The sequence below is a fragment of the Oncorhynchus mykiss genome, chromosome 25 (assembly GCF_013265735.2).
Source record: "Oncorhynchus mykiss isolate Arlee chromosome 25, USDA_OmykA_1.1, whole genome shotgun sequence".
NCBI classification, from domain to species: domain Eukaryota; kingdom Metazoa; phylum Chordata; class Actinopteri; order Salmoniformes; family Salmonidae; genus Oncorhynchus; species Oncorhynchus mykiss.
The window spans coordinates 28542244-28614332 of record NC_048589.1 but is presented as its reverse complement, the minus strand read 5'-3'; the positions used below and the strand labels follow the sequence as shown (position 1 = coordinate 28614332).

General features: G+C 42.1%; 1 protein-coding gene across 1 annotated transcript; it reads right to left on the bottom strand.

The window, feature by feature from the left end:
• Window positions 1–12469: 12469 nt before the first annotated feature.
• On the bottom strand, window positions 12470–65785 carry LOC110505743 (leucine-rich repeat and fibronectin type-III domain-containing protein 5-like). The gene is made up of 3 exons (XM_021585156.2): window positions 64678–65785; window positions 17509–18916; window positions 12470–14257 (listed from the first exon to the last, which is right to left on the bottom strand). Exons 2-3 carry the CDS (start codon window positions 18894–18896, stop codon window positions 13273–13275), a joined length of 2373 nt encoding a protein of 790 aa, XP_021440831.1. The 5' UTR covers window positions 18897–18916; window positions 64678–65785; the 3' UTR covers window positions 12470–13272.
• Between the last annotated feature and the right edge of the window lie 6304 nt (window positions 65786–72089).

The following is a 72089-nucleotide window of genomic DNA, read 5'->3' as shown; positions in this document are numbered from 1 at the left end:
TTCTAAACATTCTACAGTTAGAGACCTTTGTACCTGTCCAGAAGAAAGGGTCAGTGGGTTTGTATCACTAAAGTATGACAAGTATTTTTCCTTCTGAACAAGTTTGGTTGTTTAGTGTCTGCTTAAAAGTCAAGTTGCCTCATTAAAACTCTACACGGCCACCTAACACACACACACACACACACACACACACACACACACACACACACACACACACACACACACACACACACGCAGTGCCATAGGAAGGTATTCAGACCCCTTGACTTTTTCTACATTTTGTTAAGTTACAGCCTTATTCTAAAATATATATTTTTTAATTTCTCATCAATCTACACACAATACCCCGTAATAACATATATTTTTTTTAAAGTCCTAATTTATCAAATAAAATCAAACAAATATCACATTTACAAAAGTATTCGGACTCTTTACTCAGTACTTTGTTGAAGTATATTTGGCAGCAACTACAGCCTCAAGTCTTCTTGGGTAAGACGCTACAAGCTTGGCACACTTGTATTTAGGGAGTTTGTCCCATTCTTCTCTGCATTTCATCTTAAGCTCTGTCAGGTTGGATGGGCAGCGATGCTGTACAACTGTTTTCAGGTCTCTCCAGAGATGTTCGATCTGGTTAAAGTACGGGTTCTGGCTGGGCCACTTAAGGACATTCAGAGACTTGCCCCAAAGCCACTCATGCGTTGTCTTGGCTGTGTGCTTTGGACCATTGTCCTGTTGGAAGATGAACCTTCACCCCAGTCTGAGGTCCTGAGCACTCTGGAGCAGATTTTCATCAAGGATCTCTCTGTACTTTGCTCCGTTCATCTTTCTGTCGATCCTGACTAGTCTCCCAGTCCCTGCAGCTGAAAAACATCCCCACAGCATGATGCTGCCACCACCATGCTTCATCGTAGGGATGGTGCCAGGTTTCCTCCAGATGTGACGATTGGCATTCAGGCCAAAGAGTTCAATCTTGGTTTCATCAGACCAGAGAATCTTGTTTCTCATGGTCTTAGAGTCTTTAGTTGACTTTTGGCAAACTCCAAGTGGGCTGTCATGTGCCTTTTACTGAGGAGTGGTTTCCGTCTGGCCACTCTACCATAAAAGCCTGATTGGTGGAGTGCTACAGAAATGGTTGTCCTTCTGAAGTTTTTCCCATCTCCACAGAGAAATTTTGGTCACCTCCCAGACCAAGGCCCTTCTCCCCGGATTGCTCAGTTTGGCCTATGAAGGGTCTTGGTGGTTCCAAAATTCTTCCATCTAAGAATTATGAAGGACACTGTGTTCTTAGGGACACAATCCTGTCTCGGAGCTCTATAGACAATTCCTTCGACCTCATGGCTTGGTTTTTGCTCTGACACTGGACCTTATATAGACAGGTGTGTGCCTTTCCAAATCATCTCCAAACAATTAAATTTACAACATCAAGTTGTAGAAACAGCTCAAGGATGATCAATAGAAACAGGATGAATCTGAGCTCAATTTCAATTCTCATAGCAAGGGGTCTGAAGTCTTATGCAAAAAAGCTATTTCTGTTTTTAAAAAAATCTAAAAAGCTGTTTTTGCTTTGTCATTATTGGGCAATGTGTGTAAATTGATGAGGAAAAATCTATGTTAGAGTAAGGTGTAACATAACAAATTGTGGTCTGAATGCTTTCCGGAGGCAAATCAGTCAGTCAGTGTAGACCCTGCAGGCTAAAGGCATTACTGTGCAACAGTTTGTTGTATATTTCGGGAATAATGATTCCTCCTTTCATGAAACACATTGAAAGGAGGCGTAGCAGTGCAGACGTGTTTTCTTTTTCCTCTCGTGTACTTTTGTATTTTTCGTCTTTTTTTGTATTTATTTCAATTTTATTTTCAATCTCTTTTCCACTTTAAATCAATTATACCTTCCGGTAACCTGCCTCACCCAATATGATACGGAACCGTACCTTCTCCGCTGTGCAATCCTGTTTCCGAGCCGGTCACGGGTGCACCTCAGCCACGCTCAAGGTACTAAACGATATCATAACCGCCATCGATAAAAGACAGTACTGTGCAGCCGTCTTCATCGACCTGGCCAAGGCTTTCGACTCTGTCAATCACTGTATTCTTATCGGCAGACTCAATAGCCTTGGTTTTTCTAATGACTGCCTCGCCTGGTTCACCAACTACTTTGCAGACAGAGTTCAGTTTGTCAAATCGGAGGGCATGCTGTCCGGACCTCTGGGAGTCTCTATGGGGCTACCACAGGGTTCAATTCTCGGGCCGACTCTTTTCTCTGTATATATCAATGATGTCGCTCTTGCTGTGGGCGATTTCCTGATCCACCTTTACGCAGACAACACCATTCTGAATACTTCTGGCCCTTCCTTGTACACTGTGCTAACTAACTTCCTAACAAGCTTCAATGCCATACAACACTCTTTCCATGGCCTCCAACTGCTCTTAAACGCTAGTTAAACCAGCATCACCACCCTGGACGGTTCCGACCTAGAATATGTGGACAACTATAAATACCTAGGTGTCTGGTTAGACGGTAAACTCTCCTTCTAGACTCATATTAAACATCTCCAATCCAAAATAAAATCTAGAATCGGCTTTCTATTTCGCAAACAAAGCCTCCTTCAATCACGCCGCCAAACTTACCCTAGTAAAACTGACTATCCTACCGATCCTCTACTCAGCAAACTGGATGCAGTCTATCACAGTGCCATCCGTTTTGTTACCAAATCACCTTATACCACCCACCACTGCGACCTGTATGCTCTAGTTGGCTGGCCCCCGCTACATGTTCGTCACCAGAACGACTGGCTCCAGGTCATCTATAAGTCTATGCTAGGTAAAGCGCCGCCTTATCTCAGTTCACTGGTCACGATAACAACACCCATCCGTAGCACATGTTCCAGCAGGTATATCTCACTGATCATCCCCAAAGCCAACATCTCATTTGTCCCCGTTTCCTTCCAGTTCTCTGCTGCCAGTGATTGGAACGAATTGCAAAAATCGCTGAAGTTGGACTTTTATTTCCCTCACCATCTTTAAACATCAGCTATCTGAGCAGCTAGCCGATCACTGCAGCTGTACATAGTCCATCTCTAGATAGCCCACCCAGTCTACCTACCTCATCCCCATACTGTTTTTATTTACTTTTCTGCTCTTTTGCACACCAGTATATCGACTTGGACATCATCTGCTAAATTGTAGTTATTCGTTCCTATTGCCTATTTATTGCCTACCTCCTCATGCCTTTTGCACATACTGTATATAGACTTTCAATGACTTTCACTTTCATTGTCATTGACTTATTTATTGTGTTATTGGTGTAAGGGTTGTCGTCGGGAGAGAGAGAGGACCAGGGTACAGCGTGGTAAGTATTCATTGTAATTTAATAAAGAATTAATACTGAAACAGAAAACAATACATAACAAACTAACAGTCCTGAACGGTGCATCAAAACACAGAACAGAAAATAAACACCCAACGAACGACACCTGCCTCTGATTGAGATTCATACTAGGCCCAACACATAGAAATATAACAACCTAGAAAAACAACCAGACTGTCCACCCCAACTCACGCCCTGACCATACTAAAACAAAGACAAAACTAAGGAACTAAGGTCAGAACGTGACAGTACCCCCCCCCCCCCCAAAGGTCCGGCCGCAAAACCTGAACCTATAGGGGAGGGTCTGGGTGGGCGTCTGTCCGCGGTGGCGGCTCTGGCGCCACCATAGTCTTTCTCCGCCTCTAACCACCTCGTGGCCTCTTAAGAGCGGCGACCTACGCCGCCAACCTCAGTCTGGGGACCCTAGCAATGGGTCCCGAATGGACGGGAGATTCCGGCAGCGCCGGACAGGCGGGAGGCTCCGGCAGCGCTGGTGTGAAGGGCGATTCTGGCATCGCCTGGCTGAGTGACGGCTCTGGCGGCTCCTGCCTGACTGACGGCTCTGGCGGCTACTGGCTGACTGGCGGCTCTGGCGGCTACTGGCTGACTGGCGGCTCTGGCGGCTACTGGCTGACTGGCGGCTCTGGCGGCTCCTGGCTGACTGGCGGCTCTGGCGGCTCCTGGCTGACTGGCGGCTCTGGCGGCTCCTGGCTGACTGGCGGCTCCTGGCTGACTGGCGGCTCAGGACAGACTGGCGGATCAGGACAGACTGGAGACTCTGGCGGCTCAGGACAGACGGGAGACTCTGGCGGCTCAGGACAGACGGGAGCACCTATAGGGAGATGACAGAGAGACAGCCTGGTGCGAGGGGCTGCCACCGGAGGGCTGGTGCGTGGGGGTGGCACCGGATAGACCGGACCGTGCAGGCGCACTCGAGCTCTTGAGCACCGTGCCTGCCCAACCTTACCTGGTTGAATCTCCCCGTAGCCAGGCCAGTGGGCGAGGTGGAATAGCCCGCACTGGGCTGTGCTGGCGAACCGGGGACACCATGCGTAAGGCTGGTGCCATGTACGCCGGCCCGAGGAGACGCACTGGAGACCAGATGCGTAGAGCCGGCTTCATGGCACCTGGCTCGATGCCCACTCTAGCCCGGCCGATACGAGGAGCTGGAATGTACGGCACCGGGCTATGCACACACACCGGGGACACCGTGCGTTCCACCGCATAACACAGTGCCTGACCAGTACGACGCCCTCTCTCTCCACGGTAAGCACGGGGAGGTGGCGCAGGTCTCCTACCTGCTTTAGCCACACTCCCCGTGTGCCCCCTCCCAATAAATTTTGGGGGCTGCCTCTCGGGCTTCCTTGCCAGCCGTGTTCCCTCGTATCGCTGGCTCCTCTCTCCGGCTGTCTCTGCTCTCCTAGCTGCCTCCACCTGTTCCCATGGGAGGTGATCCCTTCCAGCCAGGATCTCCTCCCATGTGTAGCAAGCCTTGCCGTCCAAAATGTCCTCCCATGTCCAGGAGTCCTGACATCGCTGCTGCCCGTTACCACACTGCTTGGTCCTTTTGTGGTGGGTATTTCTGAAAGGATTGTTGTCGGGAGAATGAATACTGAAACAAAAACACAATACACGACAAACGAACAGTCCTGAACGGTGCAACAAAACACAGAACAGAAAATAAACACCCACAAACAAAATGGGGAAAACAGGCTACCTAAGTATGATTCTCAATCAGAGACAACGAACGACACCTGCCTCTCATTGAGAACCATATTAGGCCCAACACATAGAAATATAACAACCTAGAAAAACAAACAGACTGCCCACCCCAACTCACGCCCTGACCATACTAAAACAAAGACAAAACAAAGGAACTAAGGTCAGAATGTGACAATTGGCTTGTTTATTGTTTATTCCATGTGTAACTCTGTTTTGTTGTCTGTGTCACACTGCTTTGCTTTATCTTGGCCAGGTTGCAGTTGTAAATGAGAACTTGTTCTCAACTAGCCTACCTGGTTAAATAATGGTGAAATAAAATTTCAATAAAAAAAAGAGTAAGATGAAGACTAACTGAAGGCTGGACCTAAAGGGATGGGTGACTGAGAGGGGAACAAATTCCCCTGAGCCTGAACAAATATAATGACAAAATGTATACATCTGTAGGAATAATTTAATGAATCATCCCTTCCATTTTTTTGTTTTTAACCACCACTTATAATCTTAAATCTCCAAATATAATTTTTGTTTATGGTTCCCCCAATGTGTCATCACTTCAAAGGCCCTGTGTCCAAGTCTCTGGGTTCTGAAGTCAAAAGCTGAATGCCTGGTTTGTGTCAGATGAATGAATGCTGTGGTTTATTTCCCTTTGGAACACATTGGCAATCATCCCGTTTCTCCACCCTTAACCCTCCGTACCCCTTTGACCCCTCCTCCTCCCAAGCTGAAACACTCTTATTAAGAAGGCCTCCTGGACAAAAACAGCGGAGGGAATGATTAATTAGGATGTGGCTTGTTAAAATCTCATCGCCCTCAGCTCTGTTTTGATGCTGAAAACATTTACAAGCCCTGGAGGTGCGGTTCTTCCATTGTGCCTGTGGAGAGATTCAAAGAAAGAAAAGGAGAAAGAGACAGATCGAGAGGGAGAGACAGAGACAGAGAGGGAGGGAGAGAAATAGAGAGAGAGAGAAGGAGAGAAACAGAGAGAGATACAGAGAGAGAGAGAGAGAGAGAGAGGGAGGGAGGCAGGGACAGGGAGAGAAACAGAGACAGAGAGAGCGCGAGAGAGAGAAAAAGATAATGGGAGAGAGAGAGAGAGAGAGAGAGAGAGAAACAGAGAGATATACAGAGAGAGAGGGAAACAGAGACAGAGAGACAGATAGCGAGAGAGAAACAGAGACAGGGAGGCAGATCGCGAGAGAGGGAGAGAAACAGAGAGCGAAAGAGACAGAGAAAGCGGGAGGGGGGTGTTGCACATGTCCATTCTCTGCCCTGTCTCACTGTGCCATATGAGGGAAGAGAAGAGGAAGTCCTTACAAAGCTACTTACAGTTAGGTGTTTAGGGCAAAAAATCTGTAAAGCTGTGAAACACGACTGTTATTGCCACCATTGGCTGATTCAGAGGAGCTCTGATGGGAAAATTAAAATAATATTGTGCATTCTTGTGCAGAGAAAGATGTCCCATGTTAAATCATTCCACATGGATGGCTAGTGGACTCATGCCAGTAAAGAAAATCTTCATGGAATAAGAGAGGGAAAATATAGCGAATGCGAAAAAGAGAGCGCTGTAGTAATTATAAGCAGTTTGTTGTGCTACTCCCAATCCTGGAGATTGTGATATTCTATTTTAAGATATTGTAATTATTTCAACGTTGCACCTAAACAAAAAGAGAAATACCATATGTTTGATCAGATTCTATAATCCATTGTGAATTCATAATGTCAAAGGTCAGGGGGGAAAACAATAAGTCAGTTTGTTGCCAAGTGAGGCTTACAAAGCTACGTCATGGATTTGCTATATGACAAAAAAACTGAACTCTGTTGTTTCCAATATATTATGGCGACACTTTTGTGTCTACTGACATGTATAGGCATGGTTTGCAGATGCATTATAGAGCTATAGTGCAATAGAATGACAAATAGTCCATAAAATGTAAACAAAGGTGACTCAACTTTCAAGTCTTTATGTGTCAACTAGTCATACACTAGTGCTTTGATGTGAGAGATCGAAGACTAAAACCAGGAATTTGATTGAGACAAATGGGAGCGTGTATGAATCCTGACAGTATACTCATCCCAGCTGGCAAAGCTGCTTGAAATGACATCATTACAACCTGTCGGTTATTATTTAAGAGAGAATGCCCGTGAAGCCGGTGTTAGGAGGATATATTGGCACGGTGTTGTAAGGCCCGAGACAAAGTCGAAGGCCGGCAAACCGTGTCAATATATCCTTCAAACACTGGCTTCAAGGTCATTATCACTTTTATACAACAGATTACCAACATATTCAAATAATGATTGAAATATTTTCATTAAAAACGTTATTTTGATTAATTTATTCATACAATTTCATCCTTCCACAGGATATAGTCCCAACACAAATCTAGGGTTGCTACCCAAGCCGGCTGGTCGTTCGTTCTATTGGTTTGGTTGCCAGAGACAAAACCCAGTCATTCGTTTTAAATGATCCATTGCCATACTGGATGGCAATATTCTTATCCCTTGCTTGGTAGCTAGTCAACTACAATAAGCTTACAGTCACAGCAAACAGTGCAGCCAGAATAACAGCAAAGTAACTGCATTTGTATTTTTTTCTAAGCCATTTTCTAGTGACATTTATTTGGAGACATTTTGCCTGGCATAGAAAATGTGCTCACTTGTCAGGACACTGTTGTTCAGCTGATCTAGCCAACAACACAGCTAACACAATCACTTCAAACTGAAGCTGGAAAGATTTTAAACTAGCTGCACTTTGTTTAGTTTGACCTTTTTTCAATTTACATGTCTTTGAATATATCCATAAAAATTATGCCAGTTGATTCATGATTTTTGACTGCCGAGAAACGCTGCCTGTCTGTCCGTATCGTCTCGACTCTTGACATGTTCGACAGTTGGAGATCGAATTTCAGTATTGAAACAATGTTGCAAATGTCAGAGAGACAGACAGCAAGGTTTATACAAATCTCTGCTGTTGAAAATTAAATGTTAGTATAAAATAAATCTGAGATAATGTCAACATGTTTTTTATGGTGGAGGTCAAGTTCATAGATAGCCTGGCTGGGCTGATGAGTCAGTGGATTGCACAGTCAGATGGAACTGAGTAAATAGACATTTTAATGTCATCAATTTAGCCGGTGGTAAGCTCTAGACCACATTATCTACCTAGAGAGTTTTCATCTATATTCTTCGTAGCTGTCTATTTACCCCCACAAACCAATGCTGGCACTAAGACCGCACTCAATGAGCTGTATACGGCCATAAACAAACAGTAAAAACCCTCATCCAGAGGCGGCGCTCCTAGTGTCCGGGGACTTTAATGCAGGAAAACTTACATCTGCTTTACCTAATTTCTACCAGCATGTAAAAGCTCTAGACCACCTTTACTCCACACACAGGCATGCGTACAAAGCTCTCCATTTGGCAAATCTGACCATAGTTCTATCCTCCTGATTCCTGCTTACAAGCAAAAATTTAAGCAGGAAGCAACAGTGACTCAGTCAATAAAAAAGTGGTCAGATGAAGCAGATGCTAAGCTACAGGACTATTTTGCTAGCACAGACTGGAATATGCACATCAGTCACTGGCTTCATCAATAAGTGCATTGATGACGTCGTCCCCACAGTGACTGCATGTACATACCCCAACCAGAAGTCATGGATTACAGGCAATATCCGCAGTGAGCTAAAGGGTAGAGCTGCAGCTTTCAAGGAGCGGGACTCCAACACGGAAGCTTATAAGAAATCCTGCTATGCCCTCCAACGAACCATCAAACAGGCAAAGCGTCAATACAGGACTAAGATTAAATTGTACTACACGGGTTCTGACACTCGTGCAATGTGGCAGGGCTTGCAAACTATTAAAGACTACAAAGGGAAGCACAGCCAAGAGCTGCCCAATGACGCGAGCCTACCAGGCAAGCTAAAAATACTTCTATGCTCGTTTCGAGGCAAGTAACACTGAAACATGCATGAGAGCATCAGCTGTTCCAGACAACTGTGTGATCACGCTCTCCGCAGCCGATGTGAGTAAGACCTATAAACAGGTCAAAATTCACAAGGCCGCAGGGCCAGAACGTGTACAGGACGTGTACAAACTGGCAAGTGTCTTCACTGATATGTTCAACCTCTCTCTGTCTGAGTCTGTAATACCAACATGTTTCAAGCAAACCACCATAGTCCCTGTGCCAAAGAACACCAAGGGAACCTGCCTAAATAACTACCGACCAATAGCACTCACGTCTGTAGCCTTGAAGTGCTTTGAAAGGCTGGTCATAGCTCACATCAAACCATTATCCAAGAAACCCTAGGCCCACTCCAATTTCCATACCGCCCCAACAGATCCACATATGATGCAATCTCTATTGCATTCCACACTGCCCTTTCCCACCTGGACAAAAGGAACACCTATGTGAGAATGCTATTCATTGACTACAGCTCAGCTTTCAACACCATAGTGCCCTCAAAGCTGGAACTAAACACCTCCCTCTGCAACTGGATCCTGGACTTCCTGATGGGCTGCCCCAAGATGATAAGGGTAGGTAACAACACATCCACCATGCTGATCCTCAACACGGGGGCCCCTCAGGGGTGCGTGCTCAGTCCCCTCCTGTACCCCTTGTTCACTCTTGACTGCACGGCCAAGGACGACTTCAACACCATCATCATCAGCGGTAGGCCTGAGAGCTTCAAGTTCCTTGGTGTCCACATCACCAACAAACTAACATGGTTCAAGCACACCAAGGCAGTCGTAAAGAGGGCACGACAAAACCTATTCCCCCTCAGGAGACTGAAAAGATTTGGCATGGGTCCTCAGATCCTTAAAAGGTTCTACAGCTGCACCATCGAGAGCATCCTGACGGGTTGCATCACTGCCTGGTATGGCAAAAGCTCGGTCTCCGACTGCAAGGCATAAGTACATCACTGGGGCCAAGCTTCCTGCCATCCAGGACTTCTATAGCAGGCGGTGTCAGAGGAAGGCCCTAAAAATGGTCAAAGACTCCAGCCACCCTAGTCATAGACTGTTCTCTCTACTAAGGCACTGCAAGCGGGACTAGTCTAGGTCCAAGAGCCTTCTAAACAACTTCCACGCCCAAGCTATAAGACTCCTGAACATCTAATCAAATGGCTAACCATACTATTTGCATTGCCCCCCCTCTTTTACGCTGCTGCTACTCTCTGTTATTATCTATGCACAGTCACTTTAATAACTGTACCTACATTTACATATTACCTCAATTACCTCGACTAATCGGTGCACTCGCACATTGACTCTGTACCGGTACCCCCTGTATATAGCCTCGCTAAAACTGCATTGTTGGTTAAGGGGTTGTATGTAGGCATTTCAATGTAAGGTCTAAACCTGTTGTATTCAGTGCATGTGACAAATAAAATTTGATTTGATAACTTGTGGTATAGACACCGGATGGAATGCAGTTTTAACCAATCAGCATTCAGGATTAGCGCCACCCGTTGTATAAAAGGTTGTAATGATGTCATTTCAACTAGTTGTCATTCCATCTACCACCAATGTGTATGACATGGGTAACCAACAACGTACTTTATTAATGTACAGTGTCTATTTTGTATACAGCAGTTGTGTGTGTCTTAGACAATTTTCCCCTCTGGGATATTGAAGTTCATCCTATTTGTCCTATCCTATGTCACTGCCCACAGAATTAGTTCAGCAGCATTGTACCGTTTGTCCAGGTTAAAATATCTGTGTTTTGTGTGGAAGAAATGATAAACCCATTTTGGAATTGTACTAAAACATGTAAATCCCGCTCTACTGGTACATGACATAGCAGGCTTAGAGATCCATGCATCTGGCATCAGATTGATCCAACTCTCCTGAAGTGAAGTCCTTAGGTAGCGTGAGTGAGAATCATCAAACCTGCAAGTCAGTTTCCATGCTACACGGATGTGTGCTTTATCTCATAAAATGGATTTACTACTGTGACAAGTCCCCATACATCAGTAGTTATTTCCTATCAGCCTTTTTTTTGTTTTTGTTATTTAACTAGGCATGTCACTTAAGAACAAATTCTTATTTTCAATGATGGCCTAGGAACAGTGGGTTAACTGCCTTGTTCAGGGGCCGAAAGACAGATATTTTACCTTGTCAGCTTGGGGATTCGATCTTGCAACCTTTCGGTTACTGGTCCAACACTCTAACCACTAGGCTACCTGCCGCGCCTTAATACATTCCTCTGAATTAATGTGCCAGTAAAATAAGTAGGCCTACTATGGTAGCATGTTACTAATATACGTCTGCAATCATCTTATCTTGGTATGGATAATTCCATATGGATTCTGTCAGTGTTTCCTACATGGAGGTCCCGCCAGTGAAAGCCTACAATAGCATCTGGAAACACTCACTTCGTTTAACTGGTAGGTCAGAGGAACATTTGACAAGTTATGGGAACCCAAAAACATTTCAGGACTAATGGATGAGGTTAGACTGAACCTTAGAGAGGGTTTCTCAGGTACACTACATTAGCAAAAGTCTGTGGACACCTGCTCATCGAACATCTCATTCTAAAACCATGGGCATTAATATGGAGTTGGTCCCTCCCCTTTGCTTCTATAACAGCCTCTATAACAAACTGTTGCCACAAAGTTGGAAGCACAGAATCATCTAGAATGTCATTCTATGGTGTATCATTAAGATTTCCCTTCGCTGGAACTAAGGGGCCAAGCCAGAACCATGAAAAACAGCCCCAGACCATTATTAATTATCCCCCAAACTTTACAGTTGGCACTATGCATTAGGGCAGGTAGCATTCTCCTAGCATCTGCCAAACCCATATTCGTCAGTCGGACTACCATATGGTGAAGCGTGATTCATCACTCCAGAGAACGCGTTTCCACTGCTCCAGACTCCAATGGCGGCGAGCTTTACAACACTCCAGCTGACACTTGGCATTGTGCATGGTGATATTAAGCTTGTGTTTGGTTGCTCACTTCAGTACTCTGCTGTCACGTTCTGTGAGCTGGTGTGGCCTACCACTTTGTGGTTGAGCCGTTGTTGCTCCTACACATTTCCACTTCACAATAACAGCACTTACAGTTGACCGGGGCACTCTAGCAGAGCAGAAAATTGACAAACGGACTTGTTCGAAAGGTGGCATCTTATGACGGTGCCAGGTTGAAAGTCACTGAGCTCTTTAGTAAGGCTATTCTACTGCCATTGTTTGTCTATGGAGATTGCATGGCTGTGTGCTCGATTTTATACACCTGTCAGCAACGGGTGTGGCTGAAATAGTCAAATCAGGTCATTTGAAGGGGTGTACACATACTTTTGTATATATAGTGTATGGTAGGGCTAGCCTGAGAATATGCCTGTCTGTGATGAAGAGATTACCAACACAAGACCATTGAAATATACTTATTTCATATTTTTTATTTTACACAACATAACAACACAGCAGATGTTGTTTCTATGTACAGTTTTTTTTTGTGCCTTTAAACAAAGGCAATATCAATGTCATTGAAAAGAAAGCTTGAATTTGTCTTGAAAAAATATCAATTTAATAAGAGGCCAAGTAACAAGTCTTTGATAGTTTTTTTGTATTGTCTCTATATGCAGGAAATGTTATTTCCTTGTAATAGAAAGGCTTTTTGTGAAATCGTTCTTGTTCCTCTCGATCCCACATCCTGTGTCAGGGACAGCTGAATTCCTGTTGGTGCTCCTGGCAAAAGGACAACTGTTATGCAAAGGTAAGGCACCAATGCGTTTCTCTTGCCACGACTTTAACAGTGGGACTATGTAATGTATAAGTGGACAGGTATGTTGGTTTTCTTTTTCTCAATGTTTTCCTTTTTCGTTTCTTTGTTGTATGGGTATGAAAACACTGCTGAGCTCTGGGCTCCGAGCCCTCCTGGAGATTTTCTCCATCGGAGGAAAGCAGGGATGCAATTCTGATTCCTACAAGGCAAGCATCCATTTTATTGTTGGTCTTTGAAAATAAAAGTAAACTGAAACCCGAGGAGAAAAAAAAGAAAATGGTTCAAAAACAGATTTCCCAACTCTCACACACACACACACACACACACACACACACACACACACACACACACACACACACACACACACACACACACACACACACACACACACACACACACACACACACACACACACACACACACACACACACACACACACACACACACAGACAGACAGAACAGTCACACAGTGCTTTCTAGAATCCACTCTGAACTGGAAAAGGTGGCCTTTACACTGTCTATATCTTCCTGTTGAAGTACAATCCCGTTCATGGACATACTCCGCTTAGACCACATATTCCCAAATTGTGTTGTCCCAACATAGCAGTGGTGCTTGGACGAGTCCTCGTTTAGAGAGTACCTACGTTTGGCCCTCACCCCTTCCACCGGTAAGGTCAGGTACTTGGAGGAGGGTCTGGGGTGTGCACGTCTCAATATGGGGGTGTCCTTGACACTCGAAAAGGGTAGGGGGGAGTGGAATACTGGGGCGCACGGCTGCTCCAGAGCCGTGGAGTTGTTGCGGTTGGTATTCTGGGTCTCCGCGTTGGGGAGGGCCTCTATATTGGGCTCAGGGGTGGCAGCAGCAGCGTAGGGCTTTGGTGCAGGCTTGCGCTTTGGCTTCAGAGACCCTGAGGATCCAGGTGTGTTCCAGCTTTGGGTCACCTGGGACGTAGCAGTAGAGCAGTCTGGGAGAGAGGTCTCGGATGAGTGCGTTAGCGTGTCTGACACGTGGCCAACAGCCTTTAGACATCCTCCACCCCCTCCGTCTGACCCTCCCATGGCCTGCTTGGACACAGAGGGTGTGACAGTGCACCCCTGAGACTGCGCCCCGTTGGTCTGTGAGTGGACGTTGGTGACAAGGGTGCCTTTGCCCGAGTTAGTGGTGTTGCAGACCTTGTAGCGAATCATGAGGATGATGATGAAGACGAGGACAGAGGCCACGATGATGCCACCGATGATGATGATCATGGTGCCTCCCAGGAACTGGGACTGCATGAAGTGACAGCGCAGGTACTCAGACTCTGTGGTGAACTGGACGCAGCCCACCACGCGGGTGGCGGTGAGGGAGGTGATACCGTCGTCGTAGATGGCCAGAACACACAGGTCGTACGACGTCCCAGCAGCCAGGTTGTTGACTAGGAAGTTTTTGCTTGTGGGGGGAATCATTCTGAGAGGAGAGAAGGACAAAGGAAAGATATGTCAATGTGGATTTAAATGAAATGTGCTATAAAGACAATTCATGTCATTAATGCATACTCTTTTCTTACCAATTGTTAAAATGTACTTCTGTTTCTGGCAAGCAATTTCCTATAGTCTTAAAACAATGTTAGTTGCTGCATTTTATAAATATTGTTATATAATATCTCATTATCCCAAAACTACAAGGCTAATAAAAATGAATATATTTTTGGAGAGCAATGAAACCTAAAATGTTCAAAGACAACATAAACAACCTCAAGATGTTACAGCATTGTGTGTGCAATATTCCTGTATAACATTAGACAGCATACATTGACTAGGTGAATGCTAATGTTATTTATATTCCTGAATATCGTTTGACCTCTAATGTTGTCTTTGCCATTGTGGTGTTTTTTTATTTGGAAGAAAGTGGCCAAGAAAGCAGCATTTATTGGTGGCTAGCTGTGTTATCATCTCTCTTATTAAAGTTGTCCTCACTATGTCTGCCTAGGACTGTTCACTCTAAGAACCAGCAAGGACTCATTTAATGAACAACGCTCCCAGGCCTGTCCATTGCTTCCCTCTTTTTTAACCATTTTCTGACAAATATTTGGAGAATTTAATGGTCTTAAATAACTGCCATAAAATTCTGAACAGTTATCACATTGATACATTCTAGAAATGGCTGACAAATGGAAAGACTAAGCCAGTCATGGTAATTTTCGAGTGAAGAGACATCCATTTTTACATTTACATTTGAGTCATTTAGCAGACGCTCTTATCCAGAGTGACTTACAGTAGCGAGTGTATACATATTCATCACTATACAAAAAGGAGTTACAACAACATTACTTGGCAGAGATTGTCATTGTCATTTAAAAATGCTTAGCTTTATCGATCTTTCAAACTGTGACAGTCACAGAATAACCAGTAAATACTGTATTTATTTTCCCTTTCTTTGTTGTTCATGATTTTGCGATGCTCAAAACCACATGGAACTGACTGCATTGCCAAAGAAATTCAATTCATTGAATCCTTTCATACAGAAAACGTAGCTTATGGCAGGCACGTAACGTGGCTCTCTACCAGTAGAGTACTGTACATTGTCAAGAAAATTACTGTGCAGCTATTAAAATGTAAAAAGATAAAAACAATAGCGCCCAAAAAGTAAACAACACTTCCACTGATTCATTTACTATTAACATTTGCTGAGCCTGAGGTTGTCAAACCAAGATAATGTAGGCTGACTTCACATGCAGGTTGACATCCTTGAAATCAACCAACAGTCATTGGGCAATGTGCACAGCACATCTCCATCTAGCCGTGTCATTGAAATCTACAGCCAATGGAAAGTTTTTCTTCTTTTAGTTCGAAAATATTTAAAATCACATGAGACACAGACGAGACATAATTTTAACAAAGTTGTTATGTTAGCCTGGGTGTGTTTATTGGACAATAACATGGAAATTGGGGCCATTTAATTTGAATGAAGCTGTTTATTTTATGCCTTAAGCACATATGAGCCAGGTATTACCTGCCCCACAGGACATTTTGCTGGCTAAAATGGCCCAAGTTAGAGTGCTTTAAAAGAGGCTCATTCTCCTGATTTGTGTGCACATAAAAGCTTGCTGTACAATTTCTTGATGCCCACATTTTTTAATCACCCCCCCATTGAGTAATAAATATGCTTGAAAGGAAAATGACTGTGTGCAGGTGAAACAACCAGAGGTGCAACTTTGGTTTTAGAAGTGGGGGGGACGTTATTTTTTATTTTTTTCATCCAGTAAGTTAAACACTCCAAATAGCCTACCGGACCGCTCGGAGGTGTCCGCATGGTCCTAAATCATACCGTTGCCTCATTTTGTATCACATTCCAATTATAAAACTAGGGGGGACAAAAAAGCAATTTCAGAATGTGGGGCGGACATGTCCTCCCCGTCTCCAGTGAAAGTTGTGCCCCTGGAAATAACTATAGAGAAAACTATAGTAAAACTGAAATGGCCTGTGCTTGTGGGATATATAGACATGAGACATGCTATTCAAAAGGTCAATGTAACCCAGAGACAATTGGTGATCCTTCATATACACACAAGAACACAAACTCAGTACTAGTGAGAGGGGAAATTAGATTTTGTAGTTGTGTGAAGCTTTAAATAAGTTATTTTTAAGACTATGTTAGTGGAAAATGAGTAACACTGTTCATTGCACAACCTGAAGATACGCTAATGTTAGAAACCCTTTAAAAAGAAGCCTGGTGTTCGCCACTCCCAACTCTCTGAGGATAGATGCTGCAGCCAGCCATTACACGCCCTATGCTCAAAAGATATAGGACTGGTTTCCATTCATGCCTCTACAGGCAAAGAGAGCAAAGGGATTGATCCTTCCCTATTAGATCAACATAAAACAGTGACAGATGTATTCGTTAATGAACCGCAGATGGTTTCTTCCTGCCCATTGGAGTTCTCCAACTACGTAAATCCATGTACTGCATGTGCCCATTGCAATTCCAGTTAGTTGTAGTTGTTGAGACTGAAATAGCCATTTTACTGAGGACCTCTTCGAAATTCAATAATATCCTATTCACATCACAGAGGAAACAGGCCGGTTATGTGCTGCTTCACGATGCAGAGTTCAGCTCATCTTAATCTATATGAAATCATGACTGAGAGACTGCTGTCTTTCTTTGATCCCTCTGCCACACAGCCCGCCTGCTCTGAGCCAATGTGGGGATGTGAGTTTTGCTTTGCAGGGGTTTTACTAATTCATTTTCAAGGATTACAAAGGATCTAAAACAGATGTAATAACAGTGGGATTTGGTTTTTGTAATTCCACTCTCATGTATTTTTTGAAAATATTTGTATGTTTACTCAATTCTGTTGTGCAAATACAATCGCTCACTGTACAACAGCCTAACATGAAATGTAATAGATTACAATCCCACAAATCTAGCATGAGCTACTAGCTAAACATCTTTAAATCTCAGATTGTGGCTACGGTATTTGCTAAGCAATTGAATATTGGTTGATTTTAAAGTTGTTGAAAGCCTATAAAAAAATAATTTTGGGTTTGCATGGTGTGTGAATGTGATTGAGAAAAAATATATATTATGCACAGATGAATCTCCATAAAAACATCTCTGAACCAATACTATAAGTGCACTTGATTGAAATTAAATCACCACGAATTTCATACACAAATCCGGTCAATAAAATCACCAAGAGGGGATTGAACGGAACCTACCTGTAAACGAGAGAGTCATCATAACTGCCATTGTACTGAATCTGGAACATCCGGATCCCAGGTATATTCCTCTGGAAGTTGAACTTGATCAGCGCAGTGGAGGATGTGGCCTCGGCGATGACCACCCGTTTATCTGTACTAGTTTTGGTGTCTCCAGTGTGGTTGCTGCCGTTGGCCCCAGCCCTGGTGGATGTGGAGATGTCCGAGGAGCCAGGGTCAGGCTCCTGGATGTTGTTGGTGCTGTTGGAGATGTGTGGGAGTTTGATAATCAGCAGCTCCACAGTCTGATGTGCCTCACCCGCCGGGTTGGACGAGATGCAGGTGAAGGATCCTGTGTCCTTCACTGTGCTGATCAGAATATCCAGGGTGCCGTTGGTGTACACAAGCGTTCGGGAGGAGTTTGCCACCAGCTTCCCCTCTGGGGAGATCCAGTGTATGGCAGGCTCAGGGTCCCCCCGGGCCTTGCACCTCAAGACCACCCTCTGGCCTTCCAGCACCCGCATCTCATGGGAGTGCCGGGTGATGAGAGGAGGTTCACACAGGAACTCCTCCTCAGGTATAGACCAGAAGTAGCGTCCGGAGAGATGCTGCGGTGAGGCGCATGTCTCCAGATCATCCTCTCGGCTCAGGCGCCTCAACCACAGCAGCTCACAGTTGCAGTGCAATGGGTTCCCACCAAAGCTCAGCGCGAACGAGGGAGAGTTCATGATCCCAGATGTGGCCAAAACCTGGGCCCGCTGGAACAGAGGATCAGGAGGGAGTTTCTGTAACTTATTAGAGGTCACGTCCAAGCGGTTGAGCTTTTGGAGAAGAGAGAAGGTCCCCTCAGGAATGTAGTCGATCATGTTGTGGTCAAGGCTGAGGGTGGCAAGGCTGGTCATCCTCTGGATAGCCTCCCAGGGGATGGACTCCAGGTTGTTGTAGGACAGGTCCAGCTCCTCCAGGGCCAGCAGGTCATTGAAGGCCCCCAGGTGGATCAACGTCAGCTGGTTGTTGTTGAGGATGAGGTGGTGCAGTTTGGACATGCCGCTGAAGGTGTCATTGGCTATCCGGGTTAGACGGTTGCTGTTCAGGTGCAAGGCGCGGAGGTTCTCCAGGTCAGCGAATGCATGCGGCGTGATGAAGCTAATGGTATTCCTGGACAGGGTAAGGTCCTGCAGCCTGGTCATGTTGGCAAAGTCTTTCCTTTTGATGCTGGTGACGAAGTTGTCGGCCAGCCGCAGCTCCACAGTGTGCCTGTCAATGTTCGGGGGGGCAAAGAGGAGCCCTTTTTTGGCACAGAGGGTTGCGAGGTTGGGAGATAGTATTTGACAGACACAGCGCTTCGGACAGATCTGGGCCTTCACTGCTATTCCGATAACCAACAGACAGACCAGCAGTTTTTCCATTGTAAGTCAGGTTCAAACACCTGCAACATAAGACAGAGAGAGGGAGAGAAAAATAGATAATTTATCATCTGAACTGGATCATTTCATTCATTTCATGACAGCCTGAGTCAAAGATGCTCTGATACTTAGTTATATTTCACCACAGTCTTGAACATCCATTTGTATAATGTGTCCATTTAGTAGGACAATACCCAGGGGTCAAAACTTGTTGAAATGACACCAGTATAAATAGAAATTGATTGAGGTCAGTACAAATAAAAATGGGTTGAAATGACATCAGTACAACTAGAAAGTGGTTGAAATGACATTAGTACATCTATAAACTGGTTGAAATGATGTCAGTACAACAAAAAAATTGGTTAAATAACGTCAGTACAACTATAAACTGGTTAAATAACGTCAGTACAACTATAAACTGGTTAAATAATGTCAGTACAACTATAAACTGGTTAAATAACGTCAGTACAACTATAAACTGGCTAAATAACGTCAGTACAACTATAAACTGGTTAAATAACGTCAGTACAACTATAAACTGGCTAACTAACGTCAGTACAACTATAAACTGGTTAAATAACGTCAGTACAACTATAAACTGGCTAAATAACGTCAGTACTACTATAAACTGGTTAAATAACGTCAGTACAACTATAAACTGGTTAAATAATGTCAGTACAACTATAAACTGGTTAAATAACGTCAGTACAACTATAAACTGGTTAAATAATGTCAGTACAACTATAAACTGGTTAAATAACGTCAGTACAACTATAAACTAGTTAAATAACGTCAGTACAACTATAAACTGGTTAAATAATGTCAGTACAACTATAAACTGGTTAAATAACGTCAGTACAACTATAAACTGGCTAAATAACGTCAGTACAACTATAAACTGGCTAAATAACGTCAGTACAACTATAAACTGGTTAAATAACGTCAGTACAACTATAAACTAGTTAAATAACGTCAGTACAACTATAAACTGGCTAAATAACGTCAGTACAACTATAAACTGGTTAAATAACGTCAGTACAACTATAAACTGGCTAAATAACGTCAGTACAACTATAAACTGGTTAAATAATGTCAGTACAACTATAAACTGGCTAAATAACGTCAGTACAACTATAAACTGGCTAAATAACGTCAGTACAACTATAAACTGGTTAAATAACGTCAGTACAACTATAAACTGGCAAAATAACGTCAGTACAACTATAAACTGGCTAAATAACGTCAGTACAACTATAAACTGGCTAAATAACGTCAGTACAACTATAAACTGGTTAAATAACGTCAGTACAACTATAAACTGGTAAAATAACGTCAGTACAACTATAAACTGGTTAAATAACGTCAGTACAACTATAAACTGGTTAAATAACGTCAGTACAACTATAAACTGGTTAAATAACGTCAGTACAACTATAAACTGGTTAAATAACGTCAGTACAACTATAAACTGGCTAAATAACGTCAGTACAACTATAAACTGGCTAAATAACGTCAGTACAACTATAAACTGGCAAAATAACGTCAGTACAACTATAAACTGGTTAAATAACGTCAGTACAACTATAAACTGGCTAAATAACGTCAGTACAACTATAAACTGGCTAAATAACGTCAGTACAACTATAAACTGGCTAAATAACGTCAGTACAACTATAAACTGGCTAAATAACGTCAGTACAACTATAAACTGGCAAAATAACGTCAGTACAACTATAAACTAGTTAAATAATGTCAGTACAACTATAAACTAGATAAATAACATCAGTACAACTATAAACTGGTTAAATAACGTCAGTACAACTATAAACTGGCTAAATAACGTCAGTACAACTATAAACTGGCTAAATAACGTCAGTACAACTATAAACTGGCTAAATAACGTCAGTACAACTATAAACTGGCTAAATAACGTCAGTACAACTATAAACTGGTTAAATAACGTCAGTACAACTATAAACTGGTTAAATAACGTCAGTACAACTATAAACTGGCTAAAAAACGTCAGTACAACTATAAACTGGCTAAATAACGTCAGTACAACTATAAACTGGCAAAATAACGTCAGTACAACTATAAACTGGTTAAATAACGTCAGTACAACTATAAACTGGCAAAATAACGTCAGTACAACTATAAACTGGCTAAATAACGTCAGTACAACTATAAACTGGTTAAATAACGTCAGTACAACTATAAACTGGCAAAATAACGTCAGTACAACTATAAACTGGTTAAATAACGTCAGTACAACTATAAACTGGTTAAATAACGTCAGTACAACTATAAACTGGCTAAATAACGTCAGTACAACTATAAACTGGTTAAATAACGTCAGTACAACTATAAACTGGCTATATAACGTCAGTACAACTATAAACTGGTTAAATAACGTCAGTACAACTATAAACTGGTTAAATAACGTCAGTACAACTATAAACTGGTTAAATAACGTCAGTACAACTATAAACTGGCAAAATAACGTCAGTACAACTATAAACTGGTTAAATAACGTCAGTACAACTATAAACTGGCTAAATAACGTCAGTACAACTATAAACTGGTTAAATAACGTCAGTACAACTATAAACTGGCTAAATAACGTCAGTACAACTATAAACTGGCTAAATAACATCAGTACAACTATAAACTGGCTAAATAACATCAGTACAACTATAAACTGGTTAAATAACGTCAGTACAACTATAAACTGGTTAAATAATGTCAGTACAACTATAAACTGGTTAAATAACGTCAGTACAACTATAAACTGGCTAAATAACGTCAGTACAACTATAAACTGGCTAAATAACGTCAGTACAACTATAAACTAGTTAAATAACGTCAGTACAACTATAAACTGGCTAAATAATGTCAGTACAACTATAAACTGGCTAAATAACGTCAGTACAACTATAAACTAGTTAAATAACGTCAGTACAACTATAAACTGGCTAAATAACGTCAGTACAACTATAAACTGGCTAAATATTCGAACAGAAAGAAGAAATGTGTGTTTACATGAATCACTAGCCTGTCCATGCACTATAGTTTCGAACAGAGCTGTTTACTTTTTAACACATCCCCTGCTGCTCTGCTCTCTACCCCCAGAGTGAGTAATGTTATCCCTGTGTTGGGGTCACTCACTCAGCATTAGAAGTGTGTGGGGGTGCCGAACAGAGGAGCTGTTTCATCTTGCTTAAGCCTGATCTGTGGACTGCAGCGGACACATCTAGCACATGACCTTGACATGCGGGAAGGTATCACCGCCGTAATTACACTGAGGAAAATATGGAATGACAAGATAAGTGTCTCGCTACACTCTCAGCCTGGCTGCCTGCCTGGCTACCTGGCTGGCTGCCTGCCTGGCAACCTGGCTGCCTGCCTGGCTACCTGGCTGGCTGCCTGGCTGGCTGCCTGCATGGCTGCCTGACTGCATGGCTGCCTGACTGCATGGCTGCCTGACTGCATGGCTGCCTGACTGGCTGCCTGGTTGTCTGCTTGACTGGCTGCCTGGTTGTCTGCTTGTCTGGCCGCCTGTCTTCCTAGCTACAAAGGAAGGATGATGGGCAAATTAAATAAAGTCAATGTGATGAGGTGTGAAAAATTCTGACAGGAGAATTTAATTTTGTGCCATAGAGTGAATGGGATCATGTCGACATAACGGTCTATCATCATAGTCAGCCAGACCATACTTGACACTGACACATGCCAAAACCACAGGCCTGTATGATGTATGAACATACCTCACATTTGGAAAAAGCCTCATTTAGCCTATAGGATGATCTGGCATGATACAGTATGTCATTTTTATGAAGGAGAAGAGGTACTCGTCACATGACAGGCTACTAAATGTAGGTAAAGAGCCAATATCTGCATCCAAAATAGCACTCTACTGTCCCTATTCCCTATATAGTGAAATACTTTTAACCAGGGTCCATAGTGCACTGTAAAGGAAATATGGTGCTATAGGGGACACAGTGAATCACATGACATGCATGTCCAGTGAACTTGCATGGCAGCCTGTGTGATTTTCTAATTTTCTAGTCTTGTCTCCAGAGCACACAGGAAGGTCATACCACCACAGGGTAATGAAAGCAACACTGCTGCCCACTCACAGAGCAGACAGCAGGATCATGTTCATTACCACACTGTAATTCTTTACCATCGATTTTCCTTTCCAGGCTATACATACTGTTGTTTGTGTGTGCATGAGGGACTAGAAAGAACGAGGATGAGGGAGGGAAGAGGAGGAGGAGAGAAATAGGAGATCATAATGGAGAGAGTGCACTCTCTCTCTCTCCCTCTCTCCCTCTCCCTCTGCAGTCTGTATTGCATATACAGATCTGCAGTGGAACATTAAATATTTGATTCATAGCTCGGTAGATCTGATTCACAAGTCTGGATAAGGGCTTCACAACAATATACAAGACATGATGCATCATGGTTAACACGTGATGCTTAAGGAAGTGAATTGCCATGGTCAGTGGTGTAAAGTACTTAAGTAAAAATACTTTAAAGTACTACTACTTAAGTAGTTTTTTGTAGTATCTGTACTTTACTTTAGAATTTATACTTTTGACTACTTTTACTTTACTACATTCCTAAAGAAAATTATGTAATTTTTGCGCCATACATTTTCCCTGACACCCAAAATAACTAGTTACCATTTGAATGCTTAGCAGCAAAGGAAAAAGTCCAATTCACATACTTATCAAGAAAATGTCCCTGGTCATCCCAGGCTGTCAAAAAAAAGGAAATTGTGCCATCTTGTTTGATAAATATAAGGAATTTGATGTGTAGAATGTACTTTTACTCAATTATGACAATTGAGTACTTTTTCCACCACTGTACTTAAGTACATTTCAAATCTGATACATTTAGACTTTTACTCAAGTCGTTTTTTACTGGGTTACTTTCACTTTTACTTGAGTCATTTTATATTAAGGTATCTTTACTTTTACTCAAGTATGACAATTTAATACTTATTTCACCTCTGGCCATGCTGGAATGCCAGGACAAACGGAATGTGCCGGTTAAGGTTTAGCTTGCCTTCATAATTCCATATACATGAACAAGAACCTACAATATCAATACAATATCATCTAAATCCTCTAGCTAAATCACAAGTCTAAGAAAGACAGAGAATATGTACAGTAGGGGAATGGCCCATCAATCAACACATTTTCTACATGCTTTGGATTGAAAACAAAGAATGTCACAACAACTATGCAAATATACCCATGCATATAAATTAGTAGCTGTTTTTACTGAGGCTAAAACCTCAATGCAATCTCTCAGTGACAGCCACGAGTGGTGGTTTAAAGATAGCATTTATACACAGAGAGACTGCAGAGAACCTTAAAAAAGCACTGTTTGATGATTCCCCATAAAATCAGATATGAGAATAGCAGTTAAAGTAGGCACTTTGAGACTAATGGCCTGACTCCCTGCAGAGATACATACACTCCTGTTTGCTCTGTAAGTCCCAAATAGCATAATTTTCCCTATTTAGGCACTACTTTTGACCAAGGCTTGTAGGGCTCCGGCCAAAAATAGTGCACAATATAAGGAACAGAGTTCCATTTAGGACACAGCCTCGTAACTGTGTCACTGGAAACCAACCAGGACTATTTTCAAACTGAGGAGACTGTGTGGCATATAGCCAGCGATACAGCCAGGAATGATTGCTAGTATAGCAGTTGTAATGAGGTAGTTGAGCTGAGCACACTATGACTCCCTGATCAACGTTGAGGAGTATGCCAAGATCATTCTTGGACACACAAACAGTATTGGTACATGTTCATGACATCTACTAGATACAGCGTCACATGATCTGTCACATGATCTCAGTATATATACACAACTGTTCTGAGTCTGCAACACCACTAAGCAAGGGTTACCACCAAGCAAGAGGCACCATGAAGACCAAGGAGCTCTCCAAACAGGTCAGGGACAAAGTTGTGGAGAAGTACAGATCAGGGTTGGGTTATAAAAAAACATCAGAAACTTTGAACTCCCACGAAGCACCATTAAATCCATTATTAAAACATGGAAAGAATATGGCACCACAACAAACCTGCCAAGAGAGGGCCGCCCACCAAAACTCACGGACCAGGCAAGGAGGACATTAATCAGAGAGGCAACAAAGATACCAAAGATAACACTGAAGGAGCTGCAAAGCTCCACTGCGTAGATTGGAGAATCTGTCCATGGGTCCACTTTAAGTAGTAAACTCCACAGAACTGGGCTTTACAGAAGACTGGCCAGTAAAAAAACATTTCTTTAATGAAGAAAATAAGAAAATATTTGGTGTTTGCCAAAAATAATGTGGGAGACTCCCCAAACACATGGAAGAAGGTACTCTGGTCAGATGAAACTAAATTTGAGCTTTTTGACCATCAAGGAAAAAGCTATGTCTGGCACAAACCCAACACCTCTCATCACCCCGAGAACACTATCCCCACAGTGAAGCATGGTGGTGGCAACATCATGCTGTGGGGATTTTTTTCATCAGCAGGGACTGGGACACTGGTCAGAATTGAAGGAATGCTGGATGGCGCTAAATAAAAGGATAATCATGGGGGAAACCTGTTTCTGTCTTCCAGATATTTGACTTTGAGGGGGTGAATAGTTATGCATGCTCAAGTTTTCAGTTTATTTGTCTATTTCTTGTTTGTTTCACAAAAAAAATATTTTGCATCTTCAAAGTGGTAGGAATGTTGTGTAAATCAAATAAGGCAACAAAATAGGTTGTAAGGCAACAAAATAGGAAAAATGCCAAGGGGGGTGAATACTTTCGCAAGGCACTGTATTGATGAGAGAGAGAGGGAGAGAGAGGGAGATATGAGAGAGAGGAGTATGACATTGTATGATTTGTCCTTGATGCAAGTGGAGGCAGGATTATTCAACGTAGATGGGTATTCTTTATGTTTGCAAGTCACATACTCAAATGCAATGCTCTGCTAGCAGGATGTTTGTTGTTTGTTTACATATAAGCAAATTATAGGGTGTTACAGAATCCTGAATAGGAAATGCTAGAGAATTGAAAACATAACATTATCGCCTTCCTTTCATGATGGAACATTATGTGTTTGTCCCGAATGTGCAATTAACCACAAGAGTGTCAATGCAATTACTGCATTATTATTACATTCAACCAAAGTTCAGAAAGTTCATGCTAATTTATAGTCTGAAAGGGTCCTTTATTTAACACAGATTGAGGCAGATTTGAAAGGCATGGTTTACCTACTTTCAATGACTTCCATCTCCTATTAAACTAGGGAAACATCTGAACAAAAGTAGTATTCAGAATGGTAAAGTCCCAATTTATTACACAGCCAGACAATAACCTTTCATAACTGTGTAAAATAAAAATGCTCTTCTGTTTTACAACATGCCTAACTTCAGCCTTCTAACTAAACTACAGTGTTCATATTAAGAGCATTCTACATTGCAAGAGCACAATAACAATGGCTTATGAAATTAACTCTAGCACAGCACAGCACTCAAAAGACAAGCAACAATGGCTAGTTACTAATAATCATATTCGCCTACACAGTCACACTCAATGTTAAGGACAAGGTGAAGTTGTGCAAGAGGTACCGTTCTGTTTCTGTATCCTGTTCATCAATAAAAAATGGCTGACTGACTGTGCAGTGGAGGGCAAACAAAACTTCAGGGGGAGCATTGGGGAAGCGATGTGTGGAAGACACTCCACCCGATGAATTATGCATATAGCCAAAAGATGAACACTCCTCTATAATTCACACTGATCAAATTTAACACACAACGCAAACATGAATATTTTAAGTCCTCTAAAAGGGGATGTTTCCATCACATTCAAAATCTGATCCTAAATGTTTAAGATATGTCAACACACGTGCAGGTGGTCTGGTGTACACAGAAAAGGGGGATGAGGAGAAGGATGAACGAGCCCTGTGGCTTGGCAGCTGGCCCTCAGGACAGTGAGAGCATTGACATGAATGTCAACTGGAATTAGGCTGGTATTGTGTCACGGTCCCTAAAATAACCATAGTCGAATCACATGAAGATGTTGATGTTTAACCTGGAATAACCCACATTGTTTTCATCACACGCCAATTGCTCAATACCTTTATTTTCAAAGTTTTATGGATATTTACCTCTAACCTCATAACCTTAAACCCCTAACCCCTTAACCACTAACTGTAAACCTTATCATAACCCCTAACCCCTAACTGTAAACCTTATCATAACCCCTAACCACTAACCCCTAACTGTAAACCTTATCATAACCCCTAACCACTAACTGTAAACCTTATCATAACCCCTAACCACTAACCCCTAACTGTAAACCTTATCATAACCCCTAACCACTAACTGTAAACCTTATCATAACCCCTAACCACTAACTGTAAACCTTATCATAACCCCTAACCCCTAACTGTAAACCTTATCATAACCCCGAACCACTAACCACTAACTGTAAACCTTATCATAACCCCTAACCACTAACCCCTAACTGTAAACCTTATCATAACCCCTAACCACTAACCACTAACTGTAAACCTTATCATAACCCCTAACCACTAACTGTAAACCTTATCATAACCCCTAACCCCTAACCCCTAACTGTAAACCTTATCATAACCCCTAACCACTAACTGTAAACCTTATCCTAACCCCTAACCCCTAACTGTAAACCTTATCATAACCACTAACCCCTAACCCCTAACTGTAAACCTTATCATAACCCCTAACCAATAACCCCTAACTGTAAACCTTATCATAACCCCTAACCCCTAACTGTAAACCTTAACATAACCCCTAACCACTAACTGTAAACCTTATCCTAACGCCTAACCCATAACCACTAACCTCTAACACCTAACCACTAACTGTAAACCTTATCATAACCCCTAACCACTAACTGTAAACCTTATCATAACCCTTAACCCATAACCACTAACCGCTAACTGTAAACCTTATCATAACCCCTAACCCCTAACTGTAAACCTTATCATAACCCCTAACCACTAACCACTAACTGTAAACCTTATCATAACCCCTAACCACTAACTGTAAACCTTATCATAACCCCTAACCACTAACTGTAAACCTTATCATAACCCCTAACCACTAACCACTAACTGTAAACCTTATCATAACCCCTAACCACTAACCACTAACTGTAAACCTTATTATAACCCCTAACCACTAAACCCTAACTGTAAACCTTATCATAACCCCTAACCCCTAACCACTAACTGTAAACCTTATCCTAACCCCTAACCCCTAACCCCTAACTGTAAACCTTATCCTAACCCCTAACCCCTAACTGTAAACCTTATCATAACCCCTAACCCCTAACTGTAAACCTTAACATAACCCCTAACCAGTAACTGTAAACCTTATCCTAACGCCTAACCCATAACCACTAACCTCTAACACCTAACCACTAACTGTAAACCTTATCATAAAACCTAACCACTAACAGTAAACCTTATCATAACCCCTAACCACTAACTGTAAACCTTATCATAACCCCTAACCCCTAACCCCTAACTGTAAACCTTATCATAACCCCGAACCACTAACCACTAACTGTAAACCTTATCATAACCCCTAACCACTAACCCCTAACTGTAAACCTTATCATAACCCTTAACAACTAACCACTAACTGTAAACCTTATCATAACCCCTAACAACTAACTGTAAACCAAATCATAACCCCTAACCCCTAACCCCTAACTGTAAACCTTATCATAACCCCTAACCACTAACTGTAAACCTTATCCTAACCCCTAACCCCTAACTGTAAACCTTATCATAACCCCTAACCCCTAACCCCTAACTGTAAACCTTATCATAACCCCTAACCCCTAACCCCTAACTGTAAACCTTATCATAACCCCTAACCCCTAACTGTAAACCTTAACATAACCCCTAACCACTAACTGTAAACCTTATCATAACGCCTAACCCATAACCACTAACCTCTAACACCTAACCACTAACTGTAAACCTTATCAAAACCCCTAACCACTAACTGTAAACCTTATCATAACCCTTAACCCATAACCACTAACCGCTAACTGTAAACCTTATCATAACCCCTAACCACTAACTGTAAACCTTATCATAACCCCTAACCACTAACCACTAACTGTAAACCTTATCATAACCCCTAACCACTAACTGTAAACCTTATCATAACCCATAACCCCTAACTGTAAACCTTATCATAACCCCTAACCACTAACCACTAACTGTAAACCTTATCATAACCCCTAACCACTAACCACTAACTGTAAACCTTATCATAACCCTTAACCCCTAACCCCTAACTGTAAACCTTATCATAACCCCTAACACTAACTGTAAACCGTATTATAACCCCTAACCACTAAACCCTAACTGTAAACCTTATCGTAACCCCTAACCCCTAACTGTACACCTTATCATAACCCCTAACCACTAACTGTAAACCTTATCCTAACCCCTAACCCCTAACCCCTAACTGTAAACCTTATCCTAACCCCTAACCCCTAACTGTAAACCTTATCATAACCCCTAACCCCTAACTGTAAACCTTAACATAACCCCTAACCACAAACTGTAAACCTTATCCTAACGCCTAACCCATAACCACTAACCTCTAACACCTAACCACTAACTGTAAACCTTATCATAACCCCTAACCACTAACTGTAAACCTTATCATAACCCTTAACCCATAACCACTAACTATAAACCTTATCATAACCCCTAACCACTAACTGTAAACCTTATCATAACCCCTAACCACTAACCACTAACTGTAAACCTTATCATAACCCCTAACCACTAACCACTAACTGTAAACCTGATCATAACCCCTAACCCCTAACCCCTAACTGTAAACCTTATCATAACCCCTAACCACTAACAGTAAACCTTATCATAACCCCTAACCACTAAACCCTAACTGTAAACCTTATCATAACCCCTAACCCCTAACTGTACACCTTATCATAACCCCTAACCACTAACTGTAAACCTTATCCTAACCCCCAACCCCTAACTGTAAACCTTAACCTAACCCCTAACCCCTAACTGTAAACCTTATCATAATCCCTAACTGTAAACCTTATCCTAAACACTAACCCATAACCACTAACCCCTAACTGTAAACATTATCATAACCCTTAACCCATAACCACTAACCGCTAACTGTAAACCTTATCATAACCCCTAACCACTAACTGTAAACCTTATCATAACCCTTAACCCATAACCACTAACCGCTAACTGTAAACCTTATCATAACCCTTAAACCATAACCACTAACCGCTAACTGTAAACCTTATCCTAACCCCTAACCCCTAACTGTAAACCTTATCATAACCCCTAACCCCTAACTGTAAACCTTATCCTAACCACTAACCCATAACCACTAACCCCTAACTGTAAACCTTATCATAACCCTTAACCCATAACCACTAACCGCTAACTGTAAACCTTATCATAACCCCTAACCACTAACTGTAAACCTTATCATAACCCCTAACCACTAACCCTAACTGTAAACCTTATCATATCCCCTAACCACTAACCACTAACTGTAAACCTTATCATAACCCCTAACCACTAACTGTAAACCTTATCCTAACCCCTAACCCCTAACTGTAAACCTTATCATAACCACTAACCCCTAACCCCTAACTGTAAACCTTATCATAACCCCTAACCCCTAATCCCTAACTGTAAACCTTATCATAACCCCTAACCCCTAACTGTAAACCTTATCATAACCCCTAACCACTAACTGTAAACCTTATCCTAACCCCTAACCCCTAACTGTAAACCTTATCATAACCCCTAACCCCTAACCCCTAACTGTAAACCTTATCATAACCCCTAACCACTAACCCCTAACTGTAAACCTTATCATAACCCCTAACCACTAACCACTAACTGTAAACCTTATCAAAACCCCTAACCACTAACCACTAACTGTAAACCTTATCCTAACCCCTAACCCCTAACCCCTAACTGTAAACCTTATCCTAACCCCTAACCGCTAAATGTAAACCTTATCATAACCCCTAACCCCTAACACCTAACTGTAAACCTTATCATAACTCCTAACCACTAACCACTAACTGTAAACCTTATCATAACCCCTAACCACTAACCACTAACTGTAAACCTTATCATAACCCCTAACCACTAACCCCTAACTGTAAACCTTATCATAACCCCTAACCACTAACTACTACCTGTAAACCTTATCATAACCCCTAACCACTAACCCCTAACTGTAAACCTTATCATAACCCCTAACCCCTAACCACTAACTGTAAACCTTATCCTAACCCCTAACCTCTAACTGTAAACCTTATCATATCCCCTAACCCCTAACCCCTAACTGTAAACCTTATCATAACCCCTAACCACTAACTGTAAACCTTATCATAACCCCTAACCACTAACTGTAAACCTTATCATAACCCCTAACCCCTAACTGTAAACCTTATCATAACCCCGAACCACTAACCACTAACTGTAAACCTTATCATAACCCCTAACCACTAACCCCTAACTGTAAACCTTATCATAACCCCTAACCACTAACCACTAACTGTAAACCTTATCATAACCCCTAACCACTAACTGTAAACCTTATCATAACCCCTAACCCCTAACCCCTAACTGTAAACCTTATCATAACCCCTAACCACTAACTGTAAACCTTATCCTAACCCCTAACCCCTAACTGTAAACCTTATCATAACCACTAACCCCTAACCCCTAACTGTAAACCTTATCATAACCCCTAACCAATAACCCCTAACTGTAAACCTTATCATAACCCCTAACCCCTAACTGTAAACCTTAACATAACCCCTAACCACTAACTGTAAACCTTATCCTAACGCCTAACCCATAACCACTAACCTCTAACACCTAACCACTAACTGTAAACCTTATCATAACCCCTAACCACTAACTGTAAACCTTATCATAACCCTTAACCCATAACCACTAACCGCTAACTGTAAACCTTATCATAACCCCTAACCCCTAACTGTAAACCTTATCATAACCCCTAACCACTAACCACTAACTGTAAACCTTATCATAACCCCTAACCACTAACTGTAAACCTTATCATAACCCCTAACCCCTAACTGTAAACCTTATCATAACCCCTAACCACTAACCACTAACTGTAAACCTTATCATAACCCCTAACCACTAACCACTAACTGTAAACCTTATTATAACCCCTAACCACTAAACCCTAACTGTAAACCTTATCATAACCCCTAACCCCTAACCACTAACTGTAAACCTTATCCTAACCCCTAACCCCTAACCCCTAACTGTAAACCTTATCCTAACCCCTAACCCCTAACTGTAAACCTTATCATAACCCCTAACCCCTAACTGTAAACCTTAACATAACCCCTAACCAGTAACTGTAAACCTTATCCTAACGCCTAACCCATAACCACTAACCTCTAACACCTAACCACTAACTGTAAACCTTATCATAAAACCTAACCACTAACTGTAAACCTTATCATAACCCCTAACCACTAACTGTAAACCTTATCATAACCCCTAACCCCTAACCCCTAACTGTAAACCTTATCATAACCCCGAACCACTAACCACTAACTGTAAACCTTATCATAACCCCTAACCACTAACTCCTAACTGTAAACCTTATCATAACCCCTAACCACTAACCACTAACTGTAAACCTTATCATAACCCCTAACAACTAACTGTAAACCTTATCATAACCCCTAACCCCTAACCCCTAACTGTAAACCTTATCATAACCCCTAACCACTAACTGTAAACCTTATCCTAACCCCTAACCCCTAACTGTAAACCTTATCATAACCCCTAACCCCTAACCCCTAACTGTAAACCTTATCATAACCCCTAACCCCTAACCCCTAACTGTAAACCTTATCATAACCCCTAACCCCTAACTGTAAACCTTAACATAACCCCTAACCACTAACTGTAAACCTTATCATAACGCCTAACCCATAACCACTAACCTCTAACACCTAACCACTAACTGTAAACCTTATCAAAACCCCTAACCACTAACTGTAAACCTTATCATAACCCTTAACCCATAACCACTAACCGCTAACTGTAAACCTTATCATAACCCCTAACCACTAACTGTAAACCTTATCATAACCCCTAACCACTAACCACTAACTGTAAACCTTATCATAACCCCTAACCACTAACTGTAAACCTTATCATAACCCATAACCCCTAACTGTAAACCTTATCATAACCCCTAACCACTAACCACTAACTGTAAACCTTATCATAACCCCTAACCACTAACCACTAACTGTAAACCTTATCATAACCCTTAACCCCTAACCCCTAACTGTAAACCTTATCATAACCCCTAACACTAACTGTAAACCGTATTATAACCCCTAACCACTAAACCCTAACTGTAAACCTTATCGTAACCCCTAACCCCTAACTGTACACCTTATCATAACCCCTAACCACTAACTGTAAACCTTATCCTAACCCCTAACCCCTAACCCCTAACTGTAAACCTTATCCTAACCCCTAACCCCTAACTGTAAACCTTATCATAACCCCTAACCCCTAACTGTAAACCTTAACATAACCCCTAACCACAAGCTGTAAACCTTATCCTAACGCCTAACCCATAACCACTAACCTCTAACACCTAACCACTAACTGTAAACCTTATCATAACCCCTAACCACTAACTGTAAACCTTATCATAACCCTTAACCCATAACCACTAACTATAAACCTTATCATAACCCCTAACCACTAACTGTAAACCTTATCATAACCCCTAACCATTAACCACTAACTGTAAACCTTATCATAACCCCTAACCACTAACCACTAACTGTAAACCTGATCATAACCCCTAACCCCTAACCCCTAACTGTAAACCTTATCATAACCCCTAACCACTAACAGTAAACCTTATCATAACCCCTAACCACTAAACCCTAACTGTAAACCTTATCATAACCCCTAACCCCTAACTGTACACCTTATCATAACCCCTAACCACTAACTGTAAACCTTATCCTAACCCCCAACCCCTAACTGTAAACCTTATCCTAACCCCTAACCCCTAACTGTAAACCTTATCATAATCCCTAACTGTAAACCTTATCCTAAACACTAACCCATAACCACTAACCCCTAACTGTAAACATTATCATAACCCTTAACCCATAACCACTAACCGCTAACTGTAAACCTTATCATAACCCCTAACCACTAACTGTAAACCTTATCCTAACCACTAACCCATAACCACTAACCCCTAACTGTAAACCTTATCATAACCCTTAACCCATAACCACTAACCGCTAACTGTAAACCTTATCATAACCCCTAACCACTAACTGTAAACCTTATCATAACCCCTAACCACTAACCCCTAACTGTAAACCTTATCATATCCCCTAACCACTAACCACTAACTGTAAACCTTATCATAACCCCTAACCACTAACTGTAAACCTTATCCTAACCCCTAACCCCTAACTGTAAACCTTATCATAACCACTAACCCCTAACCCCTAACTGTAAACCTTATCATAACCCCTAACCCCTAATCCCTAACTGTAAACCTTATCATAACCCCTAACCCCTAACTGTAAACCTTATCATAACCCCTAACCACTAACTGTAAACCTTATCCTAACCCCTAACCCCTAACTGTAAACCTTATCATAACCCCTAACCCCTAACCCCTAACTGTAAACCTTATCATAACCCCTAACCACTAACCCCTAACTGTAAACCTTATCATAACCCCTAACCACTAACCACTAACTGTAAACCTTATCAAAACCCCTAACCACTAACCACTAACTGTAAACCTTATCCTAACCCCTAACCCCTAACCCCTAACCCCTAACTGTAAACCTTATCATAACTCCTAACCACTAACCACTAACTGTAAACCTTATCATAACCCCTAACCACTAACCACTAACTGTAAACCTTATCATAACCCCTAACCACTAACCCCTAACTGTAAACCTTATCATAACCCCTAACCACTAACTACTACCTGTAAACCTTATCATAACCCCTAACCACTAACCCCTAACTGTAAACCTTATCATAACCCCTAACCCCTAACCACTAACTGTAAACCTTATCCTAACCCCTAACCCCTAACCTCTAACTGTAAACCTTATCATATCCCCTAACCCCTAACCCCTAACTGTAAACCTTATCCTAACCCCTAACCCATAACCACTAACCTCTAACCCCTAACCCCTAACTGTAATCCTTATCATAACCCCTAACCACTACCTGTAAACCTTATCATAACCCTTAACCCATAACCACTAATCGCTAACTGTAAACCTTATCATAACCCCTAACCCCAAACTGTAAACCTTATCATAACCCCTAACCACTAACTGTAAACCTTATCATAACCCCTAACCACTAACCCCTAACTGTAAACCTTATCATAACCCCTAACCCCTAACCCCTAACCCCTAACTGTAAACCTTATCATAACCCCTAACCACTAACTGTAAACCTTATCATAACCCCTAACCACTAACCCCTAACTGTAAACCTTATCATAACCCCTAACCCCTAACTGTACACCTTATCATAACCCCTAACCACTAACTGTAAACCTTATCCTAACCCCTAACCCCTAACTGTAAACCTTATCCTAACCCCTAACCCCTAACTGTAAACGTTATCATAACCCCTAACAACTAACCCCTAACTGTAAACCTTAACATAACCCCTAACCACTAACTGTAAACCTTATCCTAACCCCTAACCCATAACCACTAACCTCTAACCCCTAACCCCTAACTGTAAACCTTATCATAACCCCTAACCACTAACTGTAAACCTTATCATAACCCTTAACCCATAACCACTAACCGCTAACTGTAAACCTTATCATAACCCCTAACCACTAACTGTAAACCTTATCATAACCCCTAACCACTAACCACTAACTGTAAACCTTATCATAACCCCTAATCCCTAACCTCTAACTGTAAACCTTATCATAACCCCTAACCACTAACTGTAAAACTTATCATAACCCCTAACCACTAACCCCTAACTGTAAACCTTATCATAACCCCTAACCACTAACTGTAAACCTTATCCTAACCCCTAACCCCTAACTGTAAACCTTATCATAACCCCTAACCCCTAACTGTAAACCTTAACATAACCCCTAACCACTAACTGTAAACCGTATCCTAACCCCTAACCCATAACCACTAACCTCTAACCCCTAACCCCTAACTGTAAACCTTATCATAACCCCTAACCACTAACTGTAAACCGTATCATAACCCTTAACCCATAACCACTAACCGCTAACTGTAAACCTTATCATAACCCCTAACCACTAACTGTAAACCTTATCATAACCCCTATCCACTAGCCACTAACTGTAAACCTTATCATAACCCCGAACCACTAACTGTAAACCTTATCATAACCCCTAACCCCTAACAACTAACTGTAAACCTTATCCTAACCCATAACCGCTAACTGTAAACCTTATCATAACCCCTAACCCCAAACTCTAAACCTTATCATAACCCCTAAACCATAACCACTAACCTCTATCCCCTAACTGTAAACCTTATCATAACCCATAACCCTTAACCCCTAACTGTAAACTTTATCATAACTCCTAACCCCTATCCACTAATCCCTAACCGTAAACCTTATCATAACCGTTAATAAATATAGAAGCCAATGCAAATATAGTCACCTTTCTAATAAATGCTCTTGGAAACCTTGGAGCAGGATAGATACCTCGAAGGGAATCACATGGTGAAGGGGTGCTAAAGGGTTCTTACAGTCTCTCAGCTTGGCAGCCCTGCAGTTTACAGACTAGAGTCTCTGAGTGCAGGCCAACATATACATGCTCTACTCTACTCTGGTCTGACATTTGGCATGGTAGCTTCTGTTAAACTGCAGTCATACTATTAACCCTCAGTGAGTGCTACCCAGAAAGGAGAGCAAGAGGAAAAAGAGAGGGAGCGATAGAGAGCAAGACAGACAGACACAAAGAGAAAGAAAGAGGGGGGGAGGGATGCTGAAGAGAGGTGGTTATTTTCCCAGAGAGAGAGTGATAGAGGAGGGTGTTACAAGGTTCAGGGCAACACGGTGGCTTCATACTGTACTAACAGCCCACTTACATATTGATGTGTCTGCCTGTCTGTCTGTCTCTCTCTCTCTGTCAGTCTCTCTCTGTCTTTCTCTGTGTCCCTCTCTCTCTCACTCTCTCTCTTTCCCTCTACTCAGAGAGAGAGAAAGAGAGAGAGAGTGGGGTGGACAGTGTATGGATGCTTTCTTTATCGTAATAAAAGTGGTGGGCCTCAAAACAGAACATGTGCATGTGAGCATACACATACACAGATGCACACATAGTAACATACACAAAAACACACATGCACATTGAGATAGTAGCTAGTAGCCATGTCTCCAATATGAATATACCTATCAAAACAATACATTCTAAACGATTTGTATGCATGCCCTGTGGTGGTATGTTTTCTCACCAATATGCACTGTTCCCGGCTTTGGCTTTTGTTGTAGTCATAGCAAGACATAATGAAGCTGCTGAGCAAGACTAGAAAAGTCTGATTCATTTTTTCCCCGAACAAATTACATAGTCATTTCTTTCAGTTTCGTTTGGAGAAACATTTGGATTTGCTATTTTTGATTGTCTCTCTGCATGGCTTTGACATCTTCTTGCATTGCAAAGTAGAATAGTATGAGGTGCTAAGTAAATATTTCCAAAGTGAACATAGCTTCAAGCTGCTTCTACACAGCTAATGGCTTCTAAAGCGCTACAGTATATACTGAGTGTACAAAACATTAGGAACACCTGCTCTTTCCAGGACAGGTTGAAGCTATGATCCCTTATTGATGTCACCTGTTTATTACACTTCAATCAGTATAGATGAAGGGGAGGAGACAGCTTACAGAGACAATTGAGACATGGATTGTGTATGTGTGCCAATCAGAGGGTGAATGGGAAAGACAAAAGATGTAAGTGCCTTTGAACGGGGTATGGTAGTAGGTGCCAGGTGAACCGGTTTGAGTGTGACAAGAAATGCAACATTGTTGGGTTTTTCATGATCAACATCTTCAGATCTGTATTTAAAAAAAATATATATATTTTTTTAAATAGGCAAGCCAGTTAAGAACAAATTCTTATTTACAATGATGGCCTACCCCGGCCAAACCCTGACAACACTGGGCCAATTGTGCGCCACCCTATGGGACTCCAAATCACAGCCGGATGTGATACAGCCTAGATTTGAACCAGGGACTGTAGTGATGCTTCTTACACTGAGATGCAGTGCCTTAGACCACTGCGCCACTCGGAAACGAAGAATGGCTCCCGAGTGTGTACACCAGTATCAAGAATGGCCCACCATCCAAGGGACATCCAGCCAACTTGACACAGCTGTGGGAAGCATTCGATTCAACATGGGTGCGCATCCCTGTGGAACACTTTGTAAAGTCCATGCCCCAACGAATTGAGGCTGTTCTTAGGGCAAAATGGGGTGCAACTCACTATAAAGAAGGTGTTCCTAATGTTTATACACTCAATGTATGTTTTATCTATTTTCAAACAGCTGAAGACGTAGCTTTACTTAGGTGAGGACTTTAGGGATGAAAATAATTTTTTTCTCAGCGATAAATGGCGGCGGCGGCATTTCCACAGAATATCTCACATAAATCACCATCTTAAAGAGGAAACATGAGCTGAAACCCAGCGCTGCATGCTGCAAAGGCTGCTCCCCAAGAGCCAGGCAGCAGCATCCGCCACTGTGCTGTATAAAGCAGGACCAGCCTCTCCCTGCCCTGCTCCCTCAGAGACTTTCATCACAAGGAGACAATGGAGTGTTCTGGAAGGAAGGCGCTCTGAGTCACACAGACTCTTTTACCTCTCTCTCGCCATCTCTCTTTCCATATTTGCTAGTTTAAATATACAATTGTTGTCTTGTCAGCTATTTGTGATGGTAAGTTGGGGGGTAAAAAAGTTTTTAAAAAATACATTGTCGACAGTATACCCGTATCTTATTTCATTTGCACCACTTCCCTCTTTTCTGCAGCAATGCTTGGGGAGCTTCAATAACAAGAGAGGAACAACACTGTTCAGCATGAGTAACAGCATGTTTGTGTGTGTGTGTGTGTGTGTGTGTGTGTGTGTGTGTGTGTGTGTGTGTGTGTGTGTGTGTGTGTGTGTGTGTGTGTGTGTGTGTGTGTGTGCAGGCCGGCGTGCAGGCATGTGTTTATGTGCAAGCGTGAGTGTGTGTGCGCGCGAGTGTGTACATGTGTACATGCATGGGTGCATGTGTGAACCTGTTTGCCTGTTTACTCAGGCCTTTTTAATTGTAAAGGAACATGAATCTAGCGCTGCATGTAATGAGATGCATATTAATAAACAGGCTGAAGCAGCTCATGACACTGTGACAAAGCTTATCGAGCTACCGACCTGATTTCCCATGGTTCCTTAGACATGTTGTTTACTGGTCACTGAATCGCAGGTTACCATCCAGGACAGTTGAACCTGTCCCCTTCCCCCTGCCTGTGTTTCACAAAGGAGAATATGTGTGAGTGTGTTGGTGCATGCGCGTCTGTGTGTGTGGGCATGGGGTGATGTGTAGCTGTTGTGTAGTCCAAGGCCTCCAGCAATAGACGAGCGTCAGTGGAGGAGCCGGAGGCCCCAGCATCCCATCAGGCTTTGCTGGGGAAAAAACCACCAGCGGGCCCATATGCTAAGAGGCCGGCGTGGTGGAGAGCCGTGGAGAGGGCAAGAGTAACAGGCTGCGTAGTATTCCGTATATACAGTATAGCTGGCCTCCACCAGGCCCAATGAGCAGTCAGGCCTCCCTAAGCCCATCTTTCATCTCCCCAGGAGAGCACAGCCCCCCTGCTACAAACCCTCAGTCTGGTGGGTCTGATCAGAACAGACTGACACCACGCTGCAAATGTTCTAGCCCGGGAGGAAGGAGCTCTCAGTGGGTGATAACGACGAGGAGAGGGGGTTCCAGAAAACTGCTGCCTCAAATCACTACTAGCCTCTGTGACCCCTGTGCTTTGAACAGTGTTGGGGGAACGAGGGTCAACGGCAGCTTTGATCTGAGTCGTGACCACGTCCAGAACACTCCAACTGAGAAGCAGGTGGTGCATAGATGGGTAGCCGCGAGGGTAATGGGTTCAAATACCTCGTCTTCCCTCTACCTGTCTCTTTTCACCTCTGCACCTTACGCTTAATTACATGCACTGTAAGCCTGTAAGATACTCTCCCTGAACTGTTCTTGGGTGAAGTTGAAATAATGGCACCAAGCTGAGCTGAGTAGCCAGCAGAAAACATCCATGGATAGGATGATCTGATGTGGGGATCTGGATGAAGACCCAGATGAGATGAGAGGAGGAGCGGATAGAGATGGAAGGCAGCCTCCAGCCTCCAGGCAGGCAGGCTGCTTAGATGGGCCGATAATGTGCTGAGTAGCTTCCCACTGGCCCCAGGCCTACTTATCGCCAATCACACAACCCTATCTCCTGACAATTAAACAAGACAGAATCCATGCCCAGAGCCTGGGACTAAGCCAGGAACTGACTGGCTGAATAGAATGTGAGAAGCCTACAGTACAGTAAGTAGTATGGTCTTTTGGCAAATTCCACTGTGGTTGCACATGCAGTATGAATGCTATTCACTGTGAGATTATGTTTAAGGTATTTTTTCCCCCCACTGACGGACACCGTACGTCTGACTGCAAAGCGATCCATTTCATTTTGTAACAGGGTATAAGCAGCTTTTTTTTATACATCCCGCTTTCAGAGAAGTGATATCAATTGCCCTGGATTTGTAATGACTAGCATGGAAAACAGCTTAGCTCGCCATTATCATTACTAAAACAAATCCATTAGCAGTTTATATGATGACATCACACATATTAAACCACAATGGAGACATGTGTACAGTAGCTATGCCTCATTACCAAATGATAAATCAATAATTAAGTATAAATTATTTCAATTTCAATTTTGTTACAGTCTCACATCTGGTTCAAATCCAGGCTGTATCACATCCGTTTGTGATTTGGAGTCCCATAGAGCGGCGCACATCCGGGTTTGACCGGGGTAGGCCTTCATTGTAAATAAGAATTTGTTCTTAACTGACTTGCCTAGTTAAATAAAGGTTTAATAAAATAAAAAAAATGCCTGCTTGCCTTTGGTTTCTACTCATGCGACTAATGCCACACCTTTTCAAACATCATATTACATCACTGTCCTCTCCTACCATCAGACAAAAGATCCAAAGTCACAATTTGCATTCACCATCTTTGTATCTCCCCCAGCATTATGTGCCACACCATCTTCTAATAGTCTGTCAATGCGGTTTTCTGCTACAACCGACCAAACATTTGATACAAGCTACAGTAACTTACATCTCTAGTGCCCTGTAAAGAAACCTGGCCTGCTGAATATATACACAGTAGAGAACAGAGCAGCATACCCTTTAGAGCTGACACAGCTGAGAGGCTAGAGTGTATATGGATTCAACTTTGCAGAATGGCTCTGATATTTATAAGACAGTGGAGAAGGCAGCGGCAGCACACCACCCATCAACTGGAGCTGATTTGAGTAAATACTTTCTTAACACTTATTTTTCTTAAAACTGCATTGTTGGGCTTGTAAGTAAGCATTTCACTGTAATGTCTACACCTATTGTATTTGACGCATGTCACAAATATAATTTGATTTGATTACCTCATACAGACAACTCTACCGCGAACCTAGCTAAGCATGGTTGGATCATATAACAATCACTAGTGAAAAATTACAACATTTGAACCCTAAAATTGAGCTTAAACATTACGTATAATTGTTATGTTAAGTCCAAGTCGTGCCTTCTAAGAGCAAGTCTAGTCGAGTCACGAGTCTCAAGACAAGTAAAGTCCAAGTCGTGCCTTCTAAGAGCAAGTCTAGTCGAGTCACGAGTCTCAAGACAAGTTAAAAAAAAGTCCATATATGCAATGACTTGTTCAACTACAAATCTGTGTCTATTTATTGGGGCTACTAGACAGCCCTTTGCATTATTTCATTTTTTTGGAGCTGCATATTTCTTTATGGTAATTATCTCTCCCTACAATTTGATGTTTGTGCTACACCTGATCTTATAGCTGTACAGCAAATCAACAACCTGTTTGCTAGCTCACTCGAACTGGGTTGATTGACAGTTTTCTGGTCCAATCAGAGGACCTAGTGTGTGTTTCACTAGCCAATCTTTTGCGATGCTGTGGCTATTGTCTCTGGCTGCATGGAGAGTAATCGGCAGGAGACTGTGCCACAAAAAGAGTGACAAAACATGACAAATTCTCAGTCTCACGTCAAAGTCGAGTCCCGAGTCTTGTGGTCCAAGTCAAGTCTCTATATCAAGTCATCAAATTTAAGACTCAAGTCAGACTTGTGTCCAAGTCATGTGACTTGAGTCCACACTGTGCTAGGGAGGACAATGATAGAGTTGTCTATAACACTGTGCATGTCCTGCAGCACAAACATAAAATGGCATGAGAATAATGTAACACAACATGTTATCTATACAGACTTAAACTTAATCTCCCCAAAGCTCCAAGAAAGGGGAGTACTTTTTCATTATGCTCTGAAATGAGTAATGGCTTTGGCATTTGAAGAAAATACAAAAACTCCCGATCCGGTCAAGTGCCACTCTCCTTTACAGAGTAAAAAACATCTGAAGTTACATGATCTATGAGTAAACCTTGCCAGGTAAATGTTCCCTTACATTTTCTCTATGTGGATTCCCAGCGGAGATTAAATGCTATGTTGTGATCAATAAACTTAATCTCATCACCTGCCCATGCTAGCAGAAGTATAATTTCTCCACCACGGAAGTGCTGCCTATCTGTGGCTATTATTCTTTCCCTTGTCATCTCCGGCTACATTGGGGAAAACGTCCTCGTACATGAGACGGACAGGAACACCCCTGAGACGCTTCATAAGTGTGTGCGTGCGTGTCTGCCTGTGTGTAGTGTATGTGTGGAGCCTTCACACGTGAAACTGTGAAGAGCTGTGCTTTCCAACGCTGTATACATCCTCAATGTGCCTGAAACCATAGGCATGTAATACAACACACAGCTGCTACACATGTATGACTATCGCCTCTCTCTCTGTGTGCAGCACCTGGTTAAAAAGAGAAAACAGCCCAGCCAGTCGTACCACTGAATAATTCAAACAGTGTAGAAAAGACAGCACACTCTATACAAGATCAGGAGCCCTGTGCAATTAAAGAGACATGAATAATGCAAAAACAAATAAGCACTTAGAAATGCATGGAAACTCTTTCATGAAGGGTGGTGGGGATCGTGAAGCAATTAAATGTGTCCATTAATTTTGGATTCGTTTTTGTTATAGATGAGGTGGGCAGGCTGATGACCCTTAACAGACGCAGCAGACAGAACGTTATGCTTATGTAACGATGTGTGTGCACTCTGCCATGCATGCAGAACACCTCTGAAATGATGTTCCGTAGTGCACATTGTGTGTGTCTTTGTGTTCCCTCCCTCCAACCATCCCTTCAACCCTCCCTCCATCCCTTCCACTCTCCATCCCTTCAACTCTCCATCCCTCCCTCCATCCCTTCAACCCTCCCTCCATCCCTTCCACTCTCCATCCCTTCAACTCTCCATCCCTCCCTCCATCCCTTCAACCCTCCCTCCATCCCTTCAACCCTCCCTCCATCCCTTCCACTCTCCATCCCTTCAACTCTCCATCCCTCCCTCCATCCCTTCAACCCTCCCTCCATCCCTTCCACTCTCCATCCCTTCAACTCTCCATCCCTCCCTCCATCCCTTCAACCCTCCCTCCATCCCTTCCACTCTCCATCCCTCCCTCCATCCCTTCAACTCTCCATCCCTCCCTCCATCCCTTCAACCCTCCCTCCATCCCTTCCACTCTCCATCCCTTCAACTCTCCATCCCTCCCTCCCTCCATCCCTTCAACTCTCCATCCCTCCCTCCATCCCTTCAACTCTCCATCCCTCCCTCCATCCCTTCAACCCTCCCTCCATCCCTTCCTCTCCATCCCTTCAACTCTCCATCCCTCCCTCCATCCCTTCAACTCTCCATCCCTCCCTCCATCCCTTCTACTCTCCATCCCTTCCACTCTCCCTCCATCCCTTCAACTCTCCATCCCTCCCTTCAACCCTCCCTCCATCCCTTCCACTCTCCATCCCTTCATCCCACTCGCCATCCCTTCAACCCTCTCTCCATCCCTCCCTTCAACCCTCCATCTCTGCCTTCATCCCTCCCTACAACCACCTCTCCCACCATCCCTCCCCCCCTCCCTCTCTCCCTTCGTCATTCTATTTGTTTATTTTTTCTAGTAAAATCTGTAAATCCTCTTGTCTGAGAAAAATAGGATGTGCGTTTGCTGCACGGCAAAGTCATGGGAATAACTTTGGAGCTTAACCCCAAATCTTTCAACGTAGCGGGCCATCTACTGAGGCCATCTGTCTGTTTGTGGTGCTAGTGTAGAGAGGAGGGCACACAGACACACACACACGCTTCCTGTCCTGTTCTCTCTCAAAAACACCCACTTCCTCCCAGCCTGGCCTGTCTACCATGACGCCAGGGATATGAACATAAAACGTGCTACAGATGGACGGGTCCAGAGTTCAGAGTTATTTCTACAGTTAGACTGGCAGCAGCACATATATAGTGGCTGTGGCTCTGCTGCTCTCATGAAACTTGTATGGGATCCAGAAAGAGAAAAATGACCTAATTCCTGTAGCCTCATTATGAGACGAGACAAAGCAGACTGATTGTTGCATGAATATAGGATTTGTTATTATAGCCAGGTGGTAGACCATGATGTCTGTTGAATGTGCTGTTTGTTTGTTTTCCCAAGACGTATTCCAAGACGGTACTGTACCAAGCTGCAAAGGCGCCTCATTTCCAACTGGGGGCAGCAGCCTCGGCCTAGGCCTAATCATTTATACTGGGTGGTTCGAGCACTGAATGCTGATTGGCTGAAAGCCATGGTATATCAGATTGTATACCATGGGTAAGACAAAACATTTATTTGTAAGAGCTGTATCCAGGCACTGCGTCATGCATAAGAACAGCCCTTATCTGTGGTATATTGGCCATATACCACACCCCTTTGGGCCTTATTGCTTAGTATAGGATTCCTGTACTATACATGTGGATAGGCCTACAGCTGTATGTATATCAGGCACACAACTCGGAAACCCATGCATACCCCACAAGACATGCCACCAAAGGTCTCTTCACAATCCCCAAGTCAAGAACAGACTATGGGAGGCACACAGTACTACATAGCGCCATGCCTACATGGAATTCTGTTCCACATCAGATAACTGATGCAAGCATTTCAGTACACTAGCAATAACATCTGCTAACCATGTGTACGTGACCAATAAAATGTGATTTGATTTTGATCAGATTTGAAAAACTGATAAAAATACACCTTATGGAACAGTGGGACTGTGAAGAGACACACACAGGCACAGACACACAGACACATGATAAGACACGCACCCTACACACACATTCACCTTTATTTTGTATTGTAGATACTGTATGTGATGGTAGAGTAGTGGCCTGAGGGAGGACACTTAATCTATTGTGTAAAGTATTATGAAATATAATGCCATGTAATATTTTTTTATTGTACAGTATATAACTGCTTTAAGGTTGCTGGACCCCAGGAAGAGTAGCTGCTGCCTTGGCAGGAACTAATGGGGATCCTGAATAAATACAACTACTGCCAGTTCCAAGGGTCTGTTACCCATGAATATGGATGACAGAATGATCTACTCTACAGATTACAGCAGGGGTGAAAGTAGATTTCATTTCTTACCGGTACGGGACACCAAAGTGCGCACACACATGTTTATACTAGAAAAATGACATGGTAGCCTACTCTGCTGACACGGACAAACAGATCAATAAAAACTATGTTGTCTGATACATATAATAGGCCTACGAAAAGGGGAGACACAAATACAATATGATTTGGTCTAACCTGGAGGAGGAAATGATTGTCCAAAAACAAAAGATTATACACACTCACCGGGGACATGGCTGTTGTTCTCTGCTAGTGCTAACATGATAGGCTACTGTTTGCTCAATTAAGTTAAAAATGTGTATAGCTAAAATACAGATTAGCGTCTTTTCATTGTCATCTCTTTACAGCAATAGCCATTTGCTTTCCAAACAGTTTTTCCGCGAATGTATTTTAAATATTGTGATATGTCTGCCTCTCTGCTTTTCATTGACAATCTCAACTCAACAATCATCTATTTGGTATTTGCAGAGTGCGCTGTCTAAATTTTGGGCCTTTCTGACATTAGGCTATGCGATTTAAAACAATTCAAAGCTTTTTTTTTGTGGAAGCTAATCTGTGGCCAAATCATGCTTTCTGGTGTAGTAGCCTATTTTTTATGATTTTATTTATCTATGTATAGACAGGAGTAAGCTAATTAAGCTTTATATTATTGTTTTGGCAATTTAATTAAATCTACTTTAGGGAAAGTTTAGCTTCCCCTAGCCTTATGGACACGCACTATGCATCCTTTTAATGTAGCATAAACACAACCAGTCGTGATGTTTTCATCTGATTGTCAGACAATCACTTAACAAAGGCGCTCCTGTAGACTACCTACGCACTAGTAAAATAATTTCAGCATCCAAACCCCAACAGTACAATGTGCATCCCGCAATTTGATGAATGGAAAGAGACATCTGTTAGGAAACCTAGGTGTATTGTAATGACATTCTGTGATTGTCAATAGGCCTGCACTTGTAGCCTGAATTGATGCATCCACTGTTGTCCACATGCACCTCGGTCTAGGCCACTTATCTCCACCTTGTCCAGGAGCGTCTCAGCCACTCATCTCCACCTTGACAAAGTGTAAGTGTTCTCCTCAAACCACAACATGGGGGCATGTTGTATTAATTGTGATAGGCTCACGTTTTACCGGTATGGCTTACCCCCACTATTTATTTTGCACACATTGTATGCAGAATGCATCTACAGTATGAGGCAGCTACAAGCAATTACATGGCACTGACTGACAAAACCTACTGCTTTTTGACTTAGTGAGATTAGGTCAAGACATAATATTCATAGATGTGTTGTTACTAATCTATGACTTTGGCTTGCAGAAATGCATCGAACGGCTTTTCAACATGTTTTATAATTCAATAATGATGTGCAACTGCAACCATTACGATTCTATTTGTCATTGATTTCTCTTTGATCCAATGGCAGGCATACTGTATAGCCTTTACCTGATGCCCCTGCCTTTTTATTCCACTCACATTTCACTTCCTGTATTGATTCCACATTTAGGGATTAATGCAGGGCCTAATGGGCAACCACTCCAAATCTCTCTCCTCCTCCATCTGTGTGTCCACTGCCTAGCAGCAGGAGGCATACAAAGCAATCATATACAGATATAGAATCTTAATTTGATTGCCCTGTTGCAGGACAACTTTCCTGCAATGCATGATATTTAAAACTTGTAGTTTATTTGAGGTTTAAAAAGGCTTCTGAAGTTTGTCATATCTACTATCTTGATTTGTATCAAATATATCAACCCCTAGAAAAAATGTCCATGAATTATAATCCACATAATAATTCACATGTTCTGATTGGCTCAAATTAAGTTCCAACATCTGTATCACACCTAGGCATACAATCAGTCTATAGTTGAACCTGGATCTGCTGATACAAGGTGATCACACGTATAATCAGTCTATGGCTGTTCCTTGACCTGTTGATTGAATGCTATCACACCTATAATCAGTCTAATTTGTCTACAGGCTATAGCTCTCCTTTCCAGCTGATATTGTTTTGGTTAAAATCTCAATCTCAGTGCTTTCAGGTCAACTCAGATGTTTTTCTGTCTGAGCAACTGCTGCTAGGGCTAGGCATAATAATACCATGTCATTTCCAAACAGAAGCAGCTACTTATAGAAATCCTAACGGAATGGCATGGTTTGTTCATAATGATAGAAGCAGGTTTGAATATATTATGCTAAGAATGCAGTTTTTAGTGAACAGTGATAATCAGTGTCAGGGGCTCAACACCAAACAATTCAAAACAGGCTGCTAAAATCATCCCGATTAAAAGGAAGATACAGTTTAGCAGTATTAAAGGCTGACTTTAGGACCATGCGGACACCTGGGACCGGAGGGAAAGCTGTTAGTATGGTTGGCTGGCTTTTTGGCGAGCATGTCGACATTAGCTGCAGGGAACAGTGCAACTCTTCCTCGAAACAGTGCAGAGGTAAAGATGGCTGTGGTACATGCCGTTGGCTAGGTAACTGCTGTTTAACTTGACATGAAACTAAACTAGAGGTTTAATCCCGGTGCTGAGCTAATGCGTAGCAGCTAATCCTTGTATGACATGTGTTTGTAGAATGTTAAGTCCCTTATTGACTGAGGTAAATAAAGCTATAGCAACAAGGTGGTAATGGCTGGAGTCCATTTTGCTGTTCTCCAAATTGCATGTAGAGTTTTTTAAATTGTGTAGAAATGCAGTAAATGAGCTCCCCTGTGTATAGAAATGCAGTACAAAAATCGTCCCCTGTTACTTTGGCACACCCTAGGCTTAGCTGTAATTATACTCTTGATCAGTGTATATTCAAAGCAAAGGAGAATATGGAAATGTATCAGTTCACTGTTTGCCATAGTGACATCAATGACTGTCTAGCTAGCCTAACGGATACATCCATCCAGACAGACTAGCCAATGCCCTGTCCTTGAGACCAGACATGTCTGCTCTGGAAGCACCTTAAATACATCCGCAAACCGTCTATCAATGGGGAAAAAAAACTGTCCTAAGTGTGGCCGCTGCCCCTGGGGGGGGGGGGGGGGGGGGGGGGGGGACCGCGGGCAGTGCAGATGGAAGCAGAATACACCCCTCATTTAAGTGGGCCTATCTAATCCTGCTGTTCTACTCTCCTCTCCTGGTTGGAAACTATTTCAGCCATTCAGCGATAGGCCATGTCTGACATCTCATCTCAGACATCAATCTCTCTACTCTCTCTAGTCTCCTCAACTCTCTCCATAACAAAGTTTTGCTGCCAGGTGGAAGACTGCCAGGTGGGAGCCTCAAAAGAGTCTCTAAAGAGATGCAGGCTATTGAACAGAACATGGTGGGTCTCTGTGATCTATCTAGCTGGTGGAAGTGGTCTTTATGTTCTGAATTCTGATTCTAGAAGTCCATTCAGTGACTGTGTGGCTGCTCTTTCAGCTTTCTCTTAGCTAGCTACCTCAACTTTGTACGTCATTGACACACATCCCATTCTTCTGCTGAGATGTAGACCATCATATATTTTACCTTAGCACCCAGACAGAATGCTAGAGATGTCCCAACAAGGAGGGGAGCCAGAGTTGGAGCTCTGTTTAGCAGAGCAGAGCTGTAGGGGTTTGTGCCAAGGTCTAGATCAGTCATGGAGATCATATGATTAAACAAACCCTGGATTCAATTTTGGGGACAACATGCAGCTCTGTGTATATTTAACTCACTTAGCTATCTACAATAGTATTTCCCCAGTCCAGCAGAGTTTTATGTTGTAGTGTTGAGGTCAGGTCCCATATTAGCCTAGCATGCAATGCCTGACTGTTATAGGGCAGCTGTCATTGACTCACCACACAGAGTCATTGAGAGGTCATTCCACTCGCCTCTCAAAATACATTACTTTCTACCTGCCTCAAGCAAGCGCAACCGCTGATTCTACAGTCTGTGTCTGTGCTATCTCTGCCGGCCATCTTCAAAACTTCATGGGCTTAATTCAAAGTGTAGAATCCCCCATACAACAGCCTATGCTACATAGCCCTCCAAAGGACAGAGGTGGGCAGATACCATGCTCTCACAGAAAGATAAGATAGTGATAGATAACAACAGGCAGAGCTACAGTATTACACGATTCTAATCAGAAATATTTGATGTTATAGCAAGGTTCTGTATACTATGTGTTTTCTTTTTAATTATCAAGATGAGAAAACATCAACCAAAAGCCATACAGTGTCAGCTATAGCTAGCTGGTTTGTTTCAAAACAATATTCCTGGGGTTAATTGGATCTGTGTGTGATGTCACCCTATTTCACTTTGCACTACAGCGGAGGCTACTGGCTGAGCAAGGCAAGCATTGTGATCTAAGGCTGAATAATAAACACAAACTACACAGAATTCATGACCTGTATTGATTTTAATATAGAGGCACATTAATTCAAGCTCAGAGTTAAGTTCTCAACAAATATTTTACCTTCTGAGACATATTTTTTGGCTGCTATGTTGGGTTCTCTGTGTGTGAAGTAGAGAGGCGTGATAATTAATAAGGACTGTCTTTAATGGCCCTCTGGTCACTTATGATGTACGATGTGCATCCTGTTCGGGTTACACAGCCTGAATATGTATGAAAAGCAATAAAATGTCATGACAGATTACCCATTTCCACCGCAGTGTACTGTGCCTTGGAGTCTGTCTTTGAAAATGCAAGACAAAATACAATTTGCAGTTGTGTAACTCCCATAAAACATATTATACTGTGCATGCTGAGATCGAACACATCCTATTATTATAAATTCAGGAGAGAAAAAACGAAGGTTCTGTTTAGATTGTGTCCACCATGCATTAAAATGCAGCAAGGTAAATCCATTAGGAATTTCAAACACGACGATTTTTTAGCTTGATGGTGTTCATGCAATGTCTACAAGACCTACTACAATATGCTTTCTGTCAATTCCCATGCTAGAGGCAAAGCTACTGAGATATTTCTGTATTTAACTGAGAGTTGGGAGAGTATAAAACTCAAACTCCTCAAATCTAAGAAATATTGTCCTTGCGTATCACAGTCTTGGGCCTGAGCAGTGTTAAATGTGCTAAAAGGTTGTTCTGGCGTGTACAGGCAGCCACAGCTCTATATACCTCTGCGTGCTTGGCGCATAACTACAGCACACCATGCCATGCTGACGTCCCATCCCATCCCAGCATGCAACATGTCACAAAGACTCTCCTCTCAAGCCATTATACATGCCCCCACCAACACCAACCCACCAATCAACCAACCTAGCTCATCAATCTGCCGATCTGCCCACCCATCCCACCCAGCCTCGATGAAACTCAAATGCATACTCCCGTCTGCGCTACGAAACAACATCCCAGCAAAGCTCTCTCTCTTTCCCACTCTTAATCAATAAAACTGGTGCATGCTAATGATTACCTTCCTCTGAAGGTCAAGCAGACAACCTGCAAATGACTGGTGATGGAAAGCAATAGAAAACAGTGAAGGAGGAGAATAGAGATGGATGCACTATGGGCTTATCCAATATATGCAGGGCCTCATTAAAGGGTCATTATGGGAGTATTGGCACTGTCACTAACTCTCTCTCTCTCTCTCTCTCTCGCTCTCTCTCTCTCTCCCTCTCTCTCTCTCTCTCTCTCTCATGAGACACTTGCTAGAGGAGAGAGGTAGGGAGGGATGATAGTGATTTGCCAAACGGCTGAGCTAGATAGCTAATAATTCTACTGTCTCTATAGAATGGTTATATTATCTGTCTGAGACCCCAATCAGCATGCCAGCTGTGGAAGGGTGTGTTTGTGAGTTTGTATGTTTGTCGTTGTTATATTTAATCTCTCTCTCAAGTTTGTATGTTTGTCGTTGGTATATTTAATCTCTCTCTCAAGTTTGTATGTTTGTCATTGGCATATATTTCTCTCTCTCTCTCCCTAGCCCCCCTCTCCATGTCGCGCTCGCTCTCTGTGTGTGAGTTTGCATGTTTGTCATTAATTGACATATTTTATCTCTTCACGTATTTCAAATCTCTCTGGGAGGTAATTAGAGAGTGGATTAATATTATTACTGTAAAAAACTAATATCAAAGCAATGCTAATTCACAATAACTAAGAATGGGCTTGAAGTTTTTCATGTATCCGCCTGTATCCGCCTGTGTGGCAAAAATTAGGAGATGAACTAAAATGACGTATTTAAAAGTTAAAGGAGAAGGATCGGCTACAACGACCAACAGCTAACAGGTAGGCTGCTACATAATATTCTGAATGGAGTTATTGTTATGTTTAACTGTAGGATGAGAAAGCACATGTACTGCAGCCTCAATTAACCTAGCTAGCTAACATTAGCTAAGTAGCATCTCCCAGTTTGCTGCAGTCCAAGACAGGTACTATGTAATCATATTTGATGATAAATTACCTAGCTACGACAGCTATTAGTCAAGTATAGGGTGAGTCGGCTTGGTTGGTTGCAGTCTCTCATCTCTCCCTCCCTGCTCCCCGTGCCACTCGCTCACAGTACGCCTGGATAACTAGTTGTGAAAGATAGAACTACTGTTAGTCACTAAGAACAGAAGGGAATCCCACACCAAATGAGCAGAGAATGGCCAACAGAAGTAAAAAATGGATTGCGCTTAGTCGTATTAGCCCATTGTATATAGATATATATAAAGGTATTGCAGCATGGCAGATGAAGCCATTCTAACCGAGAATATAACCAAGGACTCAGCAAGGCAACCATTTTGTGATGTGTCTAACTACTCAACTCAACTCTACCATATACTGTAGTTCAGCTTGGCTCTGACTAACATTGTCCCACATGCTTCTCTGTCTCTCCTGACCTCGGTCCATGGTTGTTTCAGTGGCATAAGGCTCCTCTCTCTCCTGTCCTCTAATGAACAGATCTCCTCCCAGCCCTTTCTATACCTCTGTTTCCTCATCTCCTCCCTCCCTCCCTCCTCTCTTCCCTCTACTCCCCCTCCTCTCCTCCCTCTACTCCCCCTCCTCTCCTCCCTCCTCTCTTCCCTCTACTCCCCCTCCTCTCCTCCCTCCTCCCTCCTCTCATCCCTTTCCTCCCTCCTCTCCTCTCTTCCCTCTCCTCTCCTCTCATCTCCTCCCATCTCCTCTCTCCTCTCGTTCCTCTACTCCCCCTCATCTCCTCCCTCCTCTCCTCTCTTCCCTCTACTCCCCCTCCTCCCCCCCTACTCCCTCATCTCCTCCCTCCTCTCCTCTCTTCCCTCTACTCCCCCTCATCTCCTCCCTCCTCTCCTCTCTTACCTCTACTCCCCTTCATCTCCTCCCTCCTCTCATCTCCTCCCATCTCCTCCCTCCTCTCTTCCCTCTACTCCCCCTCATCTCCTCCCTCCTCTCATCTCCTCCCATCTCCTCCCTCCTCTCTTCCCTCTACTCCCTCTCATCTCCTCCCTCCTCTCCTCCCTCTCATCTCCTCCCTCCTCCCTCCCTCCCTCCACTCCCCCTCCTCTCCTCCCTCTACTCCCTCTCATCTCCTCCCTCCTCTCTTCCTTCTAAACCACCTCATCTCATCCTCTCCTCTCTTCCCTCTACTCCCTCTCATTTCCTTGCCTTCCTCTTTGGAAGGTGTGATGGTGAACAGCATCTGTCCACCTCTCCCAACCCCACTGCTTATGAATATAAGCTTAGAAATAAACTCATAGTGACACTCTGGCCCTGTTTCATCTCCCGCTGTGCAAATTATGAAGTGTTTAATTGAATCTTTACGGTTTAAACATTTATCTTTTAATGGGAGTCAAATAAGTAGCCTGCACTAGCACACCTCTGTAGAAGATCGGTATAGGAAGCTCAATTCAGCAGTGGAATGATGCAAAGAAGTGTAAAGAAGAATTTCAATTGTAATCTCTCTTCCTTTCCCGCTCTCTCCCCTTTCCCTTTCCCTCTCTCTCCCCTTTTCCTTTCCCTCTCTCTCCCCCTTCCCTTTCCCTCTCTCTCCCCTTTCCCTTTCCCTCTCTCTCCCCTTTCCCTCTCTCTCCCCTTTCCCTTTCCCTCCCCTTTCCCTTTCCCTCACTCTCTCTCTCTCCCTTTCCCTCTCTCTCCCCTTTCCCTTTCCCTCTCTCTCCCCTTTTCCTTTCCCTCTCTCTCCCCTTTCCCTCTCTCTCCCCTTTCCCTCTCTCTCCCCTTTCCCTCTCTCTCCCCTTTCCCTTTCCCTCTCTCTCCCCTTTTCCTTTCCCTCTCTCTCCCCTTTCCCTCTCTCTTCCCTTTCCCTTTCCCTTGCCCTCTCCCTCCCTCCCTCCCTCCCTCCCTCCCTCCCTCCCTCCCTCCCTCCCTCCCTCCCTCCCTCCCTCCCTCCCTCCCCCTTTCCATGTATTCTTACCCAGTTTATAGCTTCACAATAGCACATTGACATTAGGTTTGACAAAAGCCCAATCTAACGTTATGTATTATATAGAGTTTCAGTCATGCACTGCATGTAACTGTCTCCAGACTCCTATTTGACAGAGCAAATACTGGGGAGTGGGGACTGTCCTATCATCCTTTCATCTGTCCTCATGGGTTTATTCAACTCAATGCCCTAACTAGCTGGGCTCCTCCAGACACTTTCCTCATCTCTAATGCAATAAATACTTGAAATATCCTCACCACCACTACCAAGGCATTAACGTTATCTCTATCTCTCCAGAGATATTCGGCTCCCTTAATTATTCATCTGTAATATTCGAGCGACTCTTTGTTCTTTTCCGTGTGTTTGTCTTTAAGTGCACCAGGGAAAGAATATGATACATTACAAAGTATTATATCAAACTGTAACTTAGGGTTACAGAAGATATGAAATGAACCTGGTTGAGTGGATGCTCAGAGGATTTTAAGAAATTGTTGGTGTTTGATCAATCGTTTTTTTAATTAAATGAGAGAGATGCAGGAACCTACATTTGTATTCAGCACAACTGTCTGCAGGCGTATAACTGGTATGAGCCCATCCTCAATGAAGCAAGAGACACCATTATAGTATCACACTGTGGCCTCTATGCTGAATACAGATGTGCACAAAGCTATTCCAATTCATTACTGTGTGTAGAGCAATATAAGAGGTGGCTCTCAGAGAACACTCAGATCAGATGCACCATAGAACCTGAAACCCAACCTCTGTTATCACAACGTGTCAGGAATATCTAAATATCCTTGGAATCTAGATTTAGATTCCCATTCAGTCCGTAGCACAGAAAATACACTTTATAGCGCGGTTGACAATGTTCCAACAGTCACAGACTGCATTCAATGTAAACGTTGCATATGCCGGCTCAATCTGAAATGACCTTTACTTCGGCGATACATATTGAATACAGACCAAAACTCTTATTTTGCCTTGATGTTGTTATTCGATCTCATCTCTGATAAATACACTGCATGTCTGAATTATGGCAATTCCCAATAATAGGCCAAGTATGTTATAGGCCACATCGCCACAGAATTAGCCATTCTGTCAATCCACAGCACTCGTCAACCTTTTATTGCAGCGGGCTAAAACAGGGTCACATAGAGAATCTACTTTGAAACAGAACTATACACCTCACACACATGGTTGTACCATGTCAGATATAGAGTTGAAATGTATTACATTTTGAGTTTGCATCCCAGTATTACACTTTATATACATCACAGAAGACTGAAATATAACAAAACTGTTTGACATGGAAACACCAGATTTTCGGCAGTAAAATATAAATATATACATCAACTATGAAATGATGATAAATATGAATAACATTCCACCCATGAGGCCACTAGGTTGTTAAAGGGTTGTTAATAATAGAACACAAGCCAGCCAGGACAGATGGCTGCCACCTCATAAGAGTTGGGGATTAGGGTTCCATGCTCCATCTCACTAAACGTGATGCATGACATACACACTGTACACTGTGCACGACCGGCTACCTTAACGTGCATCATTAGCAGTATCCTGAGTATGGTGCCAAAGGAACATCACTATTCATGCATGTATTCATATCCACCAGGCAAGCTCAATCAAGCCCTGCGGAAGTGTTAGAAAGAAACCCATTTGAAGGTCTGGTACAGTGGTCAATCACTAGCATTATCCTGAGTATGGTGCCAAATGATAAACCCTAATAACAAATCAAATAACATTGTATTCATCACATGCACCGAATACAATTTGTGTAGACTTTACAGTGAAATGTTTGCTTACGAACCTGTACAACAATGCAGAGTAAAATAAATAAATAATTATATACAGTGGGGCAAAAAGGTATTTAGTCAGCCACCAGTTGTGCAAGTTCTCCCACTTAAAAAGATGAGAGAGGCCTGTAATTTTCATCATAGGTACACTTCAACTATGACAGACAAAATGAGAAGAAAACAAATCCAGAAAATCACATTGTAGGACTTTTAATTTATTTATTTGCAAATTATGGTGGAAAATAAGTATTTGGTCAATAACAAAAGTTAGCAAGTGTAAAGGTGTGTGCGTGCGTGTGTGTAAGTATGTTTGTTTGTTTGTGTTGTGTCAAGTCAGTGTCAATGAAGTCAAGTCAGTGTGTATATGGTGTGTATATAAAGTATAGTGAGAGTGCGTAGGGTTGGTGCAAGATAGAGTCAGTGCAGATAGTTTGGGTATCATTAATTTAGTAGTCTGGCTATCACACTGATATACACACACAGCTGTATATAGCTATACATCAGCTGTGTAATCACAATAAGACAGTAGTGGGAACAGACCCCAGGTCGTCAAACCAAATCAAAGCATCATCAATGATCTATATGGTTTAAACGACTGATCTCTTTGTTGGTTGCTTGGAAAATGCAATACATAAAACAGCTATTAAAATCAATGTGTGGTTTGGCTAATTGCATTTAAACTGAAATCACAAGAAGGTTATTTTTTAAATAATCTGCCCTTTAGAGTAATATGATTAAGAAGAGGAGGTGGGGCTTCTGTAGTTTCCTGTAGCTCTACCTCTATCACAGCCAAAGCATCATTCCCAATTGGCATATATCACTCCTCACCTCTCCACCTGAAAGCTGATGTGTGGTGAGCGTTCTGGCACAAAAATGGTCGCCGTTCTTCACCCAGGTGGGTGCTACACATTGGTGGTGGATGAGGTGAGATTCCCCATTACTATGTAAAGCGCTTTGAGTACCTCAGATGGTAGAAAAGCACTCTATAAATCCAATAAATGACTTATTGTTACTGTACAGAATAGCTCGTGTCTGTAGTTCTGCCTCTGTCACAGCCAAAGCCTCGTAAAGGGCTTTTCCCATCAGTAGTGTGTGTAATCTTGTCAAATGAGCCATATGTACAGCAAGGCACGGCAGGTCCGTGTGTTGCTGGGCAGATTAAGGCCAGGCAGAGGAGAGGATATACCCACCTATTCACACTAATCTCATCACACTACAGGAAGTCGGCCCAGAACCTTACACACCTTACACATTTACTGACAGTCGCAAAAAGCTGATAGCTGCCCACAAAGCATTAAGATTATATAGATAGATAGTATTATGATATGTTTGTATTTACAAACACCTAATAGGCTAAGAGAATTTTGCTAATAGAATATTGTGAATATTCTATATTTTAACTGAAAGTGGCTAGACTACACATCATGAAAGAAGATAGTGCATTAGCTTGCAAAGAGTGTGCAAAGCTGTGATCAAGGTAAAGGGTGACTACTTTGAAGAATCTAAAATATTAATTTAAAAAATGGATTTGTTTAACACTTTTTTGGTTACTACATGATTCCATATGTGTTATTTCATAGTGTTGATGTCTTCCTATTATTCTACATTGTAGAAAATAGTACAAATAAAGAAAAACCCTGGAATGAGTAGGTGTGTCCAAACTTTTGACTGGTACTGTATGTGTCATGAAGGTGTTTTTATGAATGTATACATCTACCTATTTGATAGCAAAGTATTGTTTTATCCCTTCTACTCTAGCTTCACTAAATACACTCTCACATCCATACATCTACTTCTGGAAATATTTTCCCAAATGCAAATTGACCAATAATGCACCACCAGGACAGCTCTGCTGATTCTGTTTTATCAAATTAAAGCTATAACCCCCCCAAAATGTGATGTTGGAAACTAGAAATGGAAAAATAGAATGAAAACAGAAAATTGCATCAACTGTGAATAACTTGCCTGGTTCGGGACCCTTCTTGGTAAATACTGTATTTACAAAGTCCTGGGATATTACTAAACCATTTGTTTCCCTCAGTGTTAATTAAGACAGATGAACTCTCCTGCCCTATCAACAGAATACATATGTTTCTTAGTGGGTTTATTTTGAATTTCTATGCTTATCCCAGAAGAATAAAAATCAGCAGTGGAACTCGCTAACTTAACATTTCCTATACATAGCCCATGCTAATCGAACATCCAACCATCCCATCCCCCTGCTCATGTGGTTGGCAGGTCTTCTGAGATGAATTGCCTTTTGGGTCTCAATACATAATTATTTCATGGGTCTTGTTCCCATAGACTCACTTACTGTGGTTTTACATGTTATCTGAAGGTAAACTGAGAAATAATTTATATACAAATACGTATGCGCACATCCCTGGTGTCTCTGATGTAAAAATAACAGAACATGAAGTTCTGCTGTCATTTCATTTGGGATTTATCCCAGTGCATATCAATCTATCAATATTTTAGTAACTAGGGATCAGTGCCTCATCAGTCAAATGCGTAACCACATGACAGACTCACTAGCCTTCACCACAGAAACTATTACCATTCCTGACTGCCACTTTTCTCCTGTTTAAACCAGCGGGTGGTTGCAAGATCAAAACAACCCACCGCTGTCACCTTGACAGCTCATTATCACAGACAAACACCCCTCAAAGTCCATCCCACTCATAGACAGACAGAGGAGCCCATTCTAGTCACCACATTACAATGACACACTGACACAAAGCTCACCCTACATAAACAACTAGAGGAACAACAAATTAAGGAAATTAAAACATTGAAATACCTGGTGGTTTTGATTAGTCGTTCCCAGCAGAAGTTTTCTCCTATGCTAATGAACTGTAACTCCTGATTTGGTTTGGGATCCTCCAGAAGCGTTAGGACTCCACAGATTCCTTGGCAACGATCTATGTCAGTCTGATTCTATGCTCTCTTAAATAAGGTACATTGGATACCTGGGTTTTGTCTATACCATAAGTAAAAACTCTCCTAAAATCTTACATCCATTAAATATCACAAAACAATATTTATTTTTTTATTTGAAATCCAAAACAACAAAAGGTTAATTTAACTATCAGTAAGGTAAAAGTATTGTGTAATCTTTCAAGTTAATCCTGGATCATGGATTTAGGATCAGTAAAGGGATCCATTGCCATACTAGGTGTCTAGCCAGTCTGTCATGTGTTAAACGGACCAGCAGGGTTTATCTAAACTATAAGATGTTATTTACATCCCATCTGGATATACAGCTTATACAGAGTCTAGCAGACATGGTCCTCTGATTCGCATTTCATGCAATTATTCTTAATTAAATGTACATATCCAGCAATCCACTTTGGCCCAATCTCTATTAACCTCGTGCTTAAAGGCAATGTTGCCTGGTGACTTTTAAAATTGACTCAACAATTAACTCCTTGTTTAACACTACAAACACAGTAGGTAATTAAATGCTAAGAATAATGATTACCACAAAATTCAATGAGAACATCACATAAAGGTCAGATAGATGTATAAATACATCTCTCTCATAAGCCTCATATCAAAGCTGTTTTGGGAGCAGAAAAACCTACAGTACAGTATATTTGAGCAAACAGATAATATGGTTTCTGTCCATGGTTCCCAGTTAATGAATGAGCTTGAAACATCTACATTTTAGCATAATATCCAGAGCAACCTACAGTAGAGAGTGCATACTAGAGGTCGACCGATTATGATTTTTCAATGCTGACATCGATACCGATTTTTGGAGGACCAAATAAAAGCCGATACCGATTAATGGGATGATTTTTTAAAACATATTTATTTATTAGTAATAATGACAATTACAACAATACTGAATGAATACTTTTAGTTTAACTTAATATAATACAGCAATAAAATCAATTTAGCATCAAATAAATAATCAAACATGTTCAATTTGGTTTAAATAATGCAAAAACAAAGTGTTGGAGAAGAAAGTAAAAATGTAATATGTAAAAAAGCTCATTTTTAAGTTCCTTGCTCAGAACATGAGAACATATAAAGGCTGGTGGTTCCTTTTAACATGAGTCTTCAATATTCCCAGGTAAGAAGTTTTAGGTTGTAGTTATTATAGGACTGTTTCTCTCTATAACGTGTGTATTTCATATGCCTTTGACTATTGGATGTTCTTATAGGCACTTCAGTATTGCCAGTGTAACAGCGTAGCTTCTGTCTCTCCTCGCTCCTACCTGGGCTCGAACCAGGAACACATCAACAACAGCTACCCTCGAAGCATCGTTACCCATCGCTCCACAAAAGCCGCGGCCCTTGCAGAGCAAGGGGAATAACTACTTCAAGGTCTCAGAGCAAGTGACGTCACCGATTGAAACACTATTAGCGCGCACCCCGCTAACTAGCTCCAGAGTTGATGGGCTTGAAGTCATAAACAGCTCAATGCTTGAAGCACAGCGAAGAGCTGCTGGCAAACGCATGAAAGTGCTGTTTGAATGAATGCTTACGAGCCTGCTGCTGCCTAATACCGCTCAGTCAGACTGCTCTAACAAATATCAAATCATATACTTAATTATAACATAATAACACACAGAAATACGAGCCTTAGGTCATTAATATGGTCAAATCCGGAAACTATCATTTCGAAAACAAAACGTTTATTCTTTCAGTGAAATACGGTGGCATCCATAAGTCTAAATATTCCTGTTACATTGCACAACCTTCAATGTTATGTCATAATTGCGTCAAATTCTGGCAAATTAGTTTGCAACGAGCCAGGCGGCCCAAACTGTTGCATATACCCTGACTCTGCATATGCAGGTTTGCATATACCCTGAACTAAATATGCAGGCTTAATAAAATATACTTCTGTGTATTGATTTTAAGAAAGACATTGATGTTTATGGTTAGGTACATTCGTGCGACGATTGTGCTTTTTTCGCAAATGTGCTTTTGTTAAATCATCCCCCTTTTGGCGAAGTTGGCTGTCTTTGTTAGGAATAAATAGTCTTCACACAGTTCGCAACGAGCCAGGTGGACCAAACTGCTGCATATACCCTGACTCTATTGCACAGAATGCCAGAGAAGTGACACAATTCCCCTAGTTAAAAGAAATGCATGTTATCAGGCAATATTAACGAAATATGCATGTTTAAAAATCTATATTTGTGTATTGATTTTAAGAAAGGCGTTGATGTTTATGGTTAGGTACACATTGGTGCAACGACAGTGCTTTTTTCACGAATGTGCTTGTTAAATCACCAATTTCGCGAAGTAGGCTATGATTCAATGATAAATTAACAGGCACCGCATCGATTATATGCAACGCAGGACAAGCTAGATAAACTAGTAATATCATCAACCATGTGTAGTTAACTAGTGATTATGTTAAGATTGATTGTTTTTTATAAGATATGTTTAATGCTAGCTAGCAACTTACCTTGGCTCCTTGCTGCACTCGCATAACAGGTAGTCAGCCTGCCACGCAGTCTCCTCGTGGAGTGCAATGCAATCGGCCATGATAGGTGTCCAAAAATGCAGATTACCGATTGTTATGAAAACTTGAAATCGGCCCTAATTAATCGGTCGACCTCTACTGCATACATTCTCTTACTTTTTTGTACTGGTCCCCCGTAAGAATCGAACACATAACTTTGACGTCACAAACAACATGCTCTACCAGCTGACCTACCCTGTTGTGTGCACTCTACCATGCAGAACCCAGATCAAGAGCGAGGAGCTGTCCATGGTTCTGACACAATAACACTTCTAGCCTCCCAAACTTCTGACACAATCTCACTTGTAACTGTCCATGGTGCTGAACTCTTGACCAAACTATAACAGTCCCCGCATCACCAGTTTCTTTGACAGCATATGATGCAAAAAAGACACATGGATATGCAACATTTGGTAAACACAGCATAGAGCATATACTACATCATGGTAAAACATAACATCTCTAGAAAGGAAACAGGCATCTTGGGTTACACTAACTCAGCATAAATGGGTCACATGAATTTTAGCTGAGTGCTATGTCTAGTTTAATGTTCGACTCTATCCAGCTTTCATCCCACCAGAGCTGTCAAGTCACACATCTGCTAACACTTATCTGTCTGAGACATACATGTCTCATGTATCAATAAATGTGTTCAAACCTGTCATGGTATGTCTTCACACACACAGAGGGGAAAAGAACATGCATATCAAAGGCATAAAGATGGTGTGGTAGAGGACCGTAAGTACTTGCTGATCGTATGCTCTCTGTAAGAACAAGTTATATTGGCCATAAAGGTGTTCAAATACTGTATGTCATGGTAACTCCTCACACATGCACCCAGAGGGCATATCAAAGGCAGTATGCTGTAGTAGACTAGAGGATACAGTATGTACTTGTTGAGCACCCAGGTAGAGTGTGGTGCTAATCCTGCCTGGGGGAGGATGTTGTTTTGCAGCGTTTGATTCCCTCAGTTACCCTATCACAGTAACAGCAGGATCAACACACCGTGCTCTTTACTTCCTTGGCTCAGGCTCGCGACATCACGGGGTCTTAAGCACTGCTAGTGTAATTAAAACACGTCTCAGAGCTACAGGGACCGCTGCCACTACATCTCCAACAGCCCAAATCCCTCACAGATTGAAAAAAAAGACAGATCTTTCAAATGATATCACAACAATTGAAGAAGTCCACTGGTCTAAAAGTGAATGCATATTGCACTATACAATATTTTATTTTGAATACAGGCCAATGTGTTTATCAAAAATACATTCCACTCTCCACTCCACCCGTAGGTCTATAGGTTGTAGGATAAAGCTGCTGTCCGTCTTCAGTGCTGCCCAGCCCCTCAGAGTTCCAGCAGGCAGCAGTATGGACTTGGAGGTACAGTAGCATAAATTGAATTATAGCACCACCAGCCACTGGCAGGGGAGCTGCAGCTCAGTTTACCTATATACTTAGTCAGAGGATATGGAGTACAGAACACCCTTACATACAGTACATGGAACTGTACATTACATAACTACTGTTTATTAAGTGAAATTAATTATATAGCATATCACTATGTGCGTTCAAAAACAAATTAATATTTCAACCATTTCTAAGAGCGGTTTAGGAATTGACAGGGGCTGCTGAACTGCCTACCTATTTGTTTTCTATTCCCCTGCCGTCTAGAAGTAAATGTGAAAATCAACTTCATATATGGTAATAATAGTGCTTTGCCCATATGCTTTCATGTGACAGATGTGAGATACATGTCAATGGATAAACATGCGCAGGTAAGCCTCATCAGAACACAGAGACGTGTCATTGTCCCCTCATAATGACGCCATAAAATAGGACACGTTTGACTATAAAGCACAAAAGCACATTGTTGACACCAATACCATGACAGCTACCCTGCCCCGTTAAGGATGACATGTCGTGGGGTCTGAAGTATTGAAATATGTCGTGTTTATCAGATTCGATTTATAGAAGCGCACGTGCGTAAAGATAGCCTACCCGATAACCAGCGTTGCTGAAATAAAATAAACGCCTTGTGATATGGAATTCAAATGGGCATTGACGTAGTCTATTGTGCTCACTAGATGCCATAGTTTTGATGCACAAATGGTACCACAAGGACAGAACGCTAACTAACTCAAAACACAAATACGCGCGCAAGAACACTGTGTAAGTTGTGAATTTCCTAGGACACATTGTTGCCATTCTAAATAACATCCATGCATTGCCTTTACCTATACATAGCAAATATTAACTCCATGTCTCACCAAAGGATTATTTTAGAATAATGTTGCTCATTTACGTATGATCTCTATACATGTAATCCCAGTGCATCAAGCATATGTGGGTGGTTATGTGGGCTGCATCAAGCAGCCAGACAGTGGTGCCATGGTAGTGAGCATGATGTATCGCCTAGGATAGGGCAAGAAGATGACGACGCCTGAATCCTCTATCATCATTTGAACCTATGCCAAGGTTGAAGACTATTGTAACATGCATGGGTAGCCTACATTTAGTACACACATTTCATGGGGGACATTTAGCGGAGTTATCTATCAAGCTGAATTGGCATGGTAACTCAGCTTGCATATAAATAGAGGTGATTTCAATCTAGCTCCTCGTGACAGGGTGAGGCAGTAAAAGAGGGTGCCTGCGTTAACACACCCACACCCACACACACACCCACACCCACCATCATTACCATCACATGTTGGACCCCGGGAATAGTGGTGATCCTAATAAATAATGGGGATCCTAGTAAAATGCCAATATACCACATTCACCCAAATCAAGATAATGATAGAACAGGCATAGATAGATAGATAGATAGATAGCCTACACAGCACCACAACTGAGCCTATGTATAACATTTCAACCAGCGACCTGGCCAAACAAATGATACCACTGCGTAATTTTGATCTACACCCATACCCTCAAATTCATAATATTGCAGTCAGACAGACTGAATTCCTTTTAACGACCCATATTCATTCAGGCTTATTTTTGACCTTGCGATGTACCTGAATACCTGGTTATACTGCTCACACCTAGTTTTCAACAACGTCCTGCAGGTTATTCTGCTTTGGAACCTAATGGGGTCAGCCTTGACAAGAGTAGCCCACACCTTAACACGGTTTTGTTATATATGTCGACAAACGACGAACCAAAAAACACAAAAAGCACGGATGAAAATGTACAAACATTCTTAACATCTAAACTGTAAAAGTTTACCTTGAAGAAGGAACGCCAGTCCTGATCTGAGCACAGAGGGTCAGGGGAATCGAATTTTCTCACATTTCATATTTTCCCATGTTCCTTTTTGTTTTGCTCCATTGGATTTTGGCTAAATTATATCGATACAAGGTGCGCTGGATTTCATAGCGCACAAAGCCATCTATTCAGAGTGCCCGAGTAATTTGCCATTGGTTTGTACCCCTCAGAATGCAATCCACTTGTGCTTTTCTTCCGAGTTTAAAATAAAGATCCAAATAAACCAACACAGAAAGAGTCAAATTCCAACGCGGTTCGACAGAATCCTTTGCTGAAAAACGGGCGTTTGGTTTTCCCTCAGACTCGCTAAAGCCCTTGCCATTCTCCTGCCGCTCGTCGACACACCTCACAACAGTAGAGGCTTTCCTCCGCAGTAACACCGGCTTGCTCTATTTAGCCGATCGCACGTCTCTGCAGCCGAGTGCGATAAAGTGGCTGCTATGGGGAACTCGGATCAACTCTCAGCAGGGAGACCTTTGCACCTCTGCACCTTAAACGCACTTCCCCCGCTGTGCCTCTACGCCGAGTTAATCCACAGTGACTGAGTGCTGCTTGCCCTCCATCCAAGTTATCAAAATCCTTGCTCCTTCAGTCCTTCTTCAGCGTATTCTCAGCTATTCAGCCCCGCAACAGCGCTTTATTATCCAAATATATGCTGCTCAATGGAGTTTCGATTTGAAATCTCGACCAAAAAGAAGGGACGCACATTACACTGCACAAATGAGCGGCTATCCCCCTATTGCCATCGTTGTGCTTCCCTCCCCCCAAATACTTAGTTCTACCAGTCGAGAAGATTTAACAAACTAAGAGCTTTAGCAGCAGTTACTGGGACATGTGATGTTTGCTATTTTCCTTCTCCTTTCGATTGGAAAAACATGGGAGGAAGTCATCACGGATTGGCTCATACGCACGTTCGTTCGTACTCCTTGATTCAGCCTTTCACTCTATGGGACCTGCTAAAGAAGTGCTGGTGGTAGAGCTTTTGCAGGGAAGACGGGATAGTATTGCATTGAACAAAAGAGGTAGGCCTAAAGAACGACGCCACATGGGCAATAGAACCGCTCTGATGTCAAACAATAGGATCCCGTGCATAATCTTGGAGGAAACCGACTGCACGCACCCGACTCTTTTGTTGCATAACTTTTACAATTGACAATTATTAATACATCTGTCGTATTTTTGCACTAACAATTAAGAGGGATACTGACTATAATATAGTTTATAGTCTTCGCAGACGTTATGCCTTTACGTAGTTTAAATTTAGCAACGGCAACTGAAGTCTATTGGGTAACTGCACGGAATATCGCAAGGGTAGGATATTGGCTCCTCTAACAACGCACCTGATGTTTACGTATACCCCGCCATATCCTATTCATTCGCACAGCAATGCTGATAACATGGGAGTCTGACATCATTTTTGAGTGGGATAACAGGTTTCAGATTACTTCCAAACGGTGTGTGTGTTGTGTTACTGCAGTTGTAATAGCGCAAGTCAATGCTTCTCAGTAGAAATTTGAACTCTTACAATAAATACATTTCATTGGATGCGACTCAGTGCCTTCAAGACAGGGCTTCTCCACTCAGAAGGAACATGCAGACGGTATATACATCTACAGTGGAGTTATTATGACAATAGAGTCTGGACATGTTCTACGAACCTGTTTTAACCTTGTACAACCTACCTGTTAACATTTACTCCGTTTACAAGGACTTCATCAACGCATGTTTACTGTAATGGACTTGATCAATGCAAGTTTACTGTAATACTCGAGCTACTACCTTGAGGGATTTAGCACTACGGACAGCGCGAACATATATACACTGCTCCAGCGAGCGATTCAGGACCATGGACAGAACTAATCTCTACACTTATTTTTCAATACTGGAGTTTCACGAGCGATTCAGCCCCAGGGACAGCGCCAACTTCTTCAATGGCATCAAGGGACTCGAGTACAGAACTTCAATATATCTGTTTAACATCTTAAAGGTTTCTGCATTTTCGAAGCAAATTCTTGTCGCATTTGTATTACAATTATACTGGAATGATGTAGGGCTATAGTTCCCAGCTGCCATGCCTCATTAGCACGCCAGTGTAAACTAATGTTCGATGACGTTTAAGATTCTGTAATCTCCTAACTTTGGGAAACTCTGCAACAGTGTTTGACAAACTCGGCCCTCGGGACGCCAAGGGGTGCACGTTCGGGTTTTTGCCTGAACACTACACAGCTGATTCATATTATCAAAGCTTGATAATTAGTTGATTATTTGAATCAGCTGTGTAGTGCTATGGCAAAAACAAAAACGTGCACCCCTTGTGGTCCCCAGGACCGAATTTGGGAAACCCTAAACACTAGTGGATACCCCTATTCCCTGTTCTCTCATTGGTGCTTATTATACAACACATTTTACATCAGATACGTGTACATTCTATGTCAATGAGCTTCCAGGGCCTCTATTTGTATTGATTACATGGTCTCTACTGGGGATTCTCAAGTCATTAAACCATCAAAAGATTACCCATTGATGGTTATTCTAATGAGTTACCCTGCGGACTGTCTCAGTGTCGGTCTGCGGTGCCTGCCGCTGACAGATGTGGTGAGATGGGGGAGCTGTTGTAATATGGAACAATGGCTCACAAAGAACACTTCCAGGAAGAAAACAAATGTATTTGACCGACATACTATATCTGTTATCAAACTATTGTGAAACTTTAGTATTTTTTGTCTGAAAACAGTACACCAGTGGAGGCTGGTGGAATGAGCTAAAGCCATGCTCATTGTAATGGCTGGAATGGAATTAAAGCAATGGAATAAAATGTGGTTTCCATATGTTTGATGTGTTTGATACCGTTCCATTTATTCCATTCCAGCCGTTACAACGAGCCCATTCTCCTATAGCCCCTCCCACCAGCCCCCTCTGCAGTACACCAGAACGCACATTACTTCTGTCACAAATACTCAATCATTTACAGAAAATACAGACTCACTGAAATTATATTATAATTCTTAGACAATCATTAGAGGAAAGGGGGCTTTACCCACAAGCATATAATCATATATTACAGACCACCACCTCTCAGAGTTGTGTAGTTTCCATACAACATGCTCTCAAGACCGCTCCACACAGATGGAATGATAGCACCCAATAACGACATCTGAAGTAAAGTTATTATGGCCATGGCTATGTTACAGTGCATTCGGAAAGTATTCAGACCCCTTGACTTTTCCACATTTTGTTACTTTACAGCCTTATTTTAAAATGGATTGAGTTGTTATTTCCCCCTCATCAATTTACACACAATACCCAAATAATGACAAAATAAAAACTGTTTTTTAGAAATGCTTGCAAATGTATACCAAATAAAAAACGTAAATATAACATTTACATAAGTATTCAGACACTTTATTCAGTACTTTGTTGAAGGTCCTGAGCACTCTGGAGCAGGTTTTCATCAAGGATCTCTCTGTACTTTGCTCCGTTCAGCTTTCCCTCAATCCTGACTAGTCTCCCAGTCCCTGCTGCTGAAAAACATCCCACAGCATGATGCTGCCACCACCATGCTTCACCGTAGGGATGGTGCCAGGTATCCTCCAGACGTGACGCTTGGCATTCAGACCAAAGAGTTCAATCTTGGTTTCATCAGACCAGAGAATCTTATTTCTCATGGTCTTAGAGTTCTTTAGGTGCCTTCTGGCAAACTCCAAACAGGATGTCATGTGCCTTTTACTAAGGAGTAGCTTCTATCTGGCCACTACCACAAAGGCCTGATTGGTGGAGAGCTGCAGAGATGGTTCTCCTTCTGGAAGGTCCTTCCATCTCCACAGAGGAACTCTGGATCTCTGTCATATTGACCATCGGCCAAGGCCCTTCTCCCCAGATTGCTCAGTTTTGGCAGGCGACCAGCTCTAGGAAGAGTCTTGGTGGTTCCAAACTTCTTCCATTTAAGAAATATATAGGCCACTGTGTTCTCGGGGACCTTCAATGCTGCAGACATTTTTCAGTACCCTTCCCCAGATCTGTGCCTCAACACAATCCTGTCTTGGAGCGCTACAGACAATTCCTTCTGTCACGTTCTTCAAAATGAGCGGACCAAGGCGCAGCGTGCATTGAGTTCCACATCTTTTTAATACAAAGTGAAATTAGAAACAAAACAAGGAAACTTAAAGAACGTGAAGTCGTAGTGCCCAAACACACTAACACAAACAATGGAACGTGACTACATGGTGCTACATGCACAAAACACAAAAACAATATCCCACAAACACAGGTGGGAAAAATAGCTATTTAAATATGATCCCCAATTAGAGGCAATGATTACCAGCTGCCTCTAATTGGGAACCATACCAAAACACCAACATAGACATTTTAATCTGGAACACCCCCTAGTCACGCCCTGACCTACTACACCATAGAGAAACAAGGGCTCTCGATGGTCAGGGCGTGACACCTTCGACCTCATGGCTTAGTTTTTGCTTTAAGGGACATTTCCAAATCATGTCCAAACAATTAAATTGACCAATCAAGTTGTAGAAATATCTCAAGGATCGTCAATGGAAACAGAATGCACCTGAGCTCATTTTTGAGTTTCATAGCAAAGGGTTTGAATACTTATGTAAATAAGGCATTTCTGTTTTTTATTTTTAATAAACCTGTTTTTGCTTTGTCATTAATGTGTATTGTGTGTAGATTGATGAGAATTTTTTTTTATTGAATGCATTTTAGAATAAGGCTGTAATGTAACAAAATGTGGAAAAAAGGAAGGGGTCTGAATACTTTCCGAATGCCCTATATATCACCTACACTACCAGTCAAAAGTTTTAGAACACCTACTCATTCAAGGGTTTTTCTTTATTTTTACTATTTTCTACATTATAGAATAATAGTGAAGACATCAACACTATGATATAACACATATGCAATCATGTAGTAACCAAAAAGTGTGAAACAAATCTAAATAGATTTGAGATTTGAGATTTTTCAAATATCAAAAGTCGTGGAGAGGGCACGACAAAGCCTATTCCCCTCAGGAAACTGAAGAGATTTGGCATGGGTCCTCAGATCCTCAAAAGGTTCTACAGCTGCACCATCGAAGAGCATCCTGACAGGTTGCATCACTGCCTGGTATGGCAACTGCTCTGCCTCTGACTGCAAGGTACAAGAGAGCGTAGTGCGTATGGCCCAGTACATCACTGTGGTGAAGCTTCCTGCCATCCAGGACCTCTATACCAGGCGGTGTCAGAGGAAGGCCCTAAAAATAGTAAAAGACTCCAGCCACCCTAGTCATGGACTTTTCTCTCTGCTACCGCACGGCAAGCGGTACCGGAGTGCCAAGTCTAGGTCCAAAAGGCTTCTTTACAGCTTCTATCCCCAAGCCATAAGACTCCTGAACTGCTAATCAAAGGGCTACCCAGACCCCTCTTTTACACTGCTGATACTCTCTGTTTATGATCTATGCATAGTCACTTTAACTCTACCTACAGTACATTTACATATTACTTCAATCACCTTGACTAACCGGTGCCCTCGCACATTGACTATGTACCGGTACCCCCTGTATATAGCCTCGCTATTGTTATTTTACTGCTGCTATTTAATTATTTGTAACTTTTATTTTCTATTTTTTACTTATCTATTTTTTATCGTACCCTTTTTCTTATTTTTTTGCCTAAAATGACATACCCAAATCTAACTGCCTGTAGCTCAGTACCTGAAGCAAGGATATGCATATTCTTGATACCATTTGAAAGGAAACAATTTGAAGTTTTGGGAAATGTGAAATTAATGTAGGAGAATATAACACATTACATGCCGTAAAAGATAATAATAAATAAATGTAAATTTTTCTCGTTCTCATCATCTTTGAAATGCAAGAGAAAGGCCACGATGTGTTATTGCAGTTTAGGCGCAATTTAGATGTTAGCCTCTAGATGGCAGCAGTGTATGTGCAAAGTTTGAGACTGATCCAATGAACTATTGCATTACTGCTCAAAATGTGGTATCAAGTCTGCCCAAATGTGCCTAATTGGTTTATTGATACATTTTCAAGTACATAGCTGTGCACTCTCCTCAAACAATATAATTGAATTATTTCACTGTAATAGCTACTGTAAATTGGATGGTGCAGTTAGATTAACATGAATTTAATCTTTCTGCCCATATAAGCTTTCTGCGTAACGGCTGTGGTAAGGATCGGAGGACCAATGCGCAGCGTGGTCCGTGTTCATGCTCTTTATTAAAACAATCGAACACTGAAACAAAACAATAAACGACACGTGAAATAACCAACCGAAACAGTTCCATGTGGACACAGACACAGAAAATAAACACCCACGAAACACAAGTGGGAAAAGGCTACCTAAGTATGATTCTCAATCAGAGACAACTAACGACACCTGCCTCTGATTGAGAACCATACCAGGCCAAACGCAAAACACAACATAGAAAACAGAACATAGAAAACCCACCCAACTCACACCCTGACCATACTAAAACAAAGACATAACAAAAGAACTAAAGTAAGACACTACGTGACACTATGTCCTGGGAAATGTCATTGTTATTTACAACGCCGTGCTAATCACATTAACACACGTTAGCTCAACCGTCCCGTGAAGGGGGGGGGGGGGGACAACGATCCTGTAGAGGTTAATTATGTTATGCTATGTTGGAAAGGTGCACATACATCTGGCAAATCAATTAAAGTGCTACTGTTAAGAGTAATGTGAAAGTCTCCTCATTATGATTTTACAGACACATTTTACAGGTCCTTTTCCTGATGGTTTGATGAATAAAAATGGTCACTCTCAGTGTTCCTTGGTTCTATGCCATCAACATGATCTCATGAAGCTGACAGCACACATGCTTTCCTTACAGCACAGGAAATATTATATGAAATATTATGGTATTTCATATGTTGTGTACAATGAAAGAGATACAGTGAAACCTGAAAGTCTTCCCATTATGATTACACATTGGAACTGTACTGTTCACGAAAAACCAATCAATCATTCTCTGACACCAGGGGATTTACAGAAGAGGAACAATTGATCATATTTTAGAGAAAAAAACGAAATCACATAACTAGCATTGTGATACTACTGTGTATCAGTATAAATTACATATATTGTAGTCACACATCCTGAGCGAGAAGCAGATTATCGGTAGTTTCACAGTAGTTAATTGACTGTACATCATTGTGTTTTATTCTCTCCCATTCTATACATTGGAGATACAGTGTAAACAATAACCCATTACATTTTCTCAAAACAATTGACACAAGTTTATGGTGAATTACATTGCAAAGACTAATTGTATAGACAATGCTGTAGAGACAAAGTGCATGGCTATTTTAGAGTAAACTATATCAATTAGAT

Bases quoted from the DNA above. Each gene is read 5' to 3' on its own strand.
- LOC110505743 (XM_021585156.2), bottom strand. From the start codon at position 18,896: ATGGAAAAACTGCTGGTCTGTCTGTTGGTTATCGGAATAGCAGTGAAG. The intron at 14,258-17,508 runs GTAGGTTCCGTT...CTCTCCTCTCAG, and splicing joins GATGACTCTCTCGTTTACAG to AATGATTCCCCCCACAAGCA.